The sequence below is a fragment of the Pinus tabuliformis genome, chromosome 6 (assembly GCF_031772625.1).
Source record: "Pinus tabuliformis cultivar Carrire ecotype Pingquan chromosome 6, CPIR1, whole genome shotgun sequence".
Taxonomy (NCBI): Eukaryota; Viridiplantae; Streptophyta; class Pinopsida; order Pinales; family Pinaceae; genus Pinus; species Pinus tabuliformis.
Genome location: NC_142292.1, coordinates 1083527807 through 1083599895, shown reverse-complemented (window position 1 = coordinate 1083599895; position 72089 = coordinate 1083527807). Strand labels below are relative to the sequence as shown.

Below are 72089 nucleotides of genomic sequence, written 5' to 3'. Positions count from 1 at the left end.
GTTAGTATGTGGTGCTGAAGCCATATTTCCAACATCACTTGGAGCACCTGTAATGAAACTAATTCAAGGGTTAGAGGAGGAACCAAATGCTGTACAAAGAAGAATCAATCAACTGATAGCCTTACAGGAGAAAATAAATGAGGTGTATGACAATCATCAACAAAGTCAGAATAGAATCAAGAGAACATTTGATAAGAAGATCAAAGAAGTTAATTTTTAGATCCATGATAGAGTGCTGAAATGGGAAGCCAGAATTGAAGAAAAAGGTAAGCACGGTAAATTTGAAAATTTGTGGAAAGGCCCATATCAAATTTCTGCTTTCCATGGAAACAACACTTACATTTTGCAAGAAATTGATGGAAAACCATATGCTGGAGGACCTGTTAATGGCAGGTTCCTAAAGCATTATTATTGATCAAAATATTACCAGTTTCTGACAACATTGTATATACCCATTTTATCATTTTTTCTTTTGTTGCAAATAATGACAAGCTGAACGGAAAGATTAAGCCTGAGGTGAAGACCCAAGAAGCTGGAAAAATATGCTCGTCAAGCAAATCTATGTTTGTCATAAAATGGATGAAGCACTGGACCTGCGAGTTCTTAGTGTACTACAGGAGCACACTATCCCAAGTGGAGCCACTGTTATCACCTAAAAATTCTAATAATTGCTTACATTAGTTTGATGGTAAAGGTTTGGTGCTAGTCTAGGTTTGATTTTTTTTGTTTGTCTTAGAGTCTGAATCTTAGGAGTCTTGATGGTATGCTCAAATAAAGGTCAACCATTCATCCTCATTCATCATTGGTCTCATAACTCACACAATTTCCATGTGTCAGCTTTGTTCAAAGGTTATTATGTACTACAAAGCTCTTTAGGTGATTTTGTAGCGCATAAATAATTTTTAGGTGATTACGCAGCGCATAAATCCTTTTTAGGTGTTTTCACAGCGCAACATGCTTTAGGTGATTACGTAGTGCATAATCCAGATTTTACAATGGCTGCGCTACGAAATCGTAGATTCTTGTAATCCGTAGAAAATATTTCCTAACTGTCAAATCTGTCAAGTTCAGTTATGGTTGCATTATTGACTATCAACTTATACACTCCACATATCATGTCCAACTACTTATTTCCATTATTAGAGTCGTTAGGTACCTTGGTACGCTCGGATTGCAAGTTCCAAGAAAAGCCAAGTATTCACAGTCTTAATTATGATTGTATTCGTTGCATGAGGAACAAGTCTGCAAGTTTTCAATTTGAATTCATTGAACACCAAGTGAGGCAGTATTCAAGCGAGGCAGTTATCAAGCGGGGAAGTTATCAAGTGAGACAGGGATCGAAGATTGAGAAGTGCTAGTATTTATAACCTTCGTTACGCTGAAGTCTCATGGAAGGATCTACAAAAAGAAAAGAGCAAAGGTCATGGAGATGTTTGAGGAACAAACTTGAAGGTCTAGACCTTATCCTGAAGAACAGAGAAGTTGAGCACGCGTTCAAGTAGGTTGGATGTTGGAATTTTTGTGAGAAACTCCAGGGAGGTCATGCACAAATCACCAAGGAATTTGCTTTGAATTTCACAGGACTGAATTCAAAGGTTGGGATGCTCGAATTGCAAGTCTCACCAGAGGTATATCCATAGTTACTGAGATTCCAAGGGGACAAGAAACTTGGTATAAGAATTTCAAATTTGATATGACCCCTGAAAAGAATTTCTGAAGCCCGAGTTCATTGACTCAGATTTAAACAAGTCTGTGCCTAGAAATTATGTCAAGGACTCATATGCCAATTTTCTTACCTGCATACAGAGGTACCTTACCTGTGAAGGGAGATATAATAAGGTGTATTCATATCATTTTAAGATTCTGCTACATTTCACAGGAAAGATATCTCTTGATTTACCTTTCTACTTATTTCGTAGTTTAAGCAAAATGTGTGACAAGGTGCAGCTAAGGAAAGAAGCCTGTGAGACCTCATTGTTTCACCACGGATTAGTTAAGTTGATCGTGCTACATGAACTCCAGAAAGTAGATAGGGATTGGCCGACATTCATGTTTATGTCTGGTTTCAAAATTGAGACTGGTCTTAGTCGTCAAGCTGCAAAAGATCTTCCAACAACTGGTCATCAGGCAGAAACAAGATCCAGGAGGCTTGCAATGTTGAAGGCTAGGAAACAAGTAAGGGAATCCACCAGGCCACTAATTATCCAAGATACACCCCAGCAGTCCCTTAAAGACAAAACTCAGATCAAAGAAGGTGCACATGAATCAAACACAGGTGAAGGAGTCCAAAGAAGAAGGAATAGGAGCCAAGTAGCTAAAGGAAAAGGCAAGTTAGTGATTATTGAGGAAAGCCCTGTTTCAAAGGGAGACTTGAATGATTTACTGCAAGCCATTGATATTGAAGAATCTCCCCTGGTTCAAGAAGATTCGATAGAGTCAGGAAAAGACAAGGCTAAGAGAATCAAAGCCTCGAAAAAACTCAAGTTTGATGATGAATTTTCTCAATTTGTCTTTAAGCCAAGAATACCCATAACGAGGAATTTCAAACACATACAGGAGATACTGCCAGGAGTAGATGAAATAGAGGAGATAACACAGTCTCATGAAGGAAAAGATAAAGGTAAAGCAGTTACCCTTCAAGAAAATGATAGTGTTGAAGAGTTGAAAAGGAAGTTGGAATTGGCAAACTTTGAAATTGCTAGACTGAAGAAAGCCTCCAGGAAACATGCAATGAAGGAAGCTTATTTTAACCAAATGCAAGCTCGGTGGGAGGACAAAACATTTCAAATACCCAAGGTGGTCGACTATAATGTTCAATTCCGTAGCTGGACTGTCCCTATAATAAAAGAAGCACAATTCATCAGAAAGGTCAATACAAAGCTAAGAGTTGGGATCAGAGTCATGAAGAAGCAAATTGAAGAGTTGAAGCTGCAGCTAAGGCAGTGGGAAAGATCTCCTTAAGGAAACCACACAGCAAGTAAGGTTACATTCAAAGTTTTGATGATTTTCCTTGTTACAGTTTCTTGAAGAATGATACATATCCACTCAGTTTTGATAGATTCCGGGTAGTTGAAAGGGATATGTCAAGATAAAAGAGGCTCAAGTCAGTCAGATTTTGATGTTAAACTGTGTTTTATGATTACACAGTAGTTTCGTAGCGCGCTACGAAACTGCTGGTAAAGACGCATAATGCACGCTACGAAACTGCTGTAGCTACATAATTAAAACTCAGTCAACCAATTTTGAGGGACCGAGGGGAAATTTTTGAAAAAGGAATCTCTTCAAAGGATCATGTAATAGGTGTCAACATTCAACAAGGGAAAAACAGGTGGAGGAAACATATATTTGAACTCTAAACTTTTTGTTATAAAGTGATCATAGTTACTACAGTTCATGATATGTCAGACAGCCTGGAGGAGGTTTTGTATTCACACATGGGAAAGGTCGACAACACATAAAGGACGTGGCACTCTAATACATTTTTGTATAATCAAGGAAGAAGGAAATGGTTCATTGGTTTCAAATATCTTTAAGGAAAACCAAAAGCAGATAAACATGGGCAGTTTCCTACTTTTCAGGAGAAATTGAGAAGATGTGACCTTAAGGGCTAGCAGGCAGCTACAAACACCTACCACAGCTAAAACTAAAAGAGACCACTTGTCAAAGAACGAGAATTGATTGTAATTAATGCTATTATTAGCATGATATGGAGTTAGACTCCTATTTGCCTTAGATTTCTAAAAAGTCTAGTTAGCAGTTTGTTACATTTAATAGGTAGTTAAAATTTGAATAGGTGTCATAAGAAGTAGAATTCGAATTCCCCTCATGTTGGAGGAGGAATCTTAGCCTTGTAAAGGAATTCTATATATAGGAGAGAGGGAAATGTACCAGGGGTTGGAAAATTTCAGAGAAATTGGAACTATTGGGCTATGTATATGACTCTATTTTAGTAATACAAGACTTGGCTTTACTTCTTAGGAATCAGAAGGAGTTTACTGTTCAGAATGTTGTGTATCATCCTCTCTTTATTATTTTCAGTGGTATAGATGTGTGATTACTTAGAAATCACTATTTGTGCTCTAATTTCCTTCACATATTTATAAAATGTTTTGTCCTGTATGTTTCTGGTGTATTTTGAATGGTTAAATTTTGTATGCCCTGACTTCTATGTAAGTTTGATATCATTTTTATACTGAAATGAATTTGAATCCATATGCCAAATGGATACTTTCTAGTTGTGTTTCCACCAGTCATATTTTTACATTTGTCTACTAGAGTTAGCCATCTAATCCATTATCAATATCATTAATCCTTTTGAGAGAGCCCTCTTAGGTTGAGGAGGCTAAGCCTCAGCCTAAAGTAGGTTTGAAATAGTTACTTAAGGTCTTTCTGGTCAGCAGCCTTCCAGGGTCTGATTTTGAGATAACACCAGTAATCCTTCCAGCAAAGTGTAACCCACGCACTAAGAAATGCACACATCCATGGAGCACTACTTTGCTTATAATAGATGGAGTAGTGATGAATAACAGGTACAATAAATATTTAATGACAATTTGAAATGCTCAACCAAGAAACCTTTCTCTTATTCCTCCATGTTCCAATCCTAGATGGTAGTGGCCAATCTAGGGTGCTAGATTAGACTAGATTTATTATCAACTAGGGTAAGTAAAATTCGAGGCATGTGTCTACAGTCTATAGACATAAAGGATTCCTAACTAAGTGTTTATTGTGATAGGTTACAATACTCCTTTACAGAAGGTTAAGATATGTTTCCTCTCACCTTAACACTCAGATCACCTAACTTATCTAACTGTCCTAAGGATACAGCGTATTGCTAGACTGAGATTTTAATCCTCTTACAAGGATGCTATGCACAAAAGCTCTGTCTAGTTAACACTTAAGCATTCATGAAAAATAAAAAGCACACTAAAGTTTAAATGCATGAAAACAGAGTCTATGGAGATGCTTTAAAATATAACGATGGATCAAATCTCTTACAAGATATGGTTCAATGATCTAACGATAAAATCTTCAAGCTATCACCATAAATACCATTTGTGAGAATTTCTAATCAAATCGACAAAGTCATAAACATGGAAATAACACTAAACACTATGCGTTCTATTCAAATTCAAAAACTGCTAAGGAAATGAAATTAACAGTATACCAATCCACGCAGGGCCCATCCATGTTTCAATGGTACATTGAAGTAAACTCAAGCAATGAGAGTATTAACACATAAACACTGCTGGAGTAAAATCGTGACTATATTTAAGTGCTGAAGATTGCAATCACATACAAGAGTTCTGTTCTCAAACGATGCACAGAGATAATAATCGTAAGTGTTTTTGAAAACAAAACAATACGCAATCTTTATCTGCATGTCCCTATCTGAATCGAATGTACATTCATTAAGCAGATGTTTTTTCTTTTACAATGGAATGATTTTTGGTCATTTCTAATCTAAACTGATTTCCAAAAAAACAAAACGAAACCGGTTTGGGAAACCATGGCTTTTACTGCCTTTGTAACCAAAAGGCTGGGGTTTGACCAGCGTGGACCGCATAACCAGAGCTTTTGATTTGCTGTAGAATCGATTTTTCACCATGCATGTACATTCCAGGTCTCGTTCCTGTCCATTGCTTTGGCTTGCCTGTCATGCCACGTGTCAGATGATAAACCATTTACATGATGTTATGACTTCTTGTAATCTTTTTATTGAAAATTCCTAATTTCTAACATAAAAATTCATAAATTAACTTTAATGCAAACTAACAACTATAATGCTATTAATTAATCAATTTCGATGGATATAAGGGGTCTATGGAGGAAAAAGGTAGACAAATGATGGTGTTTCTAGAAGAAAAAGATGCTAATGGAATGGTACCAACATAGCAGCACAGTAATAAAACATAAAACATAATATTTAACCACATGGTGATGAATAACAGGTATAATAAATATTTAATGAAAATTTGAAACGCTCAGCCAAGAAACCTTTCTCTTATTCCTCCACGTTTTAGCATGCGAAACCTGGCAAATGAACCATAATAGGTACAATAAAAGAACCACCTAGCCACTCAGAGCTTAAGGATTTCATAAATTTAATTTCGAAAAATATGTATTACATCTGTTATTTTCTCTCAAAACGATCTATTTTTTATAAATTTATATATTTCCTTTCATTCAGTACGCATTAACAATCTATTACCAAAATTATTTATATGTTTTAGATTACAAAATCATTTTATATAATTATTTGAATTTAAGCTTTACACAATGAGCAAAGGATATATGCATTCCAGATCAATCCCTGGAGTCCCGACCTTATAAAAAAGGCTCCTAGATATTATATAGAACATATGCATAAACAATTGATTAAAATATTAGCTGAATCATCACAATTGTTATAATAATAAATCAAAAATAAAAATAAAAACATATATACAGGTAACTAACACGTTAATGTAAATGATGATGTAAAAGATGAATCGATTAAGAACTTTTATTATTATATGAAAATATATGAAATATATAAGGTCTTATATCATATATGAAATTGATGGACATGTTAATGAAACTGACAGGCACCTGTTATTTGGAATTGGACACACGTTATCAATGTTTTGAAATGGATAACCATCTTATTCCGAAATAGACCTTTCCACTACTATGGCAAGTGTATGTGTAAGGATTTGTAATCCTCCTATTATTTTTATGGTAGGTGTGTGTAATGATTTATAGTCTTCCCATTCTCATTAATCCTTATAGGTGTCAATTAACAAATGGCATGGTAAATTTTTAATCAAGCTTTGTAAGAATTTAATTTAAACAAGGTTTAATCATGTGATTTAGATATACAGGGAAGTTAGTGGTGTGAATTCCATCCATTGATATTGTGGCATTGACGAGAATATATTTTTATCTTTAAATATAAATCGTATGATCAAATTTTTTAATTAGTACAATGATTAAAAGTGCCCAATTCTAATAGGGGGATGCCTATCAACATAATAAAGAGAGGGAATGTTTGCAATTGATTTGCAAAACAATGTTACTTTTGTTTTTCCCTACCAACCACAAATAGGAAAGGGGACTTAAAACAATGTTGCTTTGCTTTTACCTGCCAACCAATTGATTTGCAAAACAATGTTACTTTTGCTTTTCCCTGCCAACCACAAATAGGAAAGGGGACTTAAAACAATGTTGCTTTTTCTTTTACCTGCCAACCACTAATAGGAAAGGGGACTTATGAATCCCTCCCTTTCAATCGACATTTCAAGGGCGAGGGACTAATAAAAGTAAATAATGTTTTGGAAAACATGATAGATTTTAGAAATATTTTCTTATCAAGTAATTAGGTATTTAATAAAATGGATATATTTTTTGTTTGTTTGTCAAGTTATCTGTGGTTCTCCAGTGTTGACTTGTGGCTTGAGGATCCGTGACCCAGGGGCATCTAATTCATCAAAATTACCAGGGGATTGCACACGGCGTGGGCCACAATAGCCTTAGGCTGACTGGATTTTTTTAACATGTCTCCTCCCCTTAGAAACAGGCACAACCACCCCCAAAAAGGGGGCACAACCTACACAACTGACGTAGAACCTCCAGATGATGAGGGCTGAGCCTCGCGAGGAAGACTCTAAGGTAAGAATTATGTTGCAGAACAGAACCACTACTGGGGAGGATAAAGGGAAGTAGCCTATAGAAGGTGTATGGGTTTGCAAAGTAGCAGAGAAGGAGACTGGGTTTGATTTGGAGCATGCAAAAGAAACATTTATGGAAGCAAAGAAAATCTTTGTTGAGGCCTCTACCTCCGGAAGTCAGGAGAAACCAATTGAAGAAATGGACTCGTCCATGCTTACCACGTTCTTGGAGACCTACATGAAGTTGCTCCGTGACAGTAAAGGTGTAAAGGACCTGTTAGTGTCAGTCTTTCCAGCCTTCCTCCAGTGATCAAATATGCTCTTACAAAGTGGTCTCAGAGTGTCAAGGTCAAATTTTGTCATTTCAGTGAGTCTTCAAGCAAAATTTGGTCACTAGGCATTAGGTCTAGGGTTTGCTCTCACTATTTTCAAAGTTGCCCAAATTCCAATCTATGTCACTATTCTGCTGAGTATATCATCATTCATAGGGTTTTCATTGTCATGTCAGTGTCTAATGAGTCATTTTACACCTTGTTCATGCTTCAGTTGCACCTAGGCAAGGTCATTTCCCTCTCCTAGGGTTTTGAAAGCTAATTTCTCTTGAATGGTCAAATCATTAGAAAAACTTGTATCCAGATGTTCATACACCTTCCCCTATGCTTCATGTACCTTATCAAACACTTTCCATCATTGATATCCCCCAAATTCCTCATTTTTGCACAAACCCTAGTTTCTAGCTACAACCTGGCAATTTTCTAGGTTTGGCCTGTGTTTTGCCCTTTTGGACCCCTTCCCCTCACTCAATCTCTGAGATTTAACTTTCCCTTGCTTCCTAACATCCCTCCCCACTCCCAAAAATTTCCCCAAGAATTTAGAAGCCCCTTATCCCCTTCATTTCGCTTCATTTCAGCAAAATCCCTTGTTCCACACATCGGGATAAGTTTCACTCAAAAGATGTTTCAAAGCAATCAAAGATGAATTTGGGAAAATTGAGAGAGGTTTTTGTCCATAACATGCCAAAGAAGAAAAACCTCCTTCACGTTTTTCACAGGTGTCATGGTTTTAGAGAAATGTCAAAATTACAATCGCTAGATCTAAGGAGGTTGGCCAAGGCACTAAAACGACGGAAAAGGCCCGATCCACTCCAAATTTTGGCCAAAGCCTCTTTGACTGAGCATGGTACTTTATTGGGGACTCCCAGCCCAAATTTCAAGAAATTTGGAGAAAATTTTGTCAATTGTGAATTTTTTGTGCCAAACACAGGTTTTCTTCACCAACAGGTCGCGCGCCGCGCGCGACCTATTCGATGGGCAACTCCATTTCGGGAAAACTCAGCATTTTTGGATTTTTCATGCAAAGATACACCTGCTCAGCAATTACCAAGAGATTTCATCAATTTTTGAGCCTCCAGAAGGTCAAAAAACATGCAAAAAATGACTTTCTGCCACCTTTTTGACACACAGGAAGCAGTCTTGGGAGATTGCAATTGTGGAGGGGCAAATGGCTACCAAATTCAGAAATTCCACTTAGGTTAGAAAGTATACATCCAGACCGTTCCAAAAAGCCCACTTTTGCTTCATTTGGACACCTGGAAGTGCTTCAAAAGCAGCTCCAAAGGCGCGCGACCTGTTCAGGATCAGGGCGCGACCTGTTGGGAAAGTTTGCCAAATTTTCATCTACAGCTCAGGAATTCGCCTAGCTTTGACCAGTTTTGACTTGTGATGGGATTTTTCACCCTCTTTGATGAAATTAATGTATTTTCATGTTGACATGACACTTATTTACCTATTCTAGAAGATTCATTCATGAAATAGCAAACATTTAATGAATGAATTGGTTTCCTAGCTTATAGAGGCAAGTTGTTTTGACTGCCTAGATTTTAGTGCTCAGTTTAGAATTGGTTGAAACAACTCCTAGAAGGATGAGCTCGACCCCTAGAGGCAATGAAATGTGTTAGCTTGCCTATATTATGTATTTTCTTAGTCATTTTCAGAGGTTGGAGGGTTGGACTCTTGAGGGAGAAAGCTTCTATTGTACTACTCATTGTATCTCTGCAATTTTGGCAAAGGAAGAAAGACCAGGGTTTTGCAGTCCTTTTTGGGATTCCCGTGGTTACATGTATTGATGGTGTGTTTCTCTTTGTACTTTTAAGTTTGTTATGTGAATCATCTCCTTACTTTTCCTTCTGCAAATTAGGCAAATGAAGTGTTAAAGTAGAATTCATGATTGCCATGTTCTGCTTTTAAGTTTGCTAAATATTTATGTTTTCATATGTCTAAAGAGAACCCTTGAAGGTTTCTTTCTCTCTTTAGCTCCTCACCGGTAATTTCTATCCATTCACTTAATTCAAAGGCATCAATACAGTATCCTACCTTGCCCCAAAGAACCCCCTGCAAAAACTGTGTCCAATCCCCGCACCCAAAATTGCCTTTCCCCAATTTTCCATCAAAACCCTAAAAATCCCAAATCAAACCTTTTTATCAGTTTACTAGCCTAAAATCAGTGTTCTTTATTGGTTATCTCTGCCCGTTGAAGATCTTTGCCGAGATATACCGGAGAGAGCCCTCTCCTGCCCCGTAGGGCTAGCTACGAGGCTAAGTGGTTTGATGTTGCCTTGGAGTTTGCCTTTCTCAGCCTGAGGTGAAATTTCAAGCACTAACATATTGGCGACCATACTGGGGAGAACAAACTTGTTTGTGGGTTGATGTGTTTGTCTCATAAGTCTTAGACAGAGCCTAAAGTTATGCCAGGTAGCCTTCGAAACGCTTTTGCTTTCATAAGCGGAAGTAGATAAACACTGCTTCAGTCCATCTCCGTGAGCTTGTGAATACAACACTTCATTTGCATTTTACCCCAGTACATGTATCAAGTTCAGATCTGATTGTTGATAGTGGACAACGATCAGACACTTGAAAGGCTGAAATCATTCACTTGGCGACTCTAAATCATTTTCGAGATCAGATCCAAAGACTCCACTGGAGGATGATCCCGACCAACAAAAACATGAAAGGACAACATGGACAGATCAGGTACTCAAGTTGGAATTGCATCCAAGACATTTTGTTCGTTGTTCTAAATTATTTCTTCTCTTTTCCCGAGAATGTAAAGAAGGCTTTACAAGGTATACTATTCTTGAGAAAAGATCCTCGGCCTGCAGTTGATTCTTTCCCTTTGAAGATTGTAAATACCAAAGATTTTTATACCGTTGAGCTTGATCAAGACCTTTCTTCTAAATCTTATGATGACCATCTTCAAATTGATGAGTCTCAAGCAACCAAGACTGATTCTATATCTGCTGTACATACCCCTACACCTTGTAAAATTCCAGATCGGTATAAACCTCTTGTTTTACCTTCTGTTCTCCATGCTTTCCCCAAAAACTATGATCTATACTTGCTGAGGTTTGATGGTGAATGTAAGAATGTCAACGCTGAACAACATGTGCAGAATTTTAAGAATTTTCTAGATCTTTTTGAAGTTGATGAAGAAGATGTTAGTATAAGGCTTTTTGCTCTTTCTTTGCAAGCCAAAGTGAAGAGTTGGTTCAAAGCCCTGCCTGATGCAAGCATCTCAGATTTCCAGCAGTTCGTCAAAGTTTTTCTCGATAGGTGGATGATCAGGCAGAACCTTTTCTTGATTATAGAAGAATATAACCAGCTGAAAAGAATGCAGGGGAGACAGTACAACAGTTTTCGGCCAGATTTAATCAAGTTTATTATTCAATGCCAGTTGATATAAGGCCTACTCCTAGATCTGCTCTCTTGCACTATCCGGGTGCCTTTGATCCGGAGATGGAGTTTCAGCTGAGAGAAAGGAATATTGTAACACTTCACGAGATGCAAAACAGTGCAGTAAATGTAGAGGCTCATCTGCTGATCCGAAGGGAAAGGTTGAAAGAAGAAGAGATGAAAAACATAGATCCGGCCGAATCAACATCTCTAGAGGTAAAGCTTGACAATTTGGTAAGTGCAGTAGAAGAGATGATGCAAAGGATCACCCCAAGGAATGATTATGATGTTCAATCCCATGGCTCGTTGATTGAAGAAGAAAAAATGGTTGATCCAAAAGATTTTGTTTCTTATCCTAGTTGTCATAGATCTGATAATGATTGTTTTGTAGATCACCTTGGCGAAGAAAGCACTGTTGATATGCCCAGCATGCTTGATGATATGTTTTATACTGATGATTTGCCTCAGTTTGATCAGTATGATGATGATTATTTTCTCCAAAAAGAAGCTAATCTTACAGACAAATCAACAGCTAATTTGTGCGAGGTAGAAGTTCATTTTCAGCAGCTGGAATACAATGTTCGGCCATCGCATATCAGCTATGACATTGACGAGGAAAGTGCAGCACAGTTTGAAGTAAGTGGAGGATCTTTGCCTTTTTGTTTTGATTCGTTTCAGTTCATCAGAGATAACTACCATGCAATCAGAAATCAAATGTAAACAAGTCTTGATTTGAAGCGTCTTGAGAGCAATGAAAATTTTGTTCAAGACTTCTCATATTCAGATTTGCAACCCCCGAAAGCCATTGATTGTCAAGTTGCAGTTTAAGACTTGGAAGTGGACACACATGATTTAATGATTCAAGGTGACTCTGTACCATTCTGTTTTGAATCATTTCAGTTTTTGAAGGGTAGATTGCATAGTAAATCTTCAAATGAACAGCCTATAACAAATCAACAATCTCTCAGTGTTAATGTTGAGGATGAGACAGATAACAAAATTCTTGAGCAGCCTGTAGCATCAGATTTGCAGCCACCAAATGAAATTGAAGGGCAGATTACAGATGAAGATGTGGAAGATGAAATACATGATTTGATGAAGCAGGAAGATTCTATACCCTTTTGTTTCGAAGAATTTTAGTTTATAAAGCAGAATCTTTGTAAAATCTCTCAAGAAAAAGATGAACAGCTAGAAGGATGTCATACATTTTCAATGGATACATTGCAGCAGTATTTTCAAGTTTTTTATGATCCAATAGCTGATGTTTTGGATGAGGTTTGCAGTCAAAGTTTTTCTCCATTGTCTATATGTGAGCTTGAAACATGTGCTGATATGAACTTGATCCGGCAGCTGGTTTCTTCGTCATTTTCAGCAGAGGTCTCGTCACAAGGCTCAAATCAAAGTTTGCATTCATGGTATGAGGAAACGAGAAGTAATCCATTAGATGAGCTAAGTTCCAGTGTGCTTGAATTTCAAGATCCTTATGCAGTGTTTTTGGAGGTGGATAGAGAATTCATATCATTCTATGGATCTGTTTCCAAATTGTCATGGGAGTTGCCTTTCAGTAGTTCTCTTTCGTTGTTCATAAGTGAGCACTTGCAGAGAATTCGAACAGCAGATGGGATACTTACTTGGTTGCATTGGTTGTTTCATTTCACTTGATCAGGTGATGAATGAAAGTGTTAGAGTAGGTTTCGATGAATAAGCTCCACTTTGAGCATCATTTCCAGTTTGTCGGTTGTGTTTAAGTATTGAGTCAGTTTTTAGTTGAGTGAGAGTCAATTTGTGTCATCCGAGTCATCAGTTTTCAGTCATGCATTTTAGCTTGAGTTTTTGACTCCATCGCCCAATGGTTGAAAGCACTGGTCTGCTCTCCCAGTGGTTTGAGGTTCTTGGCACCTCCAAGGAGCTACCATCCCCATTGGAGCCAATGTTAGTGTCAGTCTTTCCAGCCTTCCTCCAGTGATCAAATATTCTCTTACAAAGTGGTCTCAGAGTGTCAAGGTCAAATTTTGTCATTTTAGTGAGTCTTCAAGCAAAATTTGGTCACTAGGCATTAGGTCTAGGGTTTGCTCTCACTCTTTTCAAAGTTGCCCAAATGCCAATCCATGTCACTATTCTGCTGAGTATATCATCATTCATAGGGTTTTCATTGTCATGTCAGTGTCTAATGAGTCATTTTACACCTTGTTCATGCTTCAGTTTCACCTAGGCAAGGTCATTTCCCTCTCCTAGGGTTTTGAAAGCTAATTTCTCTTGAATGGTCAAATCATTAGAAAAACTTGTATCCAGATGTTCATACACCTTCCCCTATGCTTCATGTACCTTATCAAACACTTTCCATCATTGATATCCCCCAAATTCCTCATTTTTGCACAAACCCTAGTTTCTAGCTACAACCTGGCAATTTTCTAGGTTTGGCCTGTGTTTTGCCCTTTTGGACCCCTTCCCCTCACTCAATATCTGAGATTTAACTTTCCCTTGCTTCCTAACATCCCTCCCCACTCCCAAAAATTTCCCAAGAATTTAGAAGCCCCTTATCCCCTTCATTTCGCTTCATTTCAGCAAAATCCCTTGTTCCACACATCGGGATAAGTTTCACTCAAAAGAAGTTTCAAAGCAATCAAAGATGAATTTTGGAAAATTGAGAGAGGTTTTTGTCCATAACATGCCAAAGAAGAAAAACCTCCTTCACATTTTGCACAGGTGTCATGGTTTTAGAGAAATGTCAAAATTACAATCGCTAGATCTAAGGAGGTTGGCCAAGGCACTAAAAGACAGAAAAGGCCCGATCCACTCCAAATTTCGGCCAAAGCCTCTTTGACTGAGCATGGTACTTTATTGGGGACTCCCAGCCCAAATTTCAAGAAATTTGGAGAAAATTTTGTCAATTGTGAATTTTTTGTGCCAAACACAGGTTTTCTTCACCAACAGGTCGCGCGCTATTCGATGGGCAACTCCATTTCGGGAAAACTCAGCATTTTTGGATTTTTCATGCAAAGATACACCTGCTCAGCAATTACCAAGAGATTTAATCAAGTTTTGAGCCTCCAGAAGGTCAAAAAACATGAAAAAAATGACTTTCTGCCACCTTTTTGACACACAGGAAGCAATCTTGGGAGATTGCAATTGTGGAGGGGAAAATGGCCACCAAATTCAGAAATTCCACTTGGGTTGGAAATTAGAAATCTAGACCTTTCCAACAAGCCCACTTTGCTTCATTTGGACACATGGAAGTGCTTCAAAAGCAGCTCCAAAGGCGCGCAACCTGTTCAGGATCAGGGCGCGCCCTGTTGGGAAAGTTTGCCAATTTTTCATCTACAGCTCAGGAATTCGCCCAGCTTTGACCAATTTTGACTTGTGATGGGATTTTTCACCCTCTTTGATGTAATTAATGTATTTTCATGTTGATATGACACTTATTTACCTATTCTAGAAGATTCATTCATGAAATAGCAAACATTTAATGAATGAATTGGTTTCCTAGCTTATAGAGGCAAGTTGTTTTGACTGCCTAGATTTTAGTGCTCAGTTTAGAATTGGTTGAAACAACTCCTAGAAGGATGATCTAGACCCCTAGAGGCAAGGAAAGGTGTTAGCTTGCCTATATTATGTATTTTCTTAGTCGTTTTCAGAGGTTGGAGGGTTGGACTCTTGAGGGAGAAAGCTTCTATTGTACTACTCATTGTATCTCTGCAATTTTGGCAAAGGAAGAAAGACCAGGGTTTTGCAGTCCTTTTTGGGATTCCTGTGGTTACATGTATTGATGGTGTGTTTCTATTTGTACTTGTAAGTTTGTTATGTGAATCATCTCCTTACTTTTCCTTCTGCAAATTAGGCAAATGAAGTGTTAAAGTAGAATTCATGATTGCCATGCTCTGCTTTTAAGTTTGCTTAATATTTATGTTTTCATCTGTCTAAAGAGAATGCTTGAAGGTTTCTTGCTCTCTTTATCTCCTCACCGATCATTTCTATCCACTCACTTAATTCAAAGGCATCAATACAGTCTCCTACCTTGCCCCAAAGAACCCCCTGCAAAAACTGTGTCCAATCCCCGCACCCAAAATTGCCTTTCCCCAATTTTCCATCAAAACCCTAAAAATCCCAAATCAAACCTTTTTATCAGTTTACTAGCCTAAAATCAGTGTTCTTTATTGGTTATCTCTGCCCGTTGAAGATCTTTGCCGAGATATACCGGAGAGAGCCCTCTCCTGCCCCGTAGGGCTAGCTACGAGGCTAAGTGGTTTGATGTTGCCTTGGAGTTTGCCTTTCTCAGCCTGAGGTGAAATTTCAAGCGCTAACAGGACCTACAGGAATTGATCAATTGGTGCGCTAGTAAGGATAACACTACTAGTGAACCGCGCATTCTCAGGAAGTTTGGAAAGCACAAGACAAGGACCGGGAAGGAGATGAGACTCACCGCGTAGATAGAGGGGAATACGATATGGACCAAGTTATCATAGATCTGGGGTCCGACGTAAATATTTTGCCAAAACAGACTTGGGAGAGAATGGGGAGACCTGTGCTTTAGTGGTCTCTGATACAGTTAAGTATGGCGAATCAACAAAAAATTATCCCAATGGGGAGGCTGCAAGGGGTCACAGTTGACATTAAGGGTGCAAGCGCACTGGCGGATTTTGAGGTAATAGAGATTGTGAATGATAACAATCCCTACCCTACACTCCTTGGAAGTGATTAGGCCATTGACATGAATGGGGTAATCAACCTGAAGAAGTGGAAGATGATATTTGAAAACAAGTCGCTCCGCGTAGTGGTGCCACTAGATCTCGCGAAGGGACTGCGCTATACAGAACTAGTCTGAGATTATGAAAGCGATGACAATCTGGACCAGATTTACAAGATAATGGTGTGAGACCAGGAATTTGACAATGAACAAACGCATTGCATGGGATCGTGAAAGCTCATGCATGTGAGATTCAGATGAAGAATTAGAGCATTGGCAGAACTAGCTACATGAAGTCTCAACGCTGTGTTGTAATATGATGACCAAATCGATGTTTTGTGTGTCATCTGAAGTCAGGAATCTGCCTCATTATGATGGGCTAACTTATGTTGATTTCGTTTTTGATGCATTTGAAAAATAAGTACCGGAGAAACATCACTTCTAGGCCTTGGATTGGGTACTGTGTGCTGCGCTTGCAAGATGGTGGGGCACGCACACGGATAGTTTCATTGATTGGCGTGACTATAGGAGGATGAAGAGAATACGTTTTGGGTAGCTAAAAGTGCGGATGATAGATAAGTATGACAGATGAGATGACCCGCGCGATCACCTGGCTAAATGGAATAAGGCTTATGGTGTGGAGCCCTAGCCTGAATGGCTGCATCTGTTTTTTCATGCCCTGAGCGTCATAACAATGAATTGGTACTTGGAAACCGAACTCTTCCATGGCATGGAGGAATGGGACATCCTGCGCCAGGGATTTTTAATGACGTTCAGCTTTGAGGATGGCTTTCACTGTATTGATGCGGTGCTACAGGAGGTTAAAGCAATGATATTTAGGACGCCACAAGATCCTTTGGACCTGATCCAACTTGATTGGTCTACCCATTTCAGTAATGCACTAGAATGTTATAACGTGACTGTTGAAGAAGAAGACGAGAATCCCCGAAAAGTGAATATTCCAGAAACTGAAGGTCACCATGAAGTTGAAGGTCCACAGATAGATGATACTGACATAACCACGTCGCTAAAAATAGGGAGGTCAACATTGGCACAAAGGTGGAACAATTTTTTTTTTAAAATTGGGGACTATTGGGATGATGCGATAGTAGACAAGGTCACTGAGCTCCTCTACGAATATCAAGATTTGTTCCCCATAAAGTTTTCTGATCCTAAGTATAAGGAAAGGGTTCGCTCTGAGTTGGATAAGATGCTCGCGGCAGGAATTATTGAACCAGTAGAAGAGTCTGATTGGGTAAGCCCGATAGTGGTCCAGGAAAAGAAACAGAAAGAAGAAATAAGGATATGCGTGGATGTCCAGAAGTTGAATGATGCTTGCATGCATGACCTCTTCTTGACCCTATTCACTGATGAAGTCTTGGATAATGTGGGCAGCCAAAATCGCGCCTGAAGATAGAAGCAAGATGATCTGTGTGATGGAATGGGAATGTTTTTAGTATACTGTAATGCCTTTTGGGTTGAAGAATGCGCCAACAATCATTTCACGTTTAGTCATTGCGGCATTCAAAGACTTCATTAATAAGTTCCTGGATGTGTGCTTTGATGACTGGACAATGTTTGGATTGGTCAAGCATCATATGGCATGTTTGCGCTTAATGTTAGAAGTGTCTGTTTTGTGTCCCTTTTGGGATCCTGCTAGGCCATGTGGTGTGCAGACAGGGATTGATGTAGATCCTGTGAAGATCATGGTGATAATCAACTTGGAGGCAACAAGGAATGTGAAACAGTTGTGCGTGATCCTGGGGCATACTGGATACTATAGGAAGTTCATCAAGAGTTATGCCCAGATCACCGCACACATGGAGAAGTTGTTGAAAAAGGATGCTACATTATGTTGGAATGATGAATGCCAGAAGAGCTTGGACGTGCTAAAATGGTCACCACACCAATCCTAGTCTTTCCATAGTAGAAGAAAGAATTTCATGTGCACGTGAATGCCTCATGTATCACGTTGGGGGTTGTGCTGACACAGGCGGGCGAGGGGGAATTGGACCATCCTATAAAATTCACGAGTAGGAAGCTGTCCAAGGCTGAGAATAACTATTCCACTACAGAGCACGAAGGACTAGCCATGGTATATGCGCTCCAAAAGTTCAGGCACTATTTGTTGGGTGGACATTTTAAGATGTATACGAATCATTCTGTGTTAAAATACCTGGTTTATAAGCATGTGTTGGGGAAGAAGATCTGCAGATGGTTTTTATTATTCCAAGAGTATGATTTTGAAGTTATTGTGAAGCCTAGGCGATTGAACTTGGGACCCGATCATCTGTCATGCATCGAAACAGGAGAGGAGCCCACTAATATGGAGAAAGGACTGCTTGACATGCAACTCTTTTCAGTATGCATCACCGATAGTCACTTTGTTGGGTCCCTATAATACTAGTGATTACCCCATTACTATTGTAGTTATACCCCTTATTTATATTGTTGTGCGCCTATTACCCCCATATTGTTATTTATATGCCCCATAGAATCCCTCTATTGTTATTTTTGTGGCTTTATATTCTTATTCTTAGGTCAGCTGGATTATATTGTGACTCCTTAGACTCCTATATATAGAAAGGAGGTTTTGTCATTTGAATCATCCAAGAATTGCTCATTTATGTAATGTAAAGGAGGTTGCCCCCTCGAAGAGGCTGAATTCTAAGGCGTTGATCTATCTTTTCTATCTTTTCTTGAGCTGGTTTCATAACATTTGGTATGAGAGCTTTGGATTCTAGGGTTTCGCTGCTCCAAACAGGTCATCGTGGAGTTTTCACTATACCTTTTTTTCTTTGACGTTTCAGAAGTCACAAAAAAAACCCATTTTAGAAGAAATCGCGCTGAACCTTGGGTCCGAATTTCAGAGCTTTTCGCACAATATTTTCAGAGATATGATCTGAGGAAGTTGGTCTTTTTGCAGACTCCTGAATTACACTCAAAACAGGTGACCTGGGGAAAATCGTCATAACTTTCTTTATGAGCATCGGATTGAAATTTCGTAAAAAGTTACAGAAAGAGGACAGACTATAGTTTTCTTTTATATATTTTTTAGAGTCAAAGGTTGAAATAGTGACACGTGGCACGTCATACAAGTTTTCTCTACTGAACTAGTCTATAATCAGGTCAGTGCGGGAGATTGTGCATAACTCTTCTTGAAGAATCAAATTTGGATCAGACTAGTGGAATCAGAAAGAGGACATAGAGGGCTACTGTAGCTCACAATTTCAAAACTGGATGATCTGGAATTACAGAGATACATCAGATTCAATATCAGGCTTCTACAAAGTGAAAAAAGGTGTGTAGTTTTTTTTTTTAAATTTTTGTGTAAGATGGGTTTGAAGGAATTCAAAGGGCATAGTAAAGAATTATTATTGGTAACTGATGCCCCGAGGAAAGAAAATGCAAACACCTAGTAAGGAACCTGAAAGCTCTAGCATGACTCATGAAGAAGAGGAAGAAATGCTACATGATATATCAAAATTACAAGAACAAGTGCAACAAATGTCACGCTCACAAAAGCTAACAGACGCTAAGATAAATGGCATGGAATCTAAGATAAAGGGCGTGAAAGATAAGATGGATGATTGGAAGACAGATTTAAAGACAAACATGGAAGAATTGAAGATAGATTTGAACACAAACTTGAAGACAGGCATGACAGATATGAAGACAGATCGGACAAATTTTCTACAAGAAATACTTACTAATGGTGGAAAGGTAGTAAAGGAAACTCATGATGCGAACAAAAGAAATGTTAACCATGATATCATAGACTCTAATGTTGGATCGAAGACCCACCATATTCCAAAAATGGATATGAGAAAGTTTGATGGCAAGGATCCCGCCACATGGATATTACAAATGGAGTAATTCTTCGATCTCAATAATGTGCAAAACGCACAAAAGGTACGTATGGCAACTATATATTTGGAACCAAATCAGTTTGTATGGTATCAATGGCTTTGTTCTCGTAAACAATTTATCACTTGGGCAATTTTTACGGAAGAATTGGTAGCACATTATGAGGATACAAAAAGAAACACTTTTTTTAGCCAATTGATAAGTCTCAAACAAAAGGGTTCAGTAATGGAGCACATTGAGGAGTTCCAAAAATTGAACATAAGGGTAAAAGATATTCCAGAGGAGCATAGGATTGATGTGTTCATAGGGTCATTAAAGGATAATATCCAACATGATGTTCGCCTTTGGGAACTTGATTCATTAGAGAAGGCATTCAGGTTAGCAAGAAAAATGGAAAGCAAAATTATGACAACTAGGAAGCATACCACTCACAACTATAAAGATGGAAGTGTTGTTGCCCCTAGTCTTCCACAACCTACAAGGTTGACACCACAACAATTGGAAGAAAAAAGAGCAAAAGGGCTTTGTTACAATTGTGATAGAAAATACACAAAAGGTCATAAGTGTGCTGAGAAGAAATTATTCTACATAGATTGTGAAGAGGAAGAAGAAAAGGAGAAAGAAAGGTCAAAAGAAGAGGATATACTCCAAGAACAAAGCCTAGATGAAGAACAAATAAATCCGACCATATCTTGTAATGCATTGGCGGGAATTACCACTCCAAAAACCATCAAGATAGAAGGACAAATCAAGAAGAAAAAGGTAATAGTGTTGATTGATTCAGGAAGCACCCACAATTTTATTCATTGTAGGGTAGCAAAAGAATTGAATTGCTTCCTATATCCAGCACCAGAGTGTCAAGTGATGATTTCAAATGGAGGAACAATAAATTGCTCTGGAAAGTGCCATAATATCAAGCTATCCATGGGAGAATATGTATTGACTAGCCCAATGCTTTCCATTCCAATGGGAGGTGTTGATGTTGTACTGGGAGTCCAATGGCTACAATCCTTGGGTACAATAGCTTTTAATTTTCAAGAGCTTTTCATCAAATTTTCTACGGAAGGAAAGGAAGTTGAATTAAGGGGTATTGCAGGGAAACCAGGGAAGATAATCAGCTCTAATGGCATGACAAAGCTTCTAAAAAAGGAGCAAAGAGGTGTAATTGCACAATTATGTTCGCTAGATGTTTCCACATTGGAATCATCTATTTCTCCAAATCTCCAAAAGGTCCTGGACAATCATTCCAAGGTATTTGAAACTCCCAAAGGTCTCCCACATATGCGTGATCATGATCATGCTATTTATCTAATTCCAGGAAGTGTTCCTCCCAACATCAGGCCGTACAGATATCCCTATGTCCAAAAAAGTGAAATTGAACGTATGGTTGCAGAAATGCTAGAGGCTGGTATAATTCAACCGAGTCAAAGTTCTTTCTCAGCTCCAGTAGTATTGGTGCACAAGAAGGATGGATCATGGCGCATGTGTCTAGATTATAGGGAGCTCAACAAGCTCACTATTAAAGATAAGTTCCCCATTCCTGTCATTGATGAATTACTGGATGAATTGCATGGATCAATTTACTTCACCAAGTTGGATCTTCGTTCGGGATATCATCAAATCAGAATGAAGATTGAAGACATTCCGAAAACGGCATTTAGAACTCATGAGGGTCATTATGAATTTTTGGTCATGCCTTTTGGCCTTACCAATGCACCTTCAACATTTCAAAGTTTGATGAATTCAATTTTCAAACCATTCCTTAGAAAATTTGTGTTAGTATTTTTTGATGATATACTAATCTACAGCAAGTCTTGGAAGGATCATGTTGAACATGTTGACAAGGTGCTACAACTATTGGAGGAGAAACAATTATATGCAAAAAGATCCAAATGTTTCTTTGGAGTCCAGGAGGTGGAATATTTGGGTCATATTGTATCTCATGAAGGAGTTAAGGTAGACCCTAGCAAAATTAAAGCCATTAAGGAATGGAAAATCCCCACATCCATAAAGCATCTACGAGGATTTATTGGGTTGACAGTGTATTATCACAAGTTTGTTAAGAATTATGGGAGAATAGCAGCACCTCTAACAACATTATTGAAGAAAGATTCATTTTCATGGACTCCGGAAGCAACAAAGGCCTTTGAACATCTTAAAGAGGCAATGTGCCAAGCACCGGTCTTAGCTACACCAGACTTCACAAAAACCTTTATTGTGGAATGTGATGCTTCAGGAAATGGAATTGGTGCTGTTTTAATGCAAGATGAAAGACCCATTGCTTTTGAAAGTCGTCCAATCAAGGGAAAGTTTTTAAGCAAAGCTATTTATGAGAAGGAAATGTTGGCAATACTCCATGCACTTAAGAAATGGCGATCCTACCTAATGGGAAGACACTTCAAGGTAAAAATGGATCATGATAACCTTAAATACTTTTTAGAACAAAGATTATCCTCTGAAGAGCAACAAAAGTGGGTCACAAAGATGTTGGGTTATGACTTTGAAATCACCTACAAAAAAGGGAAGCAAAATGTGGTGGCAGATGCACTCTCAAGAAAGGATGAGGAGGTGGAAGCATTGTTGTGTGCCATTTCTATTATCCAACCAGATTGGATAAACGAAGCAAGGGAGGAATGGAAGAATGACGAAGAAGTGTGGGCACTTATTCGAAAGCTACAACAAGATTCCAGTACTTCTGATACATTTAGCTGGCAAAATGATTCGTTATGGTACAAAGATCGCTTATACCTTTGTAAGAATTCCCAGCTAAAACAAAAGATTCTTATGGAATTGCACACTTCTCCCTTAGGAGGGCACTCAGGATTTTTAAAAACTTACCACAGGGTTAAGAAGGAATTTTTTTGGGATGGCCTTAAATCAGATATTCAAAAGTTTGTGGTGGAATGTTTGGTTTGCCAACAAAATAAAGTTGAAACAATTAAGACACCGGGTCTATTACAACCTTTATCCATTCCAAGCCAACGTTGGGAGGAGGTTTCAATGGATTTTATCACAGGTTTACCCAAGTCTGAGGGAAAGAGTGTCATCATGGTGGTAGTTGATAGACTTACCAAGTATGCACACTTTTGTGCATTATCACATCCATTTAAAGCCAGTACAGTTTCTACTGCATTTATGGAAACAATTCAAAAGCTACATGGAAACCCAAAGATTATTGTAAGTGACAGAGATCCCATTTTCACTGGAAATTTTTGGACAAAATTATTTTCTTGTCTGGGTACTCAGTTAGCTCATAGCTCATCTTATCATCCTCAATCTGATGGGCAAACTAAGATAGTAAACAAATGTTTGGAAGGATATCTTCGTTGCTTTGTATCTGATAAACAGACACAATGGGTCAAATGGTTGCCTCTGGCTGAATGGTGGTATAACACTTCCTTCCATACAGCAACAAAAATGACCCCATTTATGGCACTTTATGGGTATCAACCACCATCCATCACATCATATTTAAGAGAAAATTCTAAGGTTCAGGTAGTGGAACATCACATCGAACATCAACAACAAGTCCTCCAACTCTTAAAGGATAACCTCGTGTTGGCACAAAATAGAATGAAACAACAGGCAGATCAACATCGCAGTGAAAGAAGTTTTGATGTAGGTGATTGGGTATTCCTACGTGTACAACCATATAAGCAAATGTCCCTAAAGCAAGCTAAGAAGGATAATAAATTATCACCAAAGTATTATGGTCCGTACAAGGTGTTGCAAAAGATTGGTACTATGGCATACAAATTGGAGCTTCCTGCAGCTTCTCGATTGCACCCAGTTTTCCATGTTTCATGTTTAAAGAAGGTTATAGGTGAAAAGCTCCCAATTCAAACAATATTGCCAGAACTTGAAAAGGAAGGAAAAATTATATTGGAACCAGAAGCAGTCACAGAAACAAGAACTCGACAGCTACGAAATCGATCAATTTCAGAGTATCTTATCAAGTGGAAGAACTTATCCGCTGAAGATTCCACATGGGAGGATGAGAATTTTATGCAGAAGTATCCAGAACTACTCAAGCGTTGAGGACAACACTTTTTTGAAGGAGAGGGGCATGTTGGGTCCCTATAATACTAGTGATTACCCCATTACTATTGTAGTTATACCCCTTATTTATATTGTTGTGCCCCTATTACCCCCATATTGTTATTTCTATGCCCCATAGAATCCCTCTATTGTTATTTTTGTGGCTTTATATTCTTATTGTTAGGTCGGCTGGATTATATTGTGACTCCTTAGACTCCTATATATAGAAAGGAGGTTTTGTCATTTGAATCATCCAAGAATTGTTCATTTATGTAATGTAAAGGAGGTTGCCCCCTCGAAGAGGCTGAATTCTAAGGCGTTGATATATCTTTTCTATCTTTTCTTGAGCTGGTTTCATAACACACTTTGAGGATATCATATAATTACTGACAACATTGATTGCTCAAGAAGGGTATATGAGCCAACAGAAGGAGTTAATAGTGTGCGCAACATACTTTTCTATCATTGTAGGGCATCTATACAAAATGAGGTTTGATGAAATATTGCAACGCTATGTAGTTGAATTTGAGTGAAGAAGCATCCTCGCGGAGGCTCATGGAGGAGCTATAGGAGGAACTTATGCAGGAAAAATGACAACGTAGAAGGTTTTGCGTGCTGGATTGTGGTGGCCAAATCTGCATAAGGACGCAAAAGCATATTATAGAGCTTGTGATACATGTTAAAGGACTAGCAGCCCATCACGAAGGGATGAACTTCTATTGACACCGCAGGTGACATTACAACCATTTGAGAAATGGGCGATTGACTTTGTGGGACCAATTCAACCTCCAAGAAAGACAATAGGTGCGTAGTACATCATCACGATGACAAAGTACTTGACCAGATGGGTAGAGGTGCAACCTATGAAGGACTGTACTGGCGTGACAACATCAAAGTTTCTTTTTGAATACGTATTGAAGAGATTTGGTTTTCCAAAGATCTTGATTAGAGATCGTGGTACACACTTCCTTAATGAAACAATCATCGCGTTGATGGAAGAATTTTAGGTGTATCATCATAAGAGCACTCCTTATCACCCGCAAGCCAATGGGATGGCAGAAGCATTCAATAAAATACTGGAGAACACACTAACAAAGGTCTGCAATGCTTAGAGAAGTTACTGGGATATGCGTGTACCAGCGATGCTATGGGCCTACAGAACGACTTGCAAGAAGTTGACTGGGCAAACGCCTTTTAGACTTGTGTATGGCGTAGAAGTTGTGATGCCAATGGAATACATTGTACCTAGTGTACGCATAGTGGCACTCATAAGAATGGTGGATCATGGAGCCTTGGAAGAGAGGCTTGCGCAGCTAGCAGAGCTTGAGGAGGACTGATTTTTAGCTGGATTTCATCAACAAGTTCAAAAGGAGCGCGAAAAGTCATGGCATGATTGGCACATTAAACTACGCACCTTCCAGGTAAATGATATGGTTTTGCTATATGACAGCAAGTTTGATAAATTTCCAGGAAAATTTAGGATGCACTAGCTCAGACCCTATGTCATCAAAGAGATTACCGATGGTGGAGCACTTCAGTTGGTTAAGTTAAATGGGGATCCCTTCCCAAGAAAATTGAATGGTAGCTGATTGAAGCCATACTCTAGTGATCTGACTAGGTGACTATATGAAGGAAGAACAGTCTTAGCACTCCAGGTAGCTGAAAGGAGGTGCGGAATATAAACTACACTGCCCAAGTTAGGGAACTGCGTGATGAAGAAATTGCGTGGAATGAGGATAAAACCACACAGGTCAGCTGAAAATTGACTGTTAAAGTCACTGTTCATGATTTGACGACGAAAAAATTTCCAAATGGAGTAGCGGTGTGGCATTTCAGATGAAATTTATGGGCGAGATCATTGAAAATATGCCGCCAGTCTAGCATTAATGAATCGATTTTGCAGGGAACAATCCGATTTGAATTCAAAATGGTCTATAAATTACATGTGGCTGCCCAACGAAGAACACTTGGCATTTTAAGCATTGAGTTGTTGAGCTCTCAGACACATATGCACCATGAATTCTTTGAGTCTCTGATAGCGAGTTTGGTGATTGAGAAATTACCAAAGGAGACACAAGAACTATTGAATAGCATCATGTCGACATCGACAGAAACTGTAGGCATTGAGGAAGCAGTGACAGCCGAAGGGGCTATGCCAGAGGTTGCTATGGAAGCAGAATGAACTACTTTGGAGGTTGCAGAGATACCCAAGTTGCCACGGTCGCCTAGACCAAGGCCTACCCAGACCTAGGAAGGCGCGAGAGGAAAGCAGGTTGTGACACCACTGGTGCACGTGTCACCTAGGAGAAACCCACTGAAGGACAGCCCACCACTCAAGAAAAGGGAAAAACCATTAAATTGGAACAGGAGGTGGAAGGAATTGAGGATATCCCAATGGACAATGAGGATCTTGGGATCGACACATAGGACGTTGAAGTTTAGGAGTATGACCCCATTGCTAAATTACTTGAGTATGTCCCTCCATGTAGGGGCAAGGCAAAGGTGCCTAAGGAAATTAATGAGAGAAATGTCACCTTGGACACACCTTTGCTATTGGACAAGATTGTTTTTGAAGGACTGCACTTGGCACGGATTCCAGTGTTGAAATTGGAGGACTAGGAGTTCGCTGATACCGAGCGATTCCCTCACTTGGTGACCGTGTTGGGACCACGGAAGTGGCTCAAAGGGGTGGATAAGGCAGGCCTGCTCAACCTACTATGGGTTCCACACTATAATCACACACCTATTGCCTTGCTGGTAATCAAGCAATTGCTGTGCTTGGTACATGATGGGTGTCTGTGGTTGGAGGAGCCAATACCCATCACTGATAGACTGATCCACAGAATCACGAGGCTACCATATTCAGGGGAGAATTCGGCTATGATGTTAGGTGGAAAGGCGGGCAAAATGGACCTCGTGGAGGCCATGAAGAAGAAGTTTGGATTAGTAAAGAAGCCGTGTGGCTATGCGATTACAAGTCTTTCCGACCCTGCGATCAAAGTGGACACACAAATGTTGGCAGGGAAGGTCATTCAGAAGTGTCACTTCGATGATGTACTGACGCCTATCATAGCTCTAGCAGCCCAATGCCAAAAGGGGGTACAGATTAATTGGGCCCGCTACCTCTGCTGTGATTTCCTCATGAACTACCACGAGGCACAAGATCTCAGCAAGACCTTCCACTATGCGTGGCTCTTTCTATCCATTGTGTTGGTAGACTCGAAGCTACCCGAAGACAGCCAATTTCCCTAAGTTGCGTTGGACCTACCTAAGGCCGTGAAGTATGCTTCGCTATGGGCAACTAAGTATCCTCAGCAGATCAAGGACATCAAGATCTTTTGGATCATGGAGATGAACATGCACATGGCCATCAACCATAAGCCGCGATTGTCATCTATTATCTTTGATAAATTGCAGCCGTACGCAGAACTTAATGTTGATTCCACCATGTATCCATAAGGGCACGGAAGGACCCTGAGTAGAAGTGGCATGACTTGCCCTACTTAGCTACGGATGATGTGAATCAAGCAGTTATTGGTAGCTGTTTGGCAGAATGGCACACTGCCTCAGACTTAACGACGGTATCCAGCAAGACAACCACACAGTGGAAGAAGGATGAAGCCAAGCTCAAGATGGAGCAGTTGGGTGAGAAAAGGAGAAAGGAGGTTGAGGATAAGTCTAAGGCAGACCACGCTTCCACATAGGAGATAGGTGGACAAACATGAGGAGAGGATCACGGCTCCGACAAAGACAAGTCACCCTCCCTAAAATAAGAGGAAGAAGAGGACGATTAGACAAAACAGGGAGGAGCAAACCTGCATACACCTCCATTCCATATCAAGCATCCAAGGGGACAAGAAAAAGTAGGGCCACAGAAGAAGTCCAAGGCCAGCAAGATGTCCATGGACCCAATCACCCTAACAGAGGGGGATCTGAACGACAATGGGGATACAGTGTGGGATGCCACCTTGGAACTACTGCAATAGTTTGAGTAACAACAACAGCAGGCGTTGGGGGCCATTCAAGTGAATATATGAGAGCTGCAAATTCAGGCAACACAGACCTACGCAACATCCACTAGTTTGGTCATTGGTACTTCAGAAGCCATCGGGATGCTACGTGCAAAGGACTCCTGAACCATAGTGCTGCTAGATGGAGCACCGACAACAGAGATCGAAGCTGATAGGCCCGTTGTCAGTGCACTCAAGGGAGTAGGGCTGAACTTGGCAGCACTTCCTAGCGAGGCACTCCACCTGTTGCAAGATTGGGTGATCGTGGAGTTGAGGGCCCATGAGAAGTGCGATTTTGAGATTATTAGCGAGCAGAAGATCAACAATACTCAGATGGGCTGCAATGAGACTTCGCCCTCGCATCCATGATGGAAGTCACTAACACGAATAAACACATGATTAAGGCCGTGGAGGAAGCACGCCGAATGGTCCTGGAGTTGACCATTCCTGCGGATGAGACAGTAGATGTGCGTGTTCACAAAATCACTACGGGGGCGTGCGACGCTCGCACGGAATTGGAAAAGGTTCAGTTGGAGATGAACCTCCAAATTGCAGAATTACAGTTGAGGGCCCAACCTTTGACTCCACTGGAAGTCAAGGAGTATCATGAGACTGCTATAACATAGGCAATAGCGATAGTAGAAAGTGTAGTGGCAAACTTCACAACGCTTTTTGAACAATCGTTTGAAGTAATAACCAAACTACAAGAAGACGCCATTGTGCAGAGGCTGGAAATAGAGGCACGAGAGCTGCAACAATGCTATGATGAGGTAAAAGGGACAGTGCGTATTGTTTCCCTCACATAGAGACTCGCAAAGCTGCAGGAGGCCAAGGCATTGAAGGAGCAGGTAGATGCAGCTCAACACAAAGAGGCAGTGCTGAAGGCACGCTTGAAGCCTTGGTTGGACGAGGCCTACTTGATCATGACCTCCATTGAAGGCAAGCTGGCTAGTCTGCAGGAGACTCAGCAGAAGCTTCAGGCTGACAGTGTAGGGCCAACAACAGAGCAGTTGGTCGAGGAAATAAAGCAGGTGGTCGCGCAGTGCACTGCCGAGGTAGCAGTCATATAGGTTGAGTTAGAGGGTCTCCACGTTACGATCTCCGTGCCCACAGAGTGACTCGAGGGTGAGTCACCATGTTTGTGTTGGAGGCCTGTTGGGAACGGGTTCCCCCAAGAGCTAGTTTTTTGGGCTAAAAGCCCATTTTTTGGGGCAGAAGGCCCAAAGTTTTTAATAAAGATGTAAAGCCTCTGCATTTTGTGGTTGCAGAGCGCGAAGAGGTCAAAGCGTTGTCCGTCCTTGTTTTGTAAAGTCTCATGTCAGCTATAAAGATCTACCAATGGTTCATGAACCATGGGATTGTATAAAAAGGGAGTCTTAGAAGAGTCTAAGGGAGTAGTAATAGTAAGAAGGATGTTGGATAATAGGTTCTAAGTGTTCTCAAGTCTTAGCGTAGGTAGAGGCTCTATAGTTGAGTGCGCAGAAGCTTAGGGTGGAAGTCCCCAGCTGAGTGCATGAACCCCTGCAGTTGTGTGCGCAGGGTGGATCAAGTGTATACTTAACTTGGGATATCAATAAAGAGAAGTATTTTGCAGATCATTGTCTATTTTGTCTCTGTTTAATGCATCTGATTATATTATGATACGATTTGGGTTTACATCATAATGCTTATTTAATGTGTGAATGTAATCAAATATATTTGTTAAATGAACGCAAGCAAGAATAAAGGATTACGCGAAGGTAACTGTAAATGCATGGTATATTAGGTAACACTTAAGATAACTTGGGGACTTATATAGTAATGTAGTCACAGAGGTGTGTAAGTGCCTGGAGCTCGGGTTAGGGTTCCGCGAATATCAGTTGGGTACCATCGCGGAGGTACTAAAGGACGAGAGAGAAGGAATATCGATAAGCCCTAGAAGCTTATTGATCTATATGAAGGCAGGATCAGGAAGTATAGATCGACATCACAACCATCTCAGGGTGCGGAAACTTGGTTCCTGCATCCCGCCATACTGCTTCGGGTGAGACTCCGGTCTACGCTCCGCGGGCTGATGTAGAAAGGGCCGATAGTGTAGGGATTTTCTTGGCTGACTAACGTTGAACCTTGGTCAGGGCCCATCAAGCCAACATATATATATATATATATATATATATATATATATATATATATATATATATATATATATATATATATATATATATATATATATATATAGATATATATACATATATATATATATATAGAGAGAGAGAGAGAGAGAGATGAATGTGTGTAAAAGATGAAATAAAAAATGTGTGGAATTATTGCTAATGATCATCCCCACAAAGATGTAACACATATGCAAGAATAATCAACACAATGCAGTTCTTGAATCCAGAACCATTATCTACAGCAAGCATCATGATTCATTTGAAGATAAATGACATATAGAGATACTCATCTTGGAACTTGTAAGGAAACTAGTTTTGGGGCAAGGACTCTCCACCCAACCATGGAGAGGTGCACCCACACTTACTTTCTAGCCATCACCCCCAAGTTATATTCAAGAGTCTGGGGGGGTTGCTTGCTTCTAGGACCAACACACCAATTTCCACGAACTCCATAGGTCTTCCTTCCTCAATCCCCCAACTGACAATGACTTTCTTATTCAACACTGAGAGTCCAGAGACACCCAACCTCACTCTTGAGTGCACACATAGTGATTCAACCCCTTCTAGGGAGACCAGAACGCACTGTACCATGAAGGAAATAACCACAGGTCTTCATTCCAGGTTTCCTCTGCTTCTTCTCTAGCATGGTATCTTCCCAATTAGTTACAGGGCTCCAAATTCTACTATCTCAACCCACAACCTCCAGGGGACCTAATTTATTACAAGGCTCTAGAGATTTCATCCCAACCCACAGCCTTAAGGGACCCAAGCTGTGACAAGGCCCCAAAGATCTTTGTCTCAACCCATAAACTCTAGGGACCTAAGCTGTTATAGCGCTCCAGGGATCCTATATCAACCCACAACCTCTAGGAACCCTAATCTATTACAGGGCTCCAGAGACTAGCAACTCAACCTACAACCTCCAGGGATCGAGAGCCAATCCCCTTCCCTTCTCTTCTCTTCAGCGTTTCCTGCTAGAAGTTGTTGCTGAGTCCTCCTCTCATTACCACTCTTCTGAATCCCCCTTTTAATCCTATGTCTATATCTTTTCTCGGCACAATACCCTTAACGTTTTCACTAATGTACTGTATATACATGTATATATGCGGCACTAAGGACAGTGCATAAAATAAGGGGGGAAAGGAATGTAATACCCCCACCAGTTTTTGATGTAAATTTGTATACTTTCATTTTAGGCTGGTGATTTAGAGACATTTTTGACACGCTTGCGAGCTTATGTATTTATGTTAGGTATATTTTGGGGCCAAAATGCCCAGGCTTATATGCCTTTTTTGATCATATGGCCAGATGGACAAGATTGTACCTATTGTAATTGGTGTACATATATTCTATATAATAAAATAATATGAAACAGGTTGGCTACAATACCACTCCATGGTAAGAGTATTGGAGGCATGAAACTCCACAGACATGGGCAACAATATTGATGACAGTTGGTGGTGATAGGTGGACACCGAGGCCCACGTGGCTTCAATGTGCCACATGGTGGATAGGTTGTATAGTGTGGGGAGTATATATGTGTGTGTGTGTGTGTGTGTACATACTTGCCTATAGATAAGGGGGCTTTTTATTCATTCATGATCTCTATGGATTATCGTTGGGATGAGCATTATTTGAAGGAGGATGAAAGTTTGGACTTTTGTCTTGGGTGACAGATGGTGAGCCCTGAGTTTGGGTTCCGATACCAGTTGGGAGCTTTTTCTATTATGACATGGAGGGTACCTCATGAGGGCTTCACTGGAGGATAAATACCATACCATGTCGATTCATATTGTGGTATATTTATTGAGGAAAAAATGACATAATATATTAGGGGATATATAGGGGGTATAAGGTTTTTATACTGGCAGGTATAAAAAATTGAGCCCAAAGTCAACGAAAAATATAAATGGGTATTCAAAATCCTAATGAGAAAATGGATACCTATAATATCTAGTGAAAGTAGGGGTTTTTAAATTGGGAAGGTGTATTGGGTTAGTATTGGTAGGGGGTTAAATAATGTGATTTTTAGAGGTATTTTCCAATATTTAGTCAAATTAAGGGTATTGTTTAATATGTCACGAATGGACGTGATATGTCATAGGCTCATTGAGTGAAGCCTTTGTGGGGTGCCTGAATAGTTTTGGAGCAACATGGATGTTGGGATGAAACCTTAGCAGTTATGGCCCAAAGGGTGCCCAGAGTCCTAGAGCAACATGACTATTGAGTTGGTAGCTTGGTCACAAAGATTAAGTTATTATTGATTTAAGGTTTCCTGTGAAGTTTCAACCCCAACTTGGGGATGACCCATGGTTGAAATTAATGAACCATGTGGTCTATGATAGGGTGGAATGTGGAGAGCCGATAGCTTGTTAGATTATCTTTCAAATGTAAGTATTCTTGATCAGAATTATATTGATTTGTTTATATGTATGTGCCATGGTGATCTTATGACAACCGCTACTATTTTATAATGGATGAAAACCCTAGAATTGGGGGTTTTGTACTGTTATATATAAATTTGTGATAATTCCACTACACTTATGTTTCTTATGTCTATTAATTTTGATATCTATTAAGATGCCCAAATCACTGCTAAATTCTAGTACCATTACGTTTATTACGAATTATAAGTATACAATTGACATTATATAATTCCACATTTATATCTAAAAACCAAGTTCTTTGCCTATACAAAATCATATGAATTAAAGGTTGAGGAGATATGGCATCATTGAGTAGGAGTTTGGGAAAATTACAATCCTACAAGCCTACTTATGTTGTTTTTTGTTATTGTTGAGGAAAAGTGGTTAATTTGAGGATTTTAGATTGGATCCCTTGGATTAGATCCTCAACCAATTTATTTACCTCCATTGTTTTATCTACTATATGGAAAGGTGGACTGTAAATCCCTTTTTCAATAATTGGGTCATTGGGATAAACTCCTTGATCCAGGCCTTTGGGTTACTCCTCCATAATGTGGTTTTGAATACAACCTTTATTAACTTTTCCTAGTCCTCGAGTACCCTAGAATCACATGTATTTCAACATGGACATAACTTTCCCATATCTCTAGGTTTGCTCAAGGACATTTAATGTTGTTGTTGTAGGTAAATATCCGTATCCAAACTATGAATTGTGAGTGTACCACATCATGGGAATCATCTATGCCACTTGTTCCCCTTTGCTCTCCTCCTTATCTTCCTCGTCCTTTTTCCATGGCATATATTTTTGAGAATTCCCGATCCTTGGACCTGTATCCATAAGATATATTTTCAACGCAAATTTATAACCTCTTCCTCTACCATGTCATTCCTTCAACTTCTACTTGCTAAATTTATCCTCAAATATCTCCTCCATCCAAGTGTTCTCAATTAAGGTAGCGAGTTTGAATTTTACCTTGATGACTGAAACATTCTCAAACTTGGGAAATGTGTAATATGGTAATGCCTATGGCCTATCAAATAGAGGATTGGGGAAGGAATTAAACATTTCATTGGAATTATCTACGTTATATTACAATTTTTTCTTCACCTACAATGAAGAGTGCATGTCAACCAAAATCTCTTGCAAGGGTCTCTTCCCATGATCAACTAGATCTAGCTACTTCTTTCCATTTTATATTCAAGTGGTGGAATTAGGGTCATACTTCTAGGGATTAGTATGAGGAAAATATAATTTTGTCTAAGTGTAGGTAACCTCCATCCCACCTTTATTATTTGAAAAATCATAACCCTGCATAAAAATGGGATAGTTAATGCAGTTCTTCTTCTTGTATACTAAGAAATGAATTTCATCAATTTCCACCAACTATCTAACATATACTTATGCATAAATACTAGAGTGAGGATCTTATCAAGTATGTAGGGAACATATTCAATCACATACACCTTGATCAGATTAAAATATTCACCCAAAAGCAACCACTCTTCCTATGACTAGCGCCCAATTGTACTTGGAGCTAGATTTCCTTCGGCATCCTTTTGGGATTCCTCCCTATTATAACTATGAAAGAAATGGGCATGAATTTTTTTATGAAATTAAACATGGATGATCTTGCTTCTTTTTCAAAGCATGGAAGCTAGTCAATGAACATAGTGGGATTTCCATATTGGAACCTTTCTATCCTTATGTGAGGCAGAGAGAAGCTCTAATAGAAAATGAACATGTATATTACGTATGAAGGGGTAGAGTAACATCCTATCAACCTTAAATTTAGCCAGGTAATGCATCATGTGTATGGAAATGGCCTTGACATACCTAAAACATGGGGTTGGGTAGCCATGAAAAAGATCAAGATGGAAAACATGCTTTAATCTACTACGGAACCATCATCACTTCCTAGAGTAAGGGTGAACAAGGGTATGGAGTTTTGGACCCACTTAGAAAAATTGTTGGTCATGAGAAGGGTAGGTGGGAATTGACTAATACCTTGGTTGTACAAAAATATTTGTAACATGGTCTTTTTTGCTCATTATTTAGGCTCAAATACTTGTTCCTTTATACTTTTGGGAAGAAAAATATATTTTTTAGAAAGGGTTTCTAGCATGGTGGATATGGATTGATTTTTTTTAGTTTTTCAATCTATAAACATGATAGACCATGTGAAAGGGTTATATCATTGGGTATAGTATCTACATACTCAATGAAATCATAAGTACCTAGGATGTCATGCTACATAAACTCAGATTCCTAGTAAGGGATCCTTCCTTGTCCTTGGACAAATCAACCACATATGATCCTACTTAATTAGTGAGAGGTGGATGAATTGAATTCAGGAGTTGTTAACTTGGTGGATTCATCTATGAAGGACAATGGATTAAGGGAAGATGCATTACTTATGTTTCAATGATGAATAGTATATTAGGAGGAGGATGCTAAAGAGGAAGTTTAGTACCCTTTGGCATGATGGACTATGAAAGACTAAAAGAAAAGTGAAACATAAATTTTGGGTTGTGGATACAACTTACCTAGTTAATGTCAACACTTGATTTTAATCAAGGGGTGCAACTTCAAAGGTATTAGTCTCCAAATCCAATTTGTAATAATAGGCGGTGGCTTCAAGATCTTCACTTTTTTAGTAGATATCTTTTCACTTAAGCTTTTCATGTGTAATGAAGAGGCATGGGAGCTTCTCCTACATTTTTTATGGTGAACCATGGCTTCATGTGGGACTTAACTATATGTGATGCTCCATAAATTGAAAATTTGTGCATATGTTGATTCCCTTTGCTTTCATGGCAAGATATATGGTATGTTTTAATTGTTAAAAGGGATCTAGGGACTCATGGAATCTTGGCATACGTGGAGATACCAAATTCTCTATGGTATATATTCTCCTTTCGTGACATTGCCACCTTTATTACTAGTGAGTGATTTCCATATGGAGTTTTTTGCATTATTTGATCTAATATTTTGGTTACACCTTGATCATTTGTGAAGGTTAATTTTAGTATTTTGACTGTTTTGTTCATTCCCTATGGTAAATTCTAAGCCATGGAACTAATTTAGTAGCATTATGATCAACTATTCACAACACTTAATTCTCTTTCCAACCCTCAAATGAACCTTACTCCTCATTAAGCTTTGCGAACTATTAATCTAAATCAATGAGGTGAATATCTGCCATTCATTAACATTTTATTTTTTATAGGCCTTATGACAGATTCTAAACTATTGACCTAAATCGACAAGATGAATATCCACCATTCATGAAACTCAAGTTCTTTTCAGCCTCTAATAGATCTAGTACCTATGATGAAATTTAGATTGTAAATTTGTGAGCCACATGAAGATCACACTCAAGCTAGTATAATTTTTTTTGTTGTTGGATAATTTAAAGTTTGAAGAGTGAATGAATTGTTGGGAACATAATTTATTTTGTTAATATTTACAAAAACATAGATGGATAAAATATATATTAAAGTGAAATTTTGAAAAACTATTTTTTTAATAATTTTTTAAATATCATATTTACCAATATATATAAAATGTTAAATTTTCATTGCCACATTTCACTAAGAAGTGGGACACATTTTCATGGATTCACATGGAACCTACTTGTGGATATGGATACATTAAATAACTAATCCAAAAGGATCTAAAGTTATAGGTGACTTTGAATATTGTATTGAATCAATTTTGTAAGTTTCTCTTGTATTATTGGACCTATTATCATAACCATTTCATCAACATCAATATAATTGCTATCATAGTTATTATCATCATCAATTCCATCATTATCATTGGAATTGTCTTAAGTTTAATGAAAAACTATTAGTCTTTATTGTTGTCATTATTATTGTAATTGTTGTTATAATCATCTTCATCATTGTTATCACCACAAAAAAATATTCAATATATATTTAAAAACACATATTTTATGGAAAACATATATAAAACATTTAAAATTTTAATAAAACATTTAACACTAATCAATTCCCAATTAAAAAAAATAAAAAATTATATAATGAACCTCTATTATGAACTCTAGAATTACCATTACCATTTCATATTATACCCACACCTTACCATATCATTTCTTATATACATATAAATTAATTAATTAATTAATTGAAAGTCTTAATTCATCTAATTTCATCTATTTCTATTATTTTAAAAAGAGTTTGTATAATAAAATTATAAATTTCCAAATTAATATATATTTTATGCTTAAATAAATCTGAAAATTAAATTAAAATTGTTTTTTTTATTATATTTATATTTCATAATTTCAACTATTTTTTTTCTTTAGTATTTCATCTTTTGTCCATTCTGCTTGGGGCATAATGATGGTTTTGCTAGTGGCCAACAATCTTCCTAAATTCTTTTATATCCATCCACCATTGGGGTACATGAGGAGAATGAATAGTTTTCCAATGACAAAGATCAGGCTTGGCCAGGGGCCTCATCTTCATTTGGATAGAAGGGTTTTCCATAAATAGGGTGTTTCTCTTAGTTCCAGACCCATATCCAAATCTAAACCCAGTGGCATACCCTTCCCTTCACACAGTTCACACCCAAGCTGGCAATGTCAAATACACCTACGTTTGCACTTATTCATTGCAGTGAAGCTCCTAAACATAAAAAATCGGTTGCAGTGAAGCTCCCGAAAAGCTCCAAAGTACCCGTTGAAGCTCTCAGGGTTTTGGAGCTAGCGTTACCATATTTACCAATGTGGTTGATATACGCCGATAGGCGTATAGAAGAAAAAAACTAATATTCTCTATTCTTAGAGTCATATAAAACCCCTTGTCTAAGAATGTAAAGTTGTTTTTTTCCAGCATGAAAAAATCTAAATATATATTATACTAATGGGAAATATCACATATATACTGCATAATCACCAGGAATTTATACCAGTATTCCTATGAGAAATATAGAGAACCAGTTTCACATATAATAAATCAGATCAATCAATAAAGTAATATAAACTACCGCCAAAAATTACATATAAGTATAACATATGTAAAAAAATCAGATAAAAGAAATATGCATTATGATGTAGTTGAAGTTATTCGACCTATTCCAAGTAATAGAAGTAATGCATAATACTTCCTGCTGATGCTGATGCTGATGCTGATGCTGATGCTAACGCTGACGCTGATGCTGATGCCGATGCCAATCCCTGTTGTATAAAAAATACTATTATCCACAATATAGGTCTAAGAATGTAAAGCTAAAACTATGAATATTGCATACTAATATTCTTTACTAACAGAATAGAACCACAAGCGGACTTGTGACGACGTGGCCCCTTCCATCAACCCAACTCAGTTACCCATAAACCACGCATTCTCCACCCTTAGGATCCTCTCTGTAAGGCCTTCGAGTTGTGCGACGATTGAGCGCTAAGCGAGCGGGTGCGCGTACACGACGGGCGCATGTTGGAGGTGCGACGGGTAAGGCGTGCACGACTGAACGAAGGAGTGACCGACCGATGTGCGATGACGGGCGAACTACAGTTCAGTGCGATGTGCGAGCTTAGCTTCATGTGTGGTGGACCTATACACATAAATGAAGAGCGAGCTACTATCTATACGCATGAGAGCGTGGTGACAAATGTTATGTAGGCTGACCAACATTATGTGGAGCCGACAGTGCGTTTGATAACTTTGCGATGGCGTTTGGGGCGTTGGGTGAGTCGGCTGGGCAGCCAGACTACGCCCTACGCTTGTGTATATATTGGTGGATGTGTGGAGTCATTCCACCATCATTCGATCACACACATCTTCACTCTAAGGAAGAAGTGCGCAGTTCAAGAGGGGAGGCGCACATCTCATGCGCCGGTCTTGGGTGAACGCACGGTGAAGGAAAGTCGTACTTGGTGTTGGGCGAAGGTGCGGGCGAGGGTGCGCCCGGTGGTTGGAGAAGGGCGTGCACGGGTGTGTGGCGCCCGCATTGTGCGACGACTTGGCGTGGGTGTCTTGGCGACTCGGGTGAGCGCCCGCCCACCGTGCAAGTGTGCACGAAGGTGAACGAAGGTTGGAACCGGAGGTCGTAGAGTTGGGCAGGCGGTACTACATGCTGTTCATATGATTTGGGCGTTTTTCAAGAGTTGGCAAGCAGAACTGCGTGTGGGCAGGGATACACGGTTTGGGCGTTTGCGACCAAATGAAGAGCGAACCGACGAAGATGTGCGACGAGGTGAACGACGGGTTGGAGAGTCGTGCGGCGACCATGCGGAGGTGCCGACGAGCTGGGCAACCGAGTTTGCCGAAGTTGTGAAAATTGACTAAGTGTAAATTTGGGGTTTCCCAAGATTTAGCTTGTACATTGTAAAAGTGAAGTTTATATTATATATTGATTCGGGCAGACTCATATTGCAGGGAGTTGCCCCTCCCTTTATACTGTGCAATTGTCTTCTTCGTTTATAATTGTTGTTGATAATGAATGAGTATGGGTGTTCATTGGTATAAAGGATAAACATAATAATATTTGGTTGCAAAACACAAACTAAGTAGGAGAAATTGAATTAAGGCATAGTCCACAAACATTAGTATTGGTGAAAAAAAAGTGTTCGGTGGTGCCACACCTTGGTATAAGCAGTTGAAAGACTACCACAGGTGTAGGGGCGTGACAGGTGGTATCAGAGCTAGTGCCGGGGAGCTAGTGCTAGTGTTGAAGCATTGAAGTTGATACACACCTGCACTTCATGACAGGTGGTATCAGAGCTCATGGTTGGAGCTGGTGAATTGAATCAAGGAGTTGATTCTACGAAGACCGAAGACTTGGCAGGGAGCTCAAGTTTCGTAGGTGACAGGTGGAATATCAGGGTGATTCAAGTGAATGGTGAAACAGGTTTAGCAAAGGTGAAGCTTTGTGCTTGGGCCAAGCTGAATGACAAGGCATGGCAGGTTTGGAAGAATGCGAAGGGAAGCTCTTGCTTACCTTATACAGGTTGAAGCGGATGAAAGAAGAGAATCCTCAGATTTTGAAGGAACTTGAAGTCTTGGAAAGGAATGTTGAAGACGAACTTCTTCAACTTGGTTGGACAATGGAGCAAGATGAAGTTGCAGATTGTGCTGACAAGGAAGAGGAAGTCGTGATGATTGAGGATGTTGCAGATATGACAACGATGGAGGATGAACTTGAGGTTGATCAAGTTGGACCAGGATCGTGCAGTTTGCAGACATGGATGAATGAGGATACTCATATGGAGGGGCCTCATGATGATGAAGTAAGTATTGATACTTGTGTTTCATCTGAGCATTTGGTGGATGGACCATATGCAGGGAAGGGCAAAGTCAGTTTGTCAATGCTAGGGAGCATCCTACCATGGATGTCTATGATGAGACCTTGTATGGAGAAGCAAGGATTGTTGATTGTTGCAGGACTTGTTGGGGTTGTTTGTGACCTTATGGTAGAAGGTGAAAAGGCTCGTGACAAGGGAGGAACATGATGATCATTGTGGAGGATTGGGTCATGCTTTAACCACTTTGGCTAAGTGCCCGACATGACACATGGACAGATTGGAGGGCACACACTTGAGGTATGATGATGCTTGGGTGGACTTCTCATGGTCGAGACCAAGAGATAGTCTTGGTGGAACCTTCAGTGGTGGAGATATGATGGAAGGGACTCGTGATGATGATGATATGGTTGGGTGACCGAGTTCACTAGACCGAAGGTTACAGACTTGGATGAGGATGAAAAATTGTTGTGATGGGTTTACTTGATTAGACTACATGGGAAACTTAGTCATGGAAATCAGGTTGGAAACATGGAGCTTGGAAGTCTTATGCAGGGACATTGTGCAGGAGCACTTATAGAGGTGTCATTTATGGGCATCCAATGAGGAGTGCCAAGGCAGGGATGTTGTGTAGATGGATTTGCTGATGTGACATGGAAACTTATTATGAGCCGATGGAGAGGTTGTGCACTTATGTACAACAAGGCCATGGACTTGGATGGAATTGTGAGTAGATTATGGAGCATTCCTACTACATGGAGAGCTGAGGCATCTTGCAGAGACCTTTGGGTCGAGACTTGTATTCCTGCTGAGATGTTGGTTGGAGATGACTCATGGAGCTCATGATGACATGAGGTTGTGACTTTTAGGGACTTCATATATGGTGGACTTAGAGGATCTGATGCATTGAGGAGCTAAGGTCAGGGACTTTGATGCAGGTGCATACTTTCAAGTACATGCATGGGTGTGGCTTGAAAGAGTGACTTGATGTGGAGGATCGATATGAGACACTTTGGAGTGATGGAGTTACAATGATGATGATGCCTTGGTGGCAACACTTGGGCATGGGTTGAGCCGAGACTCAACCACCTTTTGACATGGGAGCTGATTGATCTATGATCATGGGCAGCACATGGATAGATGAAACAGGTGTATACTTGTTTCTGTGGCAGACTTGAGGGATGGTACATTGTAGATATGATGGAGGTTGCTTCATGGACCTAAATGTGGCACACCAAGAGTTTGAGATTGACAGGATGGTCTCTTCATATGGAGGAGATACACACATGGATGATGATGTTGGGATAGATGTGGCTAATTTCATGTAGCACATTGACACTAAACATCATGGACAACATGTTGCAGATGGGATGAGGACTACTTCATGGACCTGAGCATGGCTTACACTTATATGGAGATGGATTCTTGATCGAGTTGAGGATGTGGCAGGATGTTTTGAGAGACAACTGATGGTGGCATGAGGATGTTCACTCTCATGGTTTGAGCGTGATAGTTGGATTAGCTACCCAACTAGTTCAGACATGGGGGCTATAGCATGTACAGAGAAGTGTTAGCATTATGTTGGAGTACCATGGCAACAGTTCACATGATGACACATGAGGAGGTCGACACGAGATGTTGCAGTGGGCATGTAGCTTGGATGGAGGGGCCAGCCTTCCATGGAGGAGAGCAGCATGTGGAGATTGTGACAGGGTGGTCGATGATCATGGATTGAGATGATCTCTGATGTATGACATACCGATAGGTGTATACCTTGGTATGGTGATCTTGGTGACAGATGGTTGCCAAGGCGAGACATGATGGGAACGGTGGTTCTACATATGTTGCAGGGATGTTACAGTATGTGGAGGAGTTGACATCATGGATATTGATGATCTTGGTGGATGGCTACTAAGATGGTATGTTGTCGAGGACGACAACGATTTCAGGTGGAGGAGGATGTAAGGCCTTCGAGTTGTGCGACGGTTGAGCGCTAGGCGAGCGGGCGCGCGCACACGCGGGCGCATGTTGGAGGTGCGACGGGCAAGGCGTGCACGACCGAACGGAGGAGCGACCGACCGATGTGCGATGACGGGCGAACTACGGTTCGGTGCGATGTGCGAGCTTGGCTTCATGTGCGGTGGACTTATACGCATAAATGAAGAGCGAGCTGCTATCTATACGCATGAGAGCGTGGTGACAAACATTATGTAGGCCGACCAACATTATGTGGAGCCGACGGTGCGTTTGATAACTTTGCGATGGCGTTTGGGGCGTTGGGTGAGTCGGCTGGGTAGCCAGACTACACCCTACGCCTGTGTATATATTGGTGGATGCGTGGAGTCATTCCACCATCATTCGATCACACACATCTTCGCTCTAAGGAAGAAGTGCGTAGTTTTCTAGTGCGCAGTTCAAGAGGGGAGGCGCACATCTCATGCGGCGGTCTTGGGTGAACACACGGTGAAGGAAAGTCGTACTTGGTGTTGGGCGAGGGTGCGCCCGGTGGTTGGAGAAGGGCGTGCACGGGTGTGTGGCGCCCGCATTGTGCGAAGACTTGGCGTGGGTGTCTTGGCGACTCGGGTGAGCGCCTGCCCACCGTGCAAGTGTGCACGAAGGTGAACGAAGGTTGGAACCGGAGGTCGTAGAGTTGGGCAGGCGGTACTACGTGTTGTTCATAAGATTTGGGCATTTGTCAAGAGTTGGCAAGCGGGACTGGGTGTGGGTAGGGATACACGGTTTGGGCGTTTGTCAAGAGTTGGCAAGCGGGACTGCGTGTGGGCAGGGATACACGGTTTGGGCGTTTGCGACCAAACGAAGAGCAAACCGGTGAAGATGTGCAACGAGGTGAACGACGGGTTGGAGAGTCGTGCGGCGACCGTGCGGAGGTGCCGACGAGTTGGGCAACCGAGTTTTCCGAAGTTGTGAAAATTGACTAAGTGTAAATTTGGGGTTTCCTAAGATTTAGCTCAAGTACATTGTAAAAGTGAAGTTTATATTATATATTGATTCGGGCAGACTCATATTGCAGGGAGTTGCCCCTCCCTTTATAATGTGCAATTGTCTTCTTCGTTTATAATTGCTGTTGATAATGAATGAGTATGGGTGTTCATTGGTATAAAGGATAAACATAATAATACTTGGTTGCGCAACACAAACTAAGTAGGAGAAAGTGAATTAAGGCGTAGTCCACGAACATTTGTATTGGTGAAAAGAAAGTGTTCGGTGGTGCTGCACCTCGCTATAAGCAGTTGAAAGACTACCGCAGGTGTAGGGGCGTGACACTCTCCATTCCATACTTCCAAGTTGAGAGAAAATCCCAACTTTTCATTCCTTTCTTTGAATAGAAGATAGTTAGGTTCCATTTTGCTCCTCCACTATTGCCCTATAAAAATATGGTATCTTATTGTCATCTGCCACATTGCTTACAATTCTCTTAAATCTCTTCACCTTTGCTGCTACTGCTGATGATGTGAAATTTGCAAGGAATGACGGATAGTTGAGATCGCCAACAACGGCATGGCTGCTACACGAGTATTCCCTCCTCGTTACTATCCGGATTTCTTTCTTCATATAGTTGAGAGCGCAAAGGTAATTTATATAGTCATTCACGTCAGAGTCATAGACAAGACCATGATCTGCAGCTTTATTGGGATTCAGAATACCGGCACCGAAATCCAGGGGAGTCGCTGGGATGACAGGAGGATAGAGTTGATTTACCATAACGTGGCCAGTGTTGTCATGTGTGGGGGCCATCGTTATGAGAGCAGACTTTATAGCGGCAGGGCTGCAGTCGGGGTGGATGGATTTCACCAAAACTACAATGCCTGCTGCAGGGGACAGGCCATAGACATCCCGGAGGCAAGGCCATAGTCGAATTCCAATGGAAATGTTCCCAAGTAAGAAGCAACAACATTAGGGCCTAGAGTCATAATGCAAATGCATGCAATACCTCTAGCTCACATGGCAATGGAGCCTAACACACTTTCATAGATTTGAATCGTATAAAAATTTATATAGCTATAGTATTTTCGTAGATTTGAACTTTATGAAGGGAGATCTCACCCTAGGCCACTAAGAACAACTACATTGTAATCTAGGTGTTACATTCAAATAACTGACCAACCAGTCTACGTAAAAAACGTGAATTCAACGATCAAAGTGTAAGCTAGTACGAGATTGAAAAATACTAAAAATATGCATGCCTTTTTTGGTGTGTATAACACTGAGAAGGGGTGGTGGGCTTGTTTTTGTTCCTTAGGCTTCCCTCAATCATCCCACACTCTCCCTCTTGTTTTATTCTGCCATCTTCCAACATTGATGAAGAAGTTTGATCGAGAAATAAAAGCAGCCAAGGAACAACTAGTGATGTTAAGGGCAGTTGCAGTGTTTAATTCGACAACATCTTTGCCGCAGATTATCAGAAGTCACACAAAATCAGAAATAATTGTAGGGCTCCCTGCTACGAAAAAGTTTGGCTCAAGAAGGGCCTGGACACCTGAAGAAAATCAGAAGCTCGTTACTTACATACTGTAGCACATCCATGGAAGCTGGAGGGCTCTGTAGCAGAAAGTTAGGTGTTGAGATAAGAAAGAGCTGGAGATTGCATTGGGCTAACTATCTAAGACCAAATATCAAGGGGAAAAATTCAGCGTGCAGGAAGAGAAGACTATTATTCAACTTCATGCTCTACTGGGAAATAGGTGGTCTGCCATTGCTACTCACCTTCCCAAGCAAACAGACAACAAAATAACAATGAAAAGGGGTAAGCAAAAGGTGGACCTTAAACTCATTCAAAACAGTAGTCATTCATGCTATTTTCTTGAAAAGAAAGGATAGTTATTGATATGAGTCTCTTGCGATCTATATTATGTGTGGTGTTGTCTTCTGGAGTCATTGCATACAAATTTTTGGAATCGAAGTTTTGAACCATTTTTGGTAGTTCATGAATCACGAAAAATGGTTCGAAACGTGGATTCCAAAAATTTGTATACGATAACTCAGGAAGACAACACCACAACCAAAAATAAGTCGCTAAAAATAAATGTTAGAGCTTTCTACTGAACTTGCCCTTATCATTTACTTCAAAATCGAGAAGATTTACCAGTTTTCAAGCCCCAAATAAGTTGCCTTCTTTAACTAGTTTCAATCTCATTCGGTTGTTTTTTATTTCTTTCTCAATATTTGTTTTATGTGAAACAAATGTTGCGAAATTATACGGGCTTGTCAAAATGAATTTCTCTGAGGTCCGTTCTTTTACAGGAATAATTTCTTTTACAGGAATAATATATCATGTCACGTTAAAAAAATAATGTCTTAAATATTAGAAAAAATAGCTTGTAATTTATTCCATAATGAAGTGCTCAATTACCATTTTGAAAAGCCCATGCTTATTTTGACTATTTTTTCTTTTTCGAGAGCCCTGGCTTATTGTGACTAAAAATAACGTTCTTTTAGAGGAATAATATATCATGTCACGTTAAAATAATAATGTCTTAAATATTAGAAAAATAGCTTGTGATTTATTCCATAATGAAGTGCTCAATTACCATTTTGAAAAGCCCATGCTTATTTTGACTATTTTTGCTTTTTCAAGTGTCCTAGCTTATTTTGACTAAAAATAGCTTGTGATTTATTGCATAATGAAGTGTTCAATTATCATTTTGAAAAGCCCACGCTTATTTTGACTATTTTTGTTTTTTTGGGCGTCCCTACTTATTTTGACTAATTTTGTATTTTGAGTTTTTTACTAAATGCTGTGAAATCAACTTCATTTTTACCGTAGTGAATTTCTCTTTAAAATAAATAATTATATAGTTATTAAGCTAATTTTTTCTTACAATAAAAATAATTATTGAAGATGTTACAAACTCATATTTATTTAACATACCTATTTAGATTGTCAACCACTTTTAATATAGTTGTATTTGGAGGATTCAACTCGTACTAAGTACATGAATAGAATAAGTGATGGTATTATCTAGGGCAATGTTTAATAGGAAGGATTTCTTTGTGTAATTGGTTGGGTTGTATATTTAGTCTATGATGTGGACATTAATGTGAATCTAATTTTTTAAGATGAGGAAATCATAGGCTCATATTTAAGATATTATGAAAATGATTAGTTAACAATGTTCAAATGCAGATGATGCGTCATGGTTTTAGGAATAATGTGTTCCAAATATGTGTAATGGATATCAAATTAGTTGAAAGGATATACAAATATTTTAAAAAATATTTAGCTATCATTACTAGATTTATTATTCAAGTAGTTCAAGTAGTTCACAGTTGGTTGAAAGTGCACTTATATGGATTAAAGTTATCTTGGTATAAATAAAGAATTTAATAAATAAAATATGTAGTGAGTAAATAAAGATGTGTGTGCCCATCTGTAAATAAAATATTTGGTGAAAATAAGTTATTAAAAAATAGTTAAACATGTAATTATATGGTTAATAAATTTGACATATGTAGTAGATTATTGGATTTAAATAAATTATAAAAAGGGATAGTAGTTAAATTCTTGATATTTAAAAAAAAAAATTCTATCGCATTTACTTGCAGTTGATAATCCTCATCATCTTAACTATATGGCTTTCTTTAGTTTCTTTCACATGTCAAAATATATGTACATAATCAAAATTATTAACTTCCAAAGGCTAAAAAGCTTTATAAAATCTTAAAAATATGGTTGTATACTAGGTGGAAACACATATGCTAAGGAAAAAGCAAGGCACTCTAAGAGGGAGATTAAAGGAAGTGGAGACATGGTGAAACACACAACCTGAGAAGAAACAAGACACTCTCATAGGGAGATTAAAGGAAGTTGAGATAAAGAAATAGTTGTAAGATAATTTCTAGATAAGGAGAAGTAGGCACTCACAAATTTAAGTAGAATGTAAAATGAAAAGCATGAAAAATGCCAAAATGTCATCAAATTTTCATTTAACAGGCAGCGGGGATTTGAAATTCCAAGTCGGACCAATACTCATAACATACTCTGTTATTAAGCGTGCTTGCTCTGAAGTCATTCACACCGTAGGCATCCAAAAGGCTTTAGGGTATTGCGAGCCAATATAGTCGATGACTATCACACCAGCAGGTTCAGTTCTGTTTGCTTCCAAGAGCGGCGTGTAGGAATCTCGGTAATCGTTCATGCACAACAAGATTTTTCCGGCAACCTTTTGGGGATCTAAGGAGTTGGGTGCACATGTTCGAGAGCTGTTGTCGTTTCCATAGGTGATCGGAATGCCTGACATAACTCGTCTTTTGGTGAAAAGAGAAGTTCCCTCGATGATTTGTCTGTTCCCCAGCTTAACTTTGGCGATAAAAGCCCTGTCAATAGTGCCGGATCCCACCGTGAGGATCCATGGCGCACCGTTTTGTACAGTATAGTTATACGGTCCGCTGTTGTGTGTTGAACAGAACAAAAGCATGCCTTTTTCTCCCACTGCAAAGGCTCCTCTAGCCATCACGTTTTTGTAGAAACACGGAGGGCCCAAAGTCATGGACAGAGATAAGATGTCGACTCCATCGGATATGGTGCTCTCTATCACTGCCAAAATGTCTGCGTCTATGATGTCGTTGAACCAAGCTACCTTATACATGGCCACGAGAGCCCGCGGTGCAACGCCCTGCGCTATGCCTTCTGCATACCTGAAAAAATCGGCATTGTCAACGAAGTTTCTAGCGGCCGTGAGACGTGGCCATCATAGTCTCGGGCCGACTCGTAATCCACACTAGTATTGAGAGAACCGAATTGCGCCAGGAATCCTTTGTTAAAATAATGGGCTCCTATCAGTTTTCTGTTGCAAAGAGAGGAGTTAAAGGCCGTGCCCGGCTGGCATTGGCCTTTCCACTTGGCAGGGATGTCACTCATTCCATTATCTTTAAAGCTTTCACTCTCTGGCTAGATGCCTGTATCCAGAACTTCGATTATAATATCCGATCTGTTGCCCAATTCTTCTCGGGGCCATATGCCGGATTTGCTTTTGAGCCCCAAAAATTTGATTGAGCGGGTGGTATCCAACTTACCCTTGTTATATGGGTGACTTGCAATGTACCTCGGCATTGTTTGCAGTGCATCCACATCAGACTGCTTCAGCTTAGCACTAAAGCTGTGTATTACTTTATCGTAAACATACAATAACGGTCCGTCCATTTGTTTGTCCACTGCTCTTCCTTTTGTGATAGAGGAGACCGTAGACTGATACCATTCCTCGTGGTAGGAAAACGGAGTGGGCATTTTAGATTTATCTATGTGAATTATGTAAATAATCCCATCGTCCTCGGTTGCTGCTGCTATTGCTACTGCGGACACCGCTGATATGAAACATAGCATCAACTTTTTGTGTACTTTTTTCATCATAACTTATATGCTTGAATTAGTCCTGCTGTCACCCAAATAGGAATTCGCCAAATTCAAAAGCAAATAAAAATAGGAGGACATTCAAGAATCAAGAATGGATGGTCCCTAAATAACACGGAAAGCACCAAGACATTCAAGAGTCATGAATGGATTTGATGGATCCATGGAATTTTAGTTGCAGAGATTCGCCCAAACCAAAAATACACAAGATAACTTACGGAGCATAGAATTAGGAAATTTAATTAACGTGGAAGTGGTATTTAGGGGCACAATTGGTGGCCATTCACCCTTTAATTTAGAGAGCAGAGAATTAGGAGATATAGTTAACATGTAATAGGTATTTAGGGGGAACAATCGGCGGCACTAATCCTGCTATCCCACACATTCTTTATGAAGAAAGATGATGCAACTTCCTATTGTGACAGAAACCTATACAATTCGTTCAAAAAATGAATTCCTGGGGTAGTTGTTAGCAGCTTTCTAAATATCTGAATACCTGGCCACATGTTTGTCGATTTCTGTAACCCCCTTTCCCTTCCCTTCCCTTCCCTATGCCATCACGTTGGATAACAATCTTCCTTTTGTTTAACGCAAGATTTTCACAAACCTATGGTCACTTTTAGAATTTTCCACTATTGTACTGCACGTTAAACCGATACTCTCCCGTTAACTCAATTTAAACCATAATTAATTATAAATTATAAATATTAAAAACTTATTCACAAAGTGAATGATTTATTTTCTAATTCCACATTCAAATATTCCAAATTTAGAATAAAAGTAAGCTGAAGTATCATTTTAAACACACCACATATTAAAGTATCATTTTAAACACACCACATATTAAAGGAAATAAAAAATAAAGCCAATAAAAATGCTCAGCGAAAGAGAAAACTAAATAAAATAAAGTAAGGTAGAAAAACAATTTTAGGTTTAAATAAAAATATATAAAAGGAAAATATCTTTTTTAAGAAATGGTTTTTAAAATTACTAATTTTTAATAAAAAATGTTTAATTTTATAGTATATTTGATATACTATAATGGTTTTGATACCAATTTGTAGCAGGGGAAAGGAGAAAATGAAGCTTGCTATGTAATTTCTATGTCTTCTGTGATGAATACAAGAACTCTTACATGAACCCATACATGAATCTCTTGATCTTCAAGCAATAATTCTCTTCAACGACCTCTTGCCAACACGAGCAAAACATCTCTCGATCCTCGGTGAACCTCCAATGAACCTCAGATGAACCTCTCCTCTCACAGAATATTTAAAATAGCATAACAGAACATAAACTCATGCGGAACATTTTGAAAAAAATCTCTCTTCTATTGATCTCAAAAGATGAATTACAATGCTAGAAGATTTAGAGAAACTTCAATCAAACTTGGGCATTTACAAGACACTACACCTTAAATTAAGATGCACTGTAGAGGCTACCTAGCCCTTTGCAGACTCTGTCTTTGATATCATGAAAACTTTCCCTTGATGCTTTGTCTACAAGATCGTAATACATCATAAATTCTTATACACCATATCATGTATCCAAGTGCTGGACTTAGGGTAAATCTTTATTTCTAGTACAAGGTGTTGTAAGTCCTAATGAGGCTATAGATTTGCGTCCATAACTTTGGTGTTTCTTAATTTCCAAGTGGGTTTCCATTTTTTAGCATAGATTGGCCATGAGGTGTTATCTGAGATATTTCTAAGTTCTTCTTGCTGTGTTTTAGGGTCCCATTCAGAGACAATAACCATTAGATGATTTTCTTTTTTCAGATACTCCAGACTCAAAAAATATGGTAAACTGTTCTTTTCTCCCTTGATATGCTCGACATCAAAATCAAAATTTGAAAAAAAAGCTTGCATCTAGCAAACTTGGATTCTCCAGCATTTTTGATGTCTTTCGTTAACACTTTCTTTAAAGTAGAGGCACCAGTCCCGAGAAGAAACCTTTTATGTATGAGGTTGATGTCAAATTTGTCTATATAATTCCATGTAGCTTTTACCTCTTTTTCAATTGTAAAATAGTTTTGTTCTGCTTGGTTCCATGTGCCTGAAGCAAACAATATAACTTTTTCTTTTCCTTCTTTAGTTTGCTTGAGAATACCTCCCCATCCAATGTTGTTGCCATCACTTTCTACAGTTTTTGGCAAATCCTCATCTTCAAGGTAGAGAATAGGTAAATTTTTACCTTAGATTTTATGTTTTTGATGGCATTGGTATGTTCTGAAGTCCAAGGCATTGGATCTTTTTTCAATCTTTGATTTAACAATTTTTTTTCATCGGAACACCCTTCATAGAAATTGCTCACGCAGTTCAAAAGCTTAGGAATCTCTGAAATTGTTTTTTATCTGTGATCATATTTGAAATTTTATTAGCAAATTCAAGTGCATGCATTTTGTCCGTCCTCAATAGTAGTTACAGGAATTTGATCTTTGTCTGAAAAAAATCCATTTTCTTCTTGCTTAGTACCAACCCACTTCTCTTGACTACCTGTGTAAAAATCTGTACAAGTTTGAAATATTCTTCTACAGATTTAGAGAAGATTAACACATCATCAACATATATAATGAACCAATCAAAGTATGGCTTGAAAACTTGGTCCATGACCTTTTGAAATTTGGATGGTGCATGTTTTAGGCCAAAGAGCATAACATTCCACTCATAATGACCATTAGGAATGTTGAAGGCAGTTTTGAATCTATCTTCTTCTTTTACCGCAACCTACGAAAACCCAGATTTCATATCAAATTTGGAGAAAACTTTAGCTCCTACTATTCAGCTTATTAGGCTTCCTTTGTGGGGAATAGCATCTTCTAATACAAAATCTAGAGGTTTGTAATTTTTTAGTGATCTGGGAACACCTCTAATCTATTCTGAGTGTTTATTTACATAGAACCCGTAGCAGTTCCAGGGACTACTAGATTCTCTGATCAATCCTCTTTTTAAGAAATCTAAGGTTTCTTTTTGACAAATAGTTTAGTACTCACTGTTCATAGGTATGGCTCGACTCTTGCATGCTTTTCCATTATATTCTTGTTTTAACAACAATGAAACTCTACCTTGCTTTCTATTCTAGAAAGCATTTGGGTTTTCAGAACCTTTTCTAATTTCTCTCTCAGCTCTGAGATTTTTTATTATACCTTTGGGGACTATAGCTGTTCTTTTATTTTGAGAGAGGACTTGAAGTCTTTTAATTCTCCCTGTTTTCTTTCTATCAGATTAACTTCCTGCATAGTCTGAACCATGGCGAATATTCTTGGTGTTGAAATAAAAGGAAATGTGATGGTTTGTAAGAAACCTTTTTTATCATGGACATATATAAAATATCTAGCTTTTCCATATTGTAATCTGGCCGATCCATGTGGTTCAACAACAAAAAGAAAAATATTGCCTAAAATACAGTCAATTGGAATATTTCCAACTGCAAACTTCATTTTCATACAATGTCTTGAAAAACAAAGAGTTGCACTGGAGACTTCGTATTGAAAATCCTTTGTACCTACCCCAGTGGCTTTCCTATATGTAGGAGGTGTCCAATATTTGGCTGGGATCACTTTTTTGCTTAAACATTTATGTCTTCACCTGAATCTATTAATGTTTCGAGAGTGAGGTTTTCTCCTTGTATATTAACATTTAATAGTACATGGTGCTGCTGATATTGAATGGTCATGATATTCATATTGCCAAACCCTATGCCACTATTTTTCATATCTTTAAAAATATTGACATTAGGATTTTCAGCTCGTTCTTGCCATTTTCCCTTTTTCTATCTGAGAGATTTTTTCTTTCACCTCAACTATTTCTTTTCTTAAATGATGAATCTCATGACTAACTTCTCCTAGAGTCAAAGAACTTGGTTTTGTATGCTGTTGGTTTCTTTGAAAATATTTTATTTTATTTTATTTATTTTATTTTATTTTTTAATTTTATTTTTAATTTTTATTTTTTTAATTTTAATTTTTACTTTTTTTTTTAATTTTATTTTATTTTTTATTTTTAAATTTTTTTTATTTTATTTGTATTTATCTATTTTTATTATTTTTTATTTATTTATTTATTTATTTTTTTTTTATTTTATTTTATTTTCTTATTTTCTTATTTTATTATTTTTATTTTTATTTTATTATTTTTATTTTATTTTATTGTTTATTCTTTTTTATTTTTTTTTGATAAGAAGCATCAACAAACAGTGCTTTAGAAATATTACCTTTTGAGGTATTACCAAGATCTCTCTGTCTAATTTTCTGCAAGCATCTTGATGCCTACCAGAAATTTTGATTCATCATCATCAATAGTGTGTGCCATACACAATTTCTCTTTGGCTGGTGCCTTTTCTGTTTCTGTTTTTGAGCTAAAGTTTGAGCCTGTCTCAGAAGGGGTGTAGTTGCACTCATCAGTATTTGTGCAATTGCACTATTTGACATTCCCTTGTTCTTCACTATGTTCATACTTAGATAAACCCAAGTCATATTATTATGATGAATTGCAACAATTTTGCTTCATCAGGTGTACTTCTTCCTTGAAGTGGATTCTAGGTATTCTAGAGGCATATTCTTGTGTCTTTTTCCCTCTATTTTCCCTTGACTCTCTTCCTTGAGGACATTTGTTTGCAGTATGTCCAGTCTATCCACATAACCAATAGGTAATCATATTTTTTCTTTGAGACTTAAGATGAATATCTTTGGGCTCATAGTAGTGTGTTCTAGGCACTAATTTATATGATCCTTTCTTGTGCCTATTTGACTTATGATGATGACTTTTAGCCGACTGTTTATGACCTTTCTTCCGGGTTTTTCTGTGTTTTCTTCTTTGTACAATTGGATCATCTATAATCAATACATATTTACTGCAGATGGATTTGCTGTCAGGTAGTCTGGACATATTTTGTAAGGACTTATTGACTTTCATGTTGGTGCAAAGTCCTACCAAGGCTTTTGTTATGTTGCAATATATCTCTCTCTATGTGTAGTTTTCAAAAGATGTTTGGAACACTTCTTGTTGCTGGATGTATTCAACAAAATTGGAGAGTAATGCTGCTAAATATACTTGTTTCCAGAGGTCATTATGACTTTCTTTTACTTCATAAATTATTTGTGTTCAATCTCTGTAGAAATCTTCATATTGTGACATTTTCTTACATTTGAGATTCACTAGGATAATCTCATGTTTATTTGCAATATCTATTGTTGCTCCACACCAATATTCGAGGATAAAGGAGGTTGATTCTCCAATAATATTATTTTTGGGGTCACCATTTTCATTGTGGATAACATCTCCAACTTCATCCTTAACAAATTATGCTTCCATTTTTGCAAGTAATTTAGGGGAAGATTCTACTTCCCACCATCTTTGTAGGGTACCTGTAAAGCACTGGATGAGAGTTTTGCAGGATTCAATTTTAGATTTTCCTCTCATACACATAAGCTTATATTCAATGTACATCTGGTCAATCATTTGCCTGATTTGACCAACACTCAAGCCATCAATATTCCATTCTTTATAAGATCTAGATTGAAAGGTATGAGTTTCTGGCATCTTTCCCTTGCCATTGAGGCTAGGAGCTAGATATCTAGTGAATTGGCTAGACAGAGGTTCATATATAGGCAAAAGATGTTGTCCTAAGGATCTTGACTCTTCTTCTTTGTTCATGGTCCCCATGAAATGAGGATAGGATTCACTAAAAGATTCTTTGGTGCCAGTGTGTTGCTTTGGTTTTTCTTGAGGAAATAGGAATGGAAACCTTTCTACAGGTTTTGTGACATGCTGAATGGGTACATGGTGGCTAAACAACATGGAGGTAGGAATATCCTTATCTTTGGGAGATATTGCAAGTTGCTCAAATTTTTCAGATAGTTTACCCATAAGAGTTTGAGTAGATTCCAACTCATAATATACCTTTCTCTTGATGCTTTCAATTTGTGTTGTTGATTCTCTGACAAAACCTTTTAGTACAGAAAATGAAAAGTTGACATCATTCAAAGTTTTATTCACACTATGTGCATCGACGGATAGTGAGTCAAAACATTCCTTTTGTTCAAAAGTTTTTACCATATTCATCTATAGCCCTTTAATTGATGCATTTGTCCAGTTTATTTGTCCACTAGCCTTCTGGATCCATCCATCTATTCCTAGGGATGAATAATATTTTAATACTAAAGGAATGGCCTTGGTTAAGTTGCTAGATTCTCCTAGCATGATTCCCTTGTATGGAGGGAATGTGGTATTTGTTTCTAACTTGCTTCCATCACAAGTTGTCCATAAATGTTTTTGTGCAGATGAAGTTTCTGCATCTGCCATATGTACTTTTGGTTGTTCCTTTAATTTCTTCCAGACATAAAAAGAAATCCATGAGTTTGTTTCTTCCATGTACTTTTTCCATTCCAGAGAAAGAGCATATTTTTCATCAACAGATGTGCCGAGACTAAATTCTTTGGATTCAGAATGTGTATAGAGATCCCAATTTAGCATGTTCTTCATTGAGTCTCTATTAATCTTATGTTTGGGACACCCATCCATGAGGGAGAAGAATTTGTACATTTCTAGGATTGATGGCTTTTAGCAGTCTAGTGGAATAAGATTTTGAAATATTGAAGATTGAATGAGACTGTCTAGTCTTTCAAGATATCCCAAACCATATTTTGGCGTCCCAGGTGGTCTCATCTTGCTAAACATTTCAATGAGACGGGGGTATTCAATCTCCAGAGTGGTTAATTCATGAATCATTAGGACAGTGTCATGAGGAATGGAATTTCAGAGCATTTTGGATTTGGATGTGAATTTGTAGTAATAGTAGAAGGGGCCTCTCTAGTCCTGGGATTATGATTTTTGTGGAGAACAAGATTTGCGAGATATCATAAGCAAACTATTATTTGGCAGACATGACATTTTACTTCGAGAGTGGAAAGATGTATTAACTAAGTGAGTTCAAATAAATCATCATGTGAGAAGCTTATAGATGGTGCATTTAAGAATGTGGAAGTAGATGGCTGATATGAAATATGATCTGAGTTTATATGGTATTTTTAGGCTTGATAGGCTTCTTGTATTCTTTTGCAATCTAAATTCGATCTTCTAGGGAAGGACATAGTAGCTTTAGCTGGTCCTTCTTGTATCTAAGTAGTCGTGACACTTTGAACTTTGAGCGACTGAGGTAGATCTACTACCTAGTTTTCAGGAAAGCTGAGACCTTCCCATTTGATGGTCTGATGTTCAATTTGTTTTATTGTGAGCATCAGCGACTACCAGGGCATTGGATTTTGACTCTTGATTGGTGTACGTAGAATGGCTGGATGTAATGTGTTGGTGTGCCTGAAACAGCCTCTAGTATGAACTGCAATGTTTGTGCTTTTTCATTTCATATCAAAACCACTAGTTTCGATTTGCAATTGGAAGATGTCTGACCTCAAGTCAATTTTGGAGAAGATTGCTGCTCCCCTTAAATGGTCAAGGAGATCATCAATTATTAGTAAAGGGTACTTATTCTTGATGGTTACCTTGTCCAATTATATGTAATCAATGCATAGTCTCAAGGTTCCATATTTCTTCTTTACAACCAATACTAATGCTCCCCAAGGAGACACACTTGGCCTTATGTATCCTTTATCAAGAATTTCCTTCAGCTGCAGTTTTTTCTCAACCAAATCTAGGGTGCTCATTCTATATGGAGCCTCAGATGCTAATGTTGTTCCAGGTACCATCTTAATAGAAAAATATATCCCTCTATGAGGAGGTAATCTGAGAATCTCCACTGAAAAGACCTCTGCATACTATTGCAAAACAAGATACCTTTGAAGCAATTCAACTTCCTCATCTTCCGTTTCTCTATCATCTCCTTCGTTCTTGGAAAATTATACTATAAATAATGTACATCACTTCCTACTGCTGTGTTTGGCTTGCATATAAGTAATCAACCTCACTGATATGGGATTTTTCTTTCCTTACAACATGCCTTTTATTCCTTGCTCGTCCAAGCATTCTATTTCCTTTTCATAGCAATCTACTTTGTTCCTGTGTTCATACAACTAGTCCATGCCCAGTACTATGCCATACCCACTCAGTGGTAGCACATTCAATTGGGGTGTTGCGGGCATGCCACTGAGTTCAAATTCACATGACTTCACCCAATGACTGATTTTTTTCCTTGTCACCATTGCAAATTGAACCAACAAAGGTTATTTATGAAATTCCTTATCTAATCGACACTTTTTGACAAGCTTTGGGCTCGCATAGCTATAATTAGAACCCAAATAAATAAAAATAGAAACAACTTGTTCTTGTAGCTTACCTTCCATCTCAATGATGTATGCCCGGTGGTTATCCAATGTTGCATAAACCCTTGGCATACTTCGAGATATTTGACCCACTGTGCTTTCCTCCTTAGCACTCTAGATCTTGGGCCCAATATCCTGCTGATGTAGACAATTTCTTCTCTTGTGGTTCCCACCACAAGTCCAACACTTGAGTGGTTCATGGCCTTTGATATTAGGTTATGCTGACACTAATTGCTACACATTTCTCTTAACGACAACATTGGCCTTCTGTTGAGACTGTCCTTCCTAAGATGGGTGGTTCCCCTCTTTCCTTTCCAGGTTCTTCTTGGACGAATTCCAATTTCATCCAGACGCACTTTTGATTGGCCAATTAATTTTAATCTCATTCCTACTCCTTGCTTGATCATTTCTAACTTCTTGATTACATCCTTCAGGGTTTAGGGTTCCAATAATTCAGTTTTATCTTGGAATACCATATGAAACCCATTGATGAACCTCTGAATTTTAACCTTATCATCCTTGAGATATGTTACATACCTCAATAGTCCCAAAAACTTGATGAAATATTCATTACTGGTCATGTGACCTATTTTGAGTTCATAAAACACTTTTGCCTTATTGTCATAGTAGCATTCAGACAATTATTTCTCTCTAAAGAGCTTCCCAAACTCCCATCTCAACTCCTTCTCGGTAATGGCTCTATTATTCTTCATATCCTCCCACTATATGTCGAATTTTCTTGTTAAGTTGTAAGAGGTGACTATGGATTTCATATTCTCGGAATCATCATGTATTCTAAATAACTTCTTCATCCCTAGCAACCATGCTTCAATGTTTTTTCCTTCTTCACATCCCCATTGAATGTGGGCGGATTTTCCTTTTTAAATTATTTAGGGATATGATCCTTTTCCTTTCTCTCCGAGCGATGGTGATGGCGAGAGTGGTGGTATCTCTAGGTAGCAGAACTAGATAGTTTTCTTGAGCAAGACCTCTGTGTTCTAGCCCTTCCTCCTAGAGTAATCAAAGGTTCTCCCTTGGTGTAGCATCCTCACTTCAATGCCTAAGCCTCTTTCTAGGTCCATCACCATATATTGTGTTGGTTTTTTCTTCTGACTCATGAAGGCTTCTTTTGTTTCTATGACTGGTCCTCATTTTAGATTGCATTTGCCTCTGTTAGTCCGAGAGACTTTGCAGGATGACTACATTGATCTCAACCTACCTTTCTTGGGATCTTACCAACCTCTCATTATTTGCCTTAAATCTCTTCACCTCATTCCGAAGGATTCTTAAGGTTTCCATCCAATTCGGGGAGTGATTCCCTCCCCCTTTCCCAACTGATCTCTCCTGTTCATTGGTTTTGACTCCATCACTTCCATGTTGGGACTGATCAAAACTATATTCAACCATTTGGTTCTCATATCTGTATCTTTTCTAAATTATGTTGCTTGTGATGTGTTATCAATCACAAACATTTATATATATATTAAAATAGTAATTAACCACAAAATCAGGATCATGAGCTTGCATTCATGGATTTGTCATGGGGGTTCCTATGGTTAAAAACCAACTATGTTAACATAAAATCCATTTACAATCATATGCATTAGTCATTCAATTGTGATATTGGTACATAATTAATGATAACAACATATTCACAGCCATAATCCTACTCCCATTGAGTTGTTAGTCATTTGTTAACTTATCTTAACACAATTTTATTAAAAAACAACAAGCACATTCTAGACTGACTCGGTACCTTACAAGCACATTCCATGACAAAACCCATCCAATCCAAGTATTGAACCTCGATGATCTGATACCACTCTGTAATGTTCCCAACCCTTTCGCTTCACATTTGAGGAATGGGGTAATACATTTTTTTATTTTTTTCTCTCTGCTGACTAAATCAGTGCAGCTCTAGGACCCCGACACACCTTGATCTTACAATCTGGAGTTCCAAATAGAATATCAATCTTTCAACTGATGTGTCACAAATCGGGGTTCCTCATGATGTCTCAACTATCGACTTGGACCCTCCCATCAAACCTTCCATCTAATGTGTCATGACTCCGCGATCCTCACGACATCTCAACACTCAACTTGGACATACCTACAGAATCCGACCTTCCGGTTGATGTATCATGGCTTTGGGGCCCCTAGAACATCTCAAGCTCTCAAGTGAGACCCCCCCCCCCCTCCCCCCAATAATTCAACCTTCCATGTTAATGACACAAAGTGATAGAGAAGTTCTCTGTCAACTAGTGCACCGCCAACTGACGATCCTTAGTACCTGTAGTTCCTAGGACAATTAGCCATCTGTGTTTACAAGGTTTCAAAACTCCAAGGTCTAACCATCACCCTGGTGATGCCATTCCAACATTATCCATGCCACATGTTGACCTGTGAGAGGTCCATGCGTCACTTGTATGTGGCTACTTTGGCTACCCATAACTCCCAAACTGCTTGCCACGTGTCCTTCATGACATCATGCTGGCATCATCTCCTCCTTGACATAAGTCGCCATCCATCCGATTTAAGGAGAATGAGGGATTCCTTAGTGACTGGGTTCGCACTTGTATTTAATTAGTAAACATGATCCCTCAAACCTAGTGACCTTTAAGAAATCATTCCATCAACACTCTGAGGTTTCGACCTTCCTGACATATAGGGTGGCCAACTCCGACAACTTCCTTGCCTGACAAATCTGAGTGACAGAAGAGCTTTCCATCGTCGTCTCTTGATAGAACCCTGATTCCCTTTACCATCAATTCCCCAACTTCAAATTTAATTTTCTTCCAGGCTTCAGGCTTTATGACTTTTCTGCCCTGTCATTCTGACCAATCACATGAGGGGGAATTTGGTTCCACCAATTGGAGGTCTCCCTTGACTAGGGTTTTGACCGATCAAAGGATAAGGTTAGCCCACACTTTTTATATAAGTTCATGGACTCACTCCTCTATATCACACAAGGCCTTCCTCCTCATTGATCGGTTAGATAAAAAAATATGCTAAAAAATGAAAGTTGTCAAAATGGCTCGAAAATGGAATGACTGGATAGATCTCGTCATTCTGAATCTTGTGCAACTCATTTCACATAAAGAAAACATTTTATGCTCTAAAAAATGAGTTCTGACTGATTTGGCAAACATGCAAAATTTTGTGTATGGTTTCCTAGTCAGTAGTCCGTACTACTAATGTGGCATGCTCACTGGGCTTATTGATTTGGAAAATGAATGGGCTTCAAAAAGAGCCAATGAAATCGCATCACTTATCAAGTTTGTAGTGGTGCTGAGTTGGCAGTGTCCTATTGGTCAATTTGGTGTTGGTTATGTGGACCAACTGAAGGCTGCTACGTGGCCTAGTCAGAGACTACCACGTGGTCGTACAATTGACATGGCATGTGGACTAGGCTTGCTAATTTGGCAAATGAGTGGGCTTCAACAAGCTCCAATGACATCATGCCACTTGTCAAGTTTGTAGTGGTGCTAAGTTGGAAGTGTCTTAATGGGCATTTTGGTGTTGGTTATGTGGACCAATTAGAGGCTGCCATGTGGCCCAGTTAGAGGCTACCACATGGCACCTCGGTGGCCACTAAAAACTTTTGGCAGGTCAAATTAACCTCCGTGCGGTTCAAACATGGAACCCCTTGCAAACTAAACATCGCCATAACCATTGCACCATGAATAGTCCTTTTTTAAAGGACCCACATATATGGTATTTCGATTTAAAGTGGTGGAGGTATGGTAAAATGGCCGAGGGCTAGCCCCAACCCCAATCATCGTGCTGACATGGACCAAGGGATAGGGCTTAGCCCCCCCGCCAACCTTAAAAAAAACCATGCACAGAGGAGTTAATGGAGAAAATAACGGTCCCATAATTTTCACTGGTGGTACATTAGTTTGTCGCTCCGTTAGCAAAAAATGGGGCAAAATTATAGGACAGTTGGCCGAACTTGGCGAACCTGTGGGTCAACTAACAACAAAACTTGGGAAGCTCATAACTTTCTTCGTTTTTTGTGTTTTTGGGAGAAGAAAGAGGCTAGATAGGTGTTTTGGATAACTCTGAAGCTCTTGGAGTAAGTTTTGAAGCCATTTGAGCACTATAACTCATTGTAATCACTATTTTATGAGAATAATGAAAGAGGTCCAAGCATTGGAAGTTGGACCATGAGATGTAGCCCATGACGGATGAACTCCTTCATCACTTGTTGTTTTGTGGTTACTATTGTGGTTTTATTCTCTACAATTTTATGCAATTTATGAGTTAAATTCATGTTTTAATATGTGTATCAATTGAACTTAAAGATCCATAAAAACTCATTTTATTAACTTGCAATTTACATAATCCTCAAGAACATACATATACATATCAAGTTTGGTATCAGAGATTAGGTTTTTCTTTGTTGCTGCGAGGATTTAATTGTTTGCAAGTGTTTCTTATGCTTACAAGGTTGAAGCTCAAGAGAGGAGAAGGAAATCTTGTGGGTGCAATTTCTTAATTTGGGACAAGGACAAGGAGAGCACATTTTCCATAATCTCCACCACAAGTTTCACCTCTTGTTCCTGCAGCTTCAATAAGCATGTCTCATGAAGGATGAAATCATAATATATTAGAGGATGAAAAGGCTTTCGGAAAAGAATTCTTTCACATGACTGAGATGGTGAAATTTCTCTATGAAGAGAGAAATTAAAGATTGTAGGGTGAGAGTTCCAAGCCTTCAAAAGGAGAGGGTTATTTTGGAGGAAAAGGAGGAGATGATGACAAGCCTTCTAAAGGAAATGGTGACAAACTATCCTCTTCTCCACCGTCATCTTCACCTAAATCCTCAGCTTCATCTTCTTCCTCTTCCAAAACAACCTTTACTCAAACACCTCCACATACCCCAAGGGGCCATGGTAAAACTCCCTTATTAAAACTTGATATTAAATTTGATTTGCCTATGTATGATGGTGAAGTGAATGCTGAAAGACTTGATAATTGGGTTCATCAATTCAAAGTATATTGTAGGATTCAAAACATCAAGGATGGTGGAACAAAGATTCAGCTTGCTTCATTAAGGTTGGATAGTGTTGCATTGATTTGGTGGGAAGCCAAAGTACTAGAGGAAATGAGAAAGTATGGTAAGGTCTCAACCTCTTGGATAGATTTTATTGTTGTACTTAGAAGACAGTTTTATCCATTATCTTATATGTAGAAATAAATTATTGATTGACAGAATTTTAGACAAGGAAAAGGACAAAGTGTTCAAATTTATAATCAAGATTTTAGGAGAAGAGCACTAGTACTGGGTGTAAATTTGTCATCTCAAGACACTTTGTTAAAATATATTGGAGGTTTACATAGCTACCTTAGGCACACTATTCTCATGTTCAATCCCACAAATTTAGATGAGGTTTGTGTTCAAGCCACACATCTAGAAGCAAGAGGGAAACATAGTTCATATGAGAAAAGTGAGAGTTCCCTTGAGTATGAAGAAAAAGGAAAGGGAAAGTTTAAGGGAAAAGGGAGGAAGAATCTTTCTATTAAAATGGAAAAAGAAAAAATCACATGAAAACATTGTTTGAAAAATGGCCATGATGAAGACCATTGTTGGAAACTCCATCCAGAGTTGAAACCCAACAAACTTAAAAGCAAAGAGAAGGAGAAATGACTGCAATTATAGAACATGACTTAGGTTCAGATTCAGGAGATGAAACCAAGATTACAACAATGGGTTTGAAAGGTAAGAACATAGCAAGCACTAGTTCTTCAAGTTGTTCCAATAATACTCAAAATGACGAAACAAGAATTGAGCTTTTCCATGTTAGAGTTGTTTCAAAGCATATCAAAATTGACACTCTTTTTGATAGTGTCTCTCAATCCAATCTCATCTCTGGAAACATTGTCAAAAGTTTGAACTTGGAAACTATTCCACATCATAGGCCCTATCCTTTAGGTTGGGTGTGTGACAATACACAGTTGCAAGTAACTAGAAAGTGTAAATTGAAATTCGTCATTATTGCAAATTTCATAGATGAGGTAGATCTTGATGTAGTGCCATTATATATATGTGGTATAGTTTTGGGAAGCCCGTATCTTTATCATAGGAGAGAAATATTTCATTGCCATGAGAATAAGTATCACTTATTAAATAATGGAATTGAGTACATAGTTAGAGCTCATAGAAAGAAGTTGAGTTTGTCTCTTATGCATGTTGGACAAATGAAGTGAATTGTGAATGCAAGTCAAATTTTTTCTTTGTTAATCTTCAAGCATTAAGATGTTGTGAATGATTTATTTCAAGGAAATGAATCAAATGAAAAATCTAATTTCATTAAGGTTTCCAATGGTTGTAATAAGTTGTTTCAAGGTTCTAACATGTTGCCTCTTCAAAGAGGTAAACAAGATGAGGAAAAATTGCAGCAACATACATCATTGTTGAACAGTGATGGGAACAAGATGTCGGTGCTAAAGAGTGAAAAGGTCAAAGAGAAAGTGCCAAAGAAATTTGAAAAAGAAGGCATTGGTTCCATAAGTTATTCTTGGGGGTTTAAAAATGGTGCATCACAATGGTGAAAACACTTGGTCAAGAGTCGAGCCAAGCACAAGGCAAGACAATCTAAACATCATCATGTTGACAGTGTTCGAGGTGAGAAGAATTTCAAGTTGTTTAAGTTTCCTTCGATTGACGACTGAGGAAGGAATGCTATTGTTCCTTCAAGGACAGTTTGTTGTTCTACAAATTCTGGGAAATTCCAACAAGATAGTATCTACAAAAACAAGACAAGGTCTCCAAAATCAAGGAAAAAGATTAGTTTTCATGAAAAACTCAAATTTTTGAATTCAATCAAATTCTAATGGGTTGAGACTAAAAGGGTGAGGAGGTTGTACCCTCATCTAATTGTTCAGTAATAAAGAGCTTTTTGGGTCCAAAAGCTTCCAGTGGGGAGGAGTGATCCATTGGATAAAAAATATGCTCAAAAATGAAAGTTGTCGGAATGGCTTGAAAATGGAATGACTGTATAGATGTCTTTATAAATCTTGAACAATTTCTTTTGCAAAAAACAGATGTCATATGCTCCCAGAAATGAGTTTTGATTGATTTGGAAAACATGCAAAATTTTGTGCAGGGCTGCCCAGTTAGCAGTTCGTACTGTTAATGTGGTATGTTGACTGGGCCAGCTGATTTGTAAAATGACTAGGCTTCAAAAAGAGCCAATGACATTGTGCCACTTGTCAAGTTTGTAGTGGTGCTGAGTTTGCAGTGTCTTATTTTTCAATTTGGTGTTGGTTAAATGGACCAACTGGAGACCACAACGTGGCACCTTGGTGGCCACTAAAAACTTTTGGCAGGTCGAATTAAACTCCATGGGGTTCAAAAACAGATCCTCTTTCAAAAAAAACACCGCCATCACCATTGCACCTTGGGTAGTCCTTATTTAAAGGATCCATGTATATGGTATTTAAAATTAAAGTGGTGGAGGTATTGTAAAAGGGTCGATGGTTAGCCCTAGCCCTGATCACCACGCCCACAAGGGCTAGGGGTGGGACCAAGGGCCAAGGCTTAGCCCCCCCTCCCCAACCTTAAAACAAACCATGCGACCATAGCATCGAGACAAAGGGCCGATACGGAGGGGGGGCTAGACTGTGGGGATCAGCCTCAGGTCACATGGAGTGCCCATGTGACCACCGACACACACATGAGTTAATGGAGAAATTAATAGTCCCACAATTTGCACTGGAGGTACACCAATTTGTGTCTCCGTTAGTGAAAAATGGGGCAAAATTGTAGGACAATTGGATAGACTTGGCAAATTTGTGGGTCAACTAGTAGCAAAACATGGGAAGCTCATAACTTTCTCAATTTTTGGTGTTTTTGGGAGCAGAAAGAGGCTATATAGGGGTTTTTGATAGCTTGAAAGTTGGTGGAGTAGGTTTTGAAGCCATTTGAGCACTTTAAATCATTGTAATCACCATTTTATGACCATAATGAAAGAGGGACAAACATTGAAAGCTGGACTAGGAGATGTAGCCTAGGAGGGGTGAACTCCTTCATCACTTTTTGTTTTGTGGTTATTGTTATGGTTTTATTCTCTGCAATTTTATACAATTTATGAGTTAAATTCATGTTTTGATATGTGTATGAATTCAAATTAAAGGGCCAAAAAAACTCATTTTATTAACTTGCAATTTACATAATCCTCAAGCACATGCATATACATATCACCCATTCCTTCCATGACTCAGTCAAGGGACCTCGACTCTACATCACGCAATATCTTAGACAGAGAGCTCTGCAACCTCCCTGAATACTAGCTCTATTGTCGCACAAGCTTCTCCGAGCTATTATTACTGACTATGAATCCATCTCAAGAATATGGTAGACTCCCAGCCATGCTTCATGATTTCATGATGATGCCCTTGGTTACTTAGGGTTGTCAAGGATACTATCACTCTTAAGCATAGGATATAGATTTTCCAAAGGGTTCCTGGCCCGTGAGTCCTCCCTTCCCACTGGGAGGGAATTCCACAAAAGGTGGCATAGGTGCTCCCGAGTCTCTTTCCTACCATGGGCTTGGTGCAAACCCCTAAGAGGTTCCTACCTCTCCTACCACACACCTACAGTGCCAGACTCCGTGTCGTGCCTGAAAACAACTCCGTGGTGCTATGCAGAGCCTTTGGGTGCCTCGAAAACCACCCTATGATGCCAACAAGATGTATCCAACCTGTTGAACATGCTAGGCTGAAGATATTCATGCAAAGCTGGCAGATCGACTGGTCCAATGGGTAAACTCCCCTTGACATTAATGCATCACTTTCCATGCAACACAGTAACCTGTAAGCTGACAACAAATGACATATAAGAAAATACAAACCCTACTATGTAGAGGGTCTTCCATTTAATCTTCATATTAATAACAGGGGTATCAAAACCCACTATTTTTCAAGTGTTAATCCAAGCTCTCATGACTCGGCCTTAGCATGTAATGAGTTATATCTCCTCCTTAATAAGTTATTTATGTGCTACTTCCACACTATTAAACATGTATGTAGATCTAGGCTCAACTCAATTTTGTGGCTTAGCATTTGTTATCATGCGGTTTGTTATGCCTATTATGCATCAGATGTTCTGTGACTATTATTAGCAATCATTCCACACATTTTTGCTTTCAGCTTTTACACACATATCATATATATATATATATATATATATATATATATATATATATATATATAAAGAAAAAATGTGTGGAATGATTATTAATGATCATCTCCATAGAGATGTACCACATATGCAAGCATAATCAACACAATGCAGTTCTTGAACCCAGAACCATTATCTACAACAAGCAACATGACTCATTGGAAGATAAATGACATACAAAGATACTTATCTTGGAACTTGTAGGGAAACTAGGTCTGGGACAAGGAATCTCCACCCAACTGTAGAGAGGTGCACCCACACTTACTTACAACCATTAACCCCAAGTCAGATTCAAGGGTTTGGGGGGGTTTCTTGCTTCTGGGACTAACACACCAATTTCCACTGAATTAGGGACTCCATAGGTCTTCCTTCCTCAATACAGCCAACTAAAAATGACTTTCTTGGTTGACCCTAAGAGTTGAGAGACATCCAACCTCACTCTCGAGTGCACACAAAGTGATTCAACCCCTTCTAGGGAGTCTAGAACCCATTTTACCATCAGGGAAATAACCATCGGTCTTCGTTCTAGGTTTCCTCCGCTTATTCTCTAGGATGGTATCTTCCCAATTAGTTGTAGCGCTCCAAATTCTGCGATCTCAACCCACAACCTCCATGGGACCCAATTTATTATAGGGCTCCAGAGATTTCATCCGAACCCATAGCCTTTAGGGAACCAAGATGTTACAAGGCCCCAAAGACATCTATCTCAACCCATAACCTCCAGGGACCCAAGTTGTTTTAGAGCTCCAAGGATCCTATATCAACCCATAACCTACAGGAACCCCAAGCTGTTATAGGGCTCCAGAGACTACTTACTCAACCTACAACCTCTAGGGATCGAGAGCCAATCCCATTATCTTCTCTTCTCTTCATTGTTTCCTGCCAGAAGATCTTTCTTAGTCCTCCTCCCACTACCACTCTTATGAATCTCTCTTTTAAACCTATGTCTCTATATTTTCTTGGCAAAGTACCCTCAAATTTTTCATTGATGTACTGTATATACATGTATATATGCGACACTAAGGAAAATACATAAAATAAGGGGGGAAGGAATGTATTACCTGCACTAGTTTTTGATGTAAATTTGTATACCTTCATATCAGGCTGGTGAGCTAGAGATATTTTTGGTGGGCTTGCGAGCTTATGTATTTATGTTACGTATATTTTGGGGCCAATATGCCCAGGCTTATATGCCTTTTTTTGATCATATGTCCAAATGGATAAGATTGTACATATTGTAACTGGTGTACATATTTTCTATATAATAAAATAATATGAAACAAGTTGGCTACAATACCACTCCATGGTAAGAGTATTGGAGGCATGAAACTCCACAGACATGGGCAACAATATTGATGATAGTTAGTGGTGATAGGTGGACACTGAGGCCCACGTGACTTCAATGTGCCACATGGTGGATAGGTTGTACAGTGTGAGGAGTATATATATATATGTGTGTGTGTGTGTGTGTGTGTGTGTGCGTGTACATACTTGCTTATAGATAAGGGGGATTATTATTCATTCATGATCTCTATGGATTATCATTGGGACAAGCATTATTTGAAGGAGGATGATAGTTTGGAATTTTGTTTTGCGTGACAGTGGGTGAGCCTTGAGTTTGGGTTCTGATACCAGCTTGGAGCTATTTCTATTATGACATGGAGGGTGCCTCATGAGGGCTTCACTGGGGGATAAATACCATACCACGTCGGTTCATATTGTGGGATATTTATTGAGGAAAAAATGACATAATATATTAGGGGATATATAGGGTGTATAGGGTTTTTATATTGCCAGGTATAAAAAATTAAGCCAAAGTCAACGAAAAAATATTAAGGGTTATTCAAAATGTTAATGAAAAAATGGATACCTATCATATTTAGTGAAAGTAGGGATTTTTAAATTGGGAAGGTGTATTGGGTTAGTATTGGTAGGGGGTTAAATAATGTGATTTTTAGAGGTATTTTACAATATTTAGTTAAATTAAGGGTATTGTTTAATATGTCACAAATGCACGTGATATGCCAGAGGTTCATTGAGTGAAGCCCCTGTTGAGTCTTGAAAATGTCATTCATTTCCATTACACTTTCACTATTATGTCCATTATATCACCTCCATTTCACCTACACTACTATGTCACCACATTCATTCCACTTTCATTATCATTGGGCCACCTTTATGTTTTTCCAATCTTTATTAATTCTAAGTCTTTTAAGTGAATTTGTGGTTAAAAATTAGAAAATAATGTGCATATGCTTATACCTAACAAATGGGTTGAGGTTGTTGACATGTGTAGGTTGAAAGGAGACTTCTAGAAGACCCTTATGTGGCACTCTAAGGCTAAATTCGAATTTGGTTGGAAAGAATCATGGGATCATGAGGATATGTGTCACATCTCCTAATTATATTGTAACTCTAAGAAGACATGTGTCTTATCAGTTCCTATTTTGATTAGGACTCTAGAGGTAGAGGGAGAGATTCATGGATTCTCATTAATGAGATGGCTCTCATCTTTTTGTATAAATAGGAGATCTCTCTCCTTCATTTGTTAGTCTTTTAGTCCCTAGTTCTTAAGTTTGTAGTTCTTCCTTGATGGCTTTTGTGAGCTTTGGAGAAATTTGTTGTACTTTGTACTTTTGAAGAAATTGAATAAAGCTTTAATGTTCTCAACATGGAAGGAGATGTGAAGTAGATTTCATGGAGCATATTAGGATGTAAGGTAGAGTAGATTTCATTTTGTAAATATTGCTTTGTAGAATGTAAGGTAGAGTAGATTTCATTTTGTAAATATTGCTTTGTAGAATGTAAGGTAGAGTAGATTTCATTTTGTAAATATTGCTTTGTAGAATGTAAGGTAGATTAGATTTTTCATTCATTCAATTTTAATTCATGCAAGTGTGTTTAATTTTGCTTTGATTTCATAGGTGGTAGAGGGCCCCTTCCTTGTATAGTTGTCATTTAATTTTTCACTTTATTTCACCATGTATATTAGCTGTACATAACAAAGCTTTTTGATTACTGTTGTTTTACATTTTTCTCATGTATATTAGCTTTACATAACAAAGTTGTTTTGATTACTGTTGTTTTACATTTTTCTCATGTATATTAGCTGTACATAAATTGCTTTCAAGTTGATTGTAGATTAGTGATGCACATAGCCTTTTAATGACTAATGAATGACATGATAGAATCATCTTGTCCTTTTGCTGAAGCAACAAGGATACTGGGTCTCATAGTCACTAGCTCATTGTTTGGTTATTGCATTTTATTTTGATTGAACTAATGACATGATAGAATCATCTTGTCCTTTTGCTGAAGCAGCAAGGATACTGGGTCTCATAGTCATTAGCTCATTGTTTGGTTATTGCATTTTATTTTGATTGAACTAGTTGTATATTCACACTTTTGTTTAAATACTAACTCCATCAATAACATGTTTTAAGTTCTTTTGAAGTGATAAGTTTTGGAAGTTACCATTAGGGACATAGGCCTTGTCTTGAAATCTTTATCCATACCTGTCCTTTAAAAGTATTCTTAAGACCTTAGAATATGATTTCCATTTGCATTAAACACTTTAGAAAACCAACAAGAACAAAACCCCAAAAACAAACATAAACTATAAAACAACGAAGTAAGAGAAAGGTTAACTAAGCACATATAGTGCACCACACTTCATCAGTTTACGATACCCGGATTGATAATTTATGTAGAGAAATTTAAGACGTTAAATTGACTAGACAACCCCTGTGGAGTGCCTGAATAGTTCTAGAGCAACATGGATGTTACGATGACACCTTAGCAGTTATGGCCTAGAGGGTGCCCGGAGCCCTAGAGCAACATGATTATTGAGTTGGCAACTTGGTCATGAAGATTAAGTTATTATTGGTTTAATTTTTCTTGCGAAGTTGCAACCCCAACTTGGGGATGACCCATGGTTGAAATTAATGAACCATGTGGTCTATGATCGGGTGGAATGTGGAGAGTCCATAGCTTGTTAAATTATCTTTCAAATATAAGTGTTCTTGATTAGAATTATGTTGATTTGTTTATATGTATGTTCCAAGGTTATCTTATGACATGCACTATTGTTTTATAATGGATGAAAACCCTAGAATTAGGGGTTTTGTACTGTCATATATAAATTCGTGATAATTCCACTCCACTTATATTTCTTATGTCTATTAATTTTGATATCTATTAAGATGCCCAAATCACTGCTAAATGCTAGTAGCATTGCGTTTATTATGAATTATAAGTATATAATTGACATTATATAATTCCACATTTATATCTATGAAAACCAAGTTCTCTACCTATACAAATCATATGAATTAAAGGTTGAGGAGATATAGCATCACTAAGTAGGAGGTTGGGAAAATTACAATCCTACTAGCCTACTTATGTTATTTTTTGTTATTTTTGAGGAAAAGTGGTTAATTTGAGGATTTTAGAATGGATCCCTTGGATTAGATCCTCTTTTCTTGCGTAGGCATTGCAACATTCAAATAATTTATTCATAAGTTCATGGAGGTGTACTTTGATGATTGGACAATGTTTGGATTGGTCAAGTGTCATGTGACAAGTTTACGCTTAATGTTAGATACGTGTCGACGGTACCAGATCATGCCGAATCTAAAGAATTGTCTGTTTTGTGTCCCTTTTGGGATCCTTCTAGGCCATGTGGTGTGCAGACAAGGATTAATGGTAGACACCACGAATATCACAGTGATAATCAACTTGGAGGCAACAAGGAATTGAAACAACTGCGTGCGACCCTGGGGCACACTGGATACCATAGGAAGTTCATCAAGAGCTATGCCTAGATCACCACACCCATGGAGAAGTTGTCGAAAAAGGATGCTACGTTTTGTTGGAATGATGAATGCCAGAAGAGCTTGGACGTGCTGAAAGAGAAAATGGTCATTGCGCCAATCCTAGTCTTTCTGGACTGGAAGAAGGAATTTCATGTGCACATGGATGCCTCATGTATCGCACTAGGGGCTGTGCTGACACAAGCGGTCGAGGGGGAATTGGACCATCTAATAGCATTCACGAGCAAGAAGTTGTCCAAGGCTGAGAAGAACTATTCCACTATAGAGCGTGAAGGACTAGCCCTAGTATACGTGCTCCAAAAGTTCAGGCATTATTTGTTGGGTGGACATTTTAAGATGTATATGGATCATTTTGCATTACAATACCTGGTTAATAAGCATGTGTTGTGGGTGCGATCTACAGATTGTTGTTATTATTCTACGAGTATGATTTTGAAGTTATTGTGAAGCATGGATGATTGAACATTGGACCAGATCACCTGTCGCACATCGAAATAGGAGAGGAGCCCACTAATTTGGAGGAAGGACTACCTGACATGCAGCTCTTTTCAGTACGCATCACCAACAGTCACTTTGAGGATATCATACAATTCCTTACAACAAGGAATGCTCTAGAAGGGTATACAAGCCAACAAAAGGAGTTAATAGTGCACGCAATAGACTTTTTCGTCATTGCAGTACATCTACAGAAAATGAGGTCTGATGAAATATTGTGATGCTATATACTTGACTTTGAGAGAAGCAACATCTTTGTGGAGGCTCGTAGAGGAGCTACAGGAGGAGATTATGTAGGAAAAGCGACAGTGCAAAAGGTTTTGCGTGCTGGATTGTGGTGGCCAACTATGCATAAGGACGTGAAAACATATTGTAGGGAATGTGATACATGTCAAAGGACTTGTAGGCAATCATGAAGGGATGAAATTCTATTGACACCGCATGTGAAATTACAACCGTTCGAGAAATGGGTGATTGACTTTGTGGGACCAATTCAGCCTCCAGGAAAGACAACAGGTGCGCGATACATCATCACTGCGACAGAGTACTTTACTAGATGGGTAGAGGTGTAGCCTGTGAAGGACTGTATCGGTACGACAACAACGAAGTTTCTTTTTGAATATGAATTGAAGAGATTTGGCTATCCAAATATCTTGATGAGCGATCGCAATACGCACTTCCTTAATGAAACAATCAGCGCATTAACGGAATAATTTCAGGTGTATCATCAGAAGAGCATGCCTTATCACTCACAGGCCAATGGGGATGATGGAAGCATTCAATAAAATACTGGAGAACACATTGACAAAGGTCTACAATGCTCAGAGAAGTGACTAGGATATGTGCATACCAGCGGTGCTATGGGCCTACAGAACAAATTGCAAGAAGTTCATTGGGCAAATGCCTTTCAGACTTGTGTATGGCATAGAAGCTGTGATGCCAATGGAATACATTGTACCTAGTTTTCGCATAGCGGCACTCACAGGAATGGTGGATCACGAAGCCTTGGAAGAGAGGCTCATGCATCTAGCAGAGATTGAGGAGGATTGATTTCTAGCTGAATTTCTTCAACAAGTTCAAAAGGAATGCGAAAAGGCATGGCATGATCGACAACT

The 72089-nt window shown here is 38.7% G+C and overlaps 2 pseudogenes; both read right to left on the bottom strand.

The window, feature by feature from the left end:
• Positions 1-37651: 37651 nt before the first annotated feature.
• Positions 37652-43752, bottom strand: LOC149262685 (subtilisin-like protease SBT3; annotated as a pseudogene).
• A 3099-nt stretch (positions 43753-46851) lies between these two features.
• On the bottom strand, positions 46852-47699 carry LOC149262684 (subtilisin-like protease SBT1.8 pseudogene; annotated as a pseudogene).
• Positions 47700-72089: the final 24390 nt, after the last annotated feature.